The 72,089-nt window shown below is 35.6% G+C and overlaps 1 protein-coding gene and 1 pseudogene across 12 annotated transcripts; one reads left to right on the top strand and one right to left on the bottom strand.

Moving 5' to 3' along the window:
- The first annotated feature begins 13,210 nt into the window (after positions 1-13,210).
- Positions 13,211-38,718, top strand: LOC114271354 (glutamate dehydrogenase 2-like; annotated as a pseudogene).
- Positions 16,009-24,301, bottom strand: LOC114302003 (uncharacterized). 12 transcript variants are annotated; one of them, XM_082902225.1, is made up of 11 exons: positions 23,968-24,301; positions 21,636-21,729; positions 21,149-21,201; positions 21,010-21,077; positions 20,701-20,799; positions 20,531-20,610; positions 20,272-20,428; positions 20,062-20,115; positions 19,138-19,227; positions 18,952-19,056; positions 16,009-16,224 (listed from the first exon to the last, which is right to left on the bottom strand). In XM_082902225.1, the coding sequence occupies exons 3-11, from the start codon at positions 21,165-21,167 to the stop codon at positions 16,186-16,188; spliced, it is 711 nt and encodes a 236-aa protein (XP_082758351.1). In that variant the 5' UTR covers positions 21,168-21,201; positions 21,636-21,729; positions 23,968-24,301; the 3' UTR covers positions 16,009-16,185. The 12 variants fall into 12 exon arrangements, 8 of the variants coding, with proteins under 8 accessions (XP_082758351.1, XP_082758348.1, XP_082758347.1 ...); XM_082902222.1 differs by having other exon boundaries at positions 21,619-21,729; XM_082902221.1 differs by having other exon boundaries at positions 21,619-22,101.
- Positions 38,719-72,089: the final 33,371 nt, after the last annotated feature.

Genomic DNA, 72,089 nt, shown 5'->3' on the forward strand with positions numbered 1-72,089 from the left:
CTTAGTTTTATTAAAAAGAAATTGTTGTAATTATATTAAAATTATAAGATTTATTATATTTTTGTTAAATTTCATGAAAAATGTTGTGAAATAAATTTTATCAGATCAGAAAGTGAACATGAATATGATTTTTTTGTAGAGGGCAATATATTTTGCCAAATGTCAAGAATGTGATGGTTTATTAAAGAAAAAAAAATAAGTATACAAATAAAATTTTATTAAAATGATTTGATAATAATATTTTTAGAATTATAAACAATAATGATGGATATCTTTGACTTAAAATAAAATTATCAGAAATAACAAAACATTTTATTTGAAAATTATGTATAAAAATTCTGTCCCCTAACCATGCCAGATGATGATTTTACATTTTCGTGCTTCCTCATAGGCACGCAAAACTTGAATTAAATGCAAAGTAGGTAGCGGATTAAGTGAAGATACCCTTTAAAATTTGAGTAATGATATATAAATAAAAAAATTTGTATGTAATTTTCTTAAATAATTATGCGGTTTATTGTAAATATTTTATTTTAAAACAAAATAAATTTATTTACAATAATAACATTACCATATCATTCTTATGAAGTCTTTTTTGTATGAATATAATAGAATTTTTCTTAAAATTATATTGTCTTTGGACTTGTGGATAAGTTTGAGTTTAATTTGGACAAAAAGTTAAAAGCATCTCCAATCAGAATTCCAATCTTAAATGCTAACTCAAAAAAAGTAATATTTAATGATTCGATTTGGTTGGATTTGAAATAAATTCAAATTAAATTCTAATTACAGTTTTATGTAATTAGAATTAAATTGAACCATGAAAATTTAAAAATAAACTAAATCGAATTATGAAAATAAAATTCAGTTCAATTTAGAACAACAATTTTTATAAAATTTGCCAAGAGTTTTTGCTTTGTTTATTATATGAGACTACATTAGCTTTTTTTATTATGGGAGACTTTGGTCAAAAATTTGAAGAAAACAAACTAAAACAAAAAGGTTTCATAGTAAAATATTTAACAAAATAAATAAATTTGATATATTAGATGGAGTGTTTATTGTTTGAGATATCAAATTTGAAGATGTTAATTGTCACCTAAGAATAACTCTAGCAGGGCTATTCTTAAAATTTGGCTTGGTGGATAATAATTCAACACTTAAAACTAATTGTATTTAGATAATCAATTAAGTCAGTTTGATAATTACAATTGATATCACTTAAAAATTGAAGTGTCTCTTAAAATGTAGGATAAAATTTTAAAAAAAATTAAATCATGTGAAATCTATTTAATTCTGATTGAATTTATAAATATTAAACATAAGTATCGACCGCCACCATCGCTACCACCACCATCATGCCATCGCCACCACCATCGCTACCGCTACCATTACTATTACCATCACTACCACCACCATTATCATGCCACAACTACCACCATCATTACTACTACCACCACAATTACCCCTATCATCCCACTGCCACCACCACCGCCATCATAATTGCTACCGCTACGGCTACTACCACCACCATCGCCGCCGCCGCCGCCGCCGCCACCATCACTATCACTACTATTACCACCACCACTGCCACCATCATGTCGCTGCCACCACCACCACCACCACTATCTTCATCGCAATTGTCATTGTTACTATAAGTACTACTATCATCTTAGTACCACCACTATCGCTACCTCAACAACCACCACCATCACTATCACCATCACCATCACAATATAAAAATTAAAATATATAATTTGAAAATAATAAATTTCAAATTTGATCTTATACATATTAAACAATTTATTTTTAGTTCAACACTAAAATTTTATCAAACAATTTTTCAGTTTAAAAAATTCAACATTCAACATTCAATTTTCAATCTTCAGTTTTTATTTTTCAACTTTATCAAACACCACCTTAGGGTGTGTATTAATTAATTTGATTTGGGTTAACACTAAGGCCCCATTTGTTTTTAGAGGTAGAATGGAAGGGATTCATAGTGAGAGGATTCATAGTGAGGGGATTGATACTGAGGGGATTAAGTAAAATTGTGTTTGTTTTGATGATAGTTGTTAGCGTAGGAATTGTTAAATTATTTTTATATAAACTAATAAAACAAATAAAAAAATACAAAAAATTAAACATTAATGTTCAAAAAATCAAAAATGCCCAACATGTAAAAAATAAAAAAAATTTCTAGTCTGGCAGACTATTTTTCTAATACCACCTCCATCTCTTCCATCCCAATCCCTCTTCCAGCCTCCATTCTAATCCCCTCCTTCATCTCAATCCCTTCCCCAACTCTACAAACAAACACAACACTAAATGGGTCTAACCTCCATCCTAATCTCATCCCACCCTCTACACCCCAAAACAAACAGGGCCTAAATCTAGAATAGAATAAAATAACTTTTTGGACCTAGGATCAAATCGATCTACTAGAATTTAATCAAACCAACCCCATGTAAGACCATCTTCACTCCTTCATCAAATCTTTAATTAAATTAAATTTGATGAAAATTTGATAAAAACGGTGCTTTAACCATTTCATCAGTTTGGTATCAAATGAAGTGGTGCTTTTTTCATCAAATGAAGGGAGCATTTATCATTTCATCAAATTTATAGGTGACGGACGTCCAGCCCGGATAATCGATTTTGGGATGAATTTGATGAAAATTTACATTAGACGGTCGTCTAGCCAGTCAACCGACCAGATTTGATGAAAGAATTGTTGGAAATTTTGAATTTTAATTTACTCCAATGGTTGTGTGTCTTAAGATGGAAGGGTGTGTCCTTTTGAAGGATCACAACCATTCTGAAAAATCGCATAGAAGTCTATATATTCCATCTCCCTCACTTCATTCTGGATGGTGAATTGTCATTTCCTTCTTCACTTTGTATTTATTCTTCATATTTCCTGAGTCTAATTTTCCTATAAAGAGAGTACATGCACTGCGAGGTTCGCTGGGCTTGCAATAGTAGTGCTGCTAGTGTAAGACATTGATCGTTGTATCCTGGGAGATAGACGTCCATTGAATCTTAAGCACCGGTGGGAGGACGAATCTGTCTTAAGGAAAGAGTGTCACACACTGGACTCGATTAGGTTTTATCTGTTTACATACTGTAAGTTTTATCACGTCATTATGTCGATTCATTTCAGTTTTTGGTTTTGCCCAAAAATCATTTGCATCATGTTAAATTATATTTTCCAGATAGTTTAGTACTATAATTTTTCTAACAATCTTAAGAAAAATTCGGGTCCTGTTTATGATTTTTAGGAAAATATAATTATTTGTTTTTGTATGTTTGGGTACTTATACTATGCAATTATATTATATAGATTTGATTAAACAGAATTGGAACTGTTTAAACAGGATCTAATTATTATTGGAAAAAAAAATGTTGTTTCTGGTAAGTAGTTGATTTTGTTGTCAAATATTAAATCAATAGATTTATTTTCCTGGTTTGAGAATCTTCCTGTTGACCTAAGTTCATGAACAGGAAAAATAAAAAATATAAAAAAACAGGCACAAACCGCAGACGTGTTTGCACCAAATATGATAGACAAAGAGAGAGTACATTAAAGAAATACCATACATCGGGATAGGTAGCTTTCGGCTTTGAACCTTCCCTAGTGAAAGTCTATCGGACTTACTAGCTAATCAGTGGACGTGATGCCTTGAACTGTTCAGTCATTTGTGTAAGCCAAGACAATAGAATTCACACAGAATATCTCTAGACACAATTTCAGTTCTCACGGTTGTGCCCGTTTTGGCCTTGGGCAAGTCCTAGTGTTTCATGAGTGCTTTAGAAAATTTAGCCTTATCAATTCTCATAGAAGCGGCCCCTTCACACTCATATAGGTGATCCTTATTTCGAGTCTCTTAAATACTCCTCTTGAAAGATACCCCTCTAGGGTTTTCAAGATATAAGTGATCATTAAAAGCATAGCTTACCCTAAGTCTCCTACATACAACAAATGTTGCAGATATCACTCTCATGGATAGGAGATAGACTCCTTTAGTGATTTCTGGCGAGCCACACATAACTTAGCTGTCCCTTTGAACTTAGTTCTTGGGATCTCCAGTCATCTAAGTAGGGTTACCATTATGATGACTCTGATGTAATAGGCTTTAATCACATTCCCCTCGATGAACTTTCTCTCATTTGCTCTCTGGTCAAACTTTTTTGTTTAGCGGCTACTATTTTTCCATTTGACCTTCTCAGTTATATATCATTGAGTAGTTCGTGGATCCACTATATTCTCCTTAGACAATATGCATAACTAAAAGCAAATGTCACACGGTATTTAAGTCTTTGATTACATCGAGACTTACCATTACTCTATGTCACTCCCATTTTTTTTAAAATAATAGACATAGAGTTGTTCCTTAGGAGTTAATGAAACCATTTTTGCTTCTACTCCAACTTTGTCCCATATAAAGAATTGAGATTCTTTGTGGACCTATTATCGGAACCATTACTTTGGTAAAATCCTCCAAGTACCCCCATATTTTAAACATTCCAAGGAAACTTGATATCTCTTGCTGGTGTATAATTACACAAAAATATTAATACACCCCCAAAATTCTGAGATAAATCAGAATATATCATTAATTGGTGTGCTTGAACTAAATCACAAGATGTAAATTGCTTTGTGAATATAATCACAATAATAATATGTCTAAAATACAATTAGACTTCATAACTTGCTTTTGCAGTACAAAAAAGAAATGACTAATACCGGTTGTGGCCACAACACTTTGTCAAATGACATTTCTTTAGCCATGATTAATTTCTTTTTGTTCACTGCAACCCTTAATTCCAATCTCAGCATGGGATATAAATATCACTGTATAAATACATTTATATCTTATTTGTCTTATCCAGTATTGGTGACTACGTCGACAATTACCAAAATGTCTTTTACCCATGAAATATTTTAATTCATATAATATTTCACTTCGGATCAATCGCCACACTAATTTTAGTCATTATGCCAAAGAATAGTTATAATTCCTCTTATGTCAAAACACATAGGTTCACATTTTTATCAACACTTTGATAAATAATTGACATCCATTTATAATACACCACAAACCAAATTGATATTAATTGTCAACTCTACAATATATGTAGACATGGACAAGATTAACAAGTCAATCATACTAATATTTCATAATTTTCCCATTAATCTCTCTCCCCCACATTTGTGATAATACATAAATTAGAAATTCTAAATTATTTATTCAAAAAATTTACCAATTATATAACATATACTCTATATTTTCTCAACTTCAAGAGATCACAAACCCAAAATAATATCTAGACTTTTATAATTTGATTTGAAAATACATTCTTGAAACTTCCCCAAATAATAGATACTAACTCTTGGGGGTCTTTTCTTAAATCCCAAACAAGGATTTTAAATTAAATAAACATAACAGTGGGGCCAACCCATTAAACTACCATCTAGGGAGAAAATAAAATTAAACCAAAAAATCCAGGTTTAAAAAATTAAACCAAAAAGTCAAAGTTGGACCAAAAAAAATTAAAAAAACTAATAAACTACACCAATTTAACCATAAGTTGGTCCCCAGATATAACTAGGCATATGTGTGGGTTCATTAGCAGTTACTTTTTTATTTTTATTTTTATTTTTTTTTTAAACAAAAACTAGTTGCTTGCCAGGTTAACCTTATTGCCAAACAACACGTCGTCCAAACGAGACCATACACACATTCATTCTCTCTTTCCACAAAGGCAGGCAACTTTTTCTCCCTCTTTCTTACTCACCAAACACACACCACATCTTTACCCTCTCTATCTATTTTCCCCACACAAATCCTAAAAGGACTCAGTGAGGGCATTCATGGATGAGTACACACCAGAAAAGAGTGTTTTATTTAGAATGATTGATCTAGAAATTGAAGTGGATAAGGCAAGGAGGATCATGGCCTATTGGATGTACTTACAACTGAAAAATCTAGAAATCCCCTAGATGTTGATTTGTGATTTTGTATCAATTTTAAGCAGTATATAACAATCCCAATAAAAAAATCAAGACAAATTGACACAACGATTTTACGTGGAAAAATCACGATTGGACACCTCCAATTGTGATAAAAAAAACCACGAGCAAAAGCCACAAAATAATCCACCAAAAAGACATAAAGGAATTACACAAGTATACTCTCAATTACCTAGCGAATCCACGCCCAAATTGAATCAACCTCTATGTGTATCTTCCAACCCCGTCTTCACCTCAGAATTGTCTTGACGATGAGCCACTCTAGAATCCACCAAAGCTTTAGGCTCGAATTCTTCAGAATCCACCGAAGAACAACTCTCTTTTTTGTGTAGAACGAACAAATAATCCTTTGATGTATACTCTTTAAATCATGAGTTGTATACTCAATCAAAACATCAAAGAAAACTAGCAAAATATTCCCAGATATAAACCCTAGAACCCAAGAAGAAGATCTGGAGAAGTAATCCTAGATTTGGAGCAACTTGCGAATTTATAGAATTTGAAATTGCAAGGTCCGCTCGAGCGTGGGAATTGACGCTCGAGCGGGGACACTATATGACGTGTTCCAAACCAGGATGTACGCTCAAGCGGGGATTTCGACGCTCGAGCGTGAAAACACGGATCACAGTATTTTTGCAAACTCACCAAACTTCTGGAACTCAGTATTCTCCGCTCGAGCGAGGGAATGGACGCTCGAGCGGGGAGGCAACTTTGAATGCATTTTTGCATTTTTCTTCGGGGGCGCTGCCCCTCGACCTCGCCGTGGCGCTGTCCCGAACTCGCCAAGGGGCACTGCCCCCTAGACCCCCACGAGCTGACCGAGCAGCTTGATCCCCGTCATAATCAGCGAAGTGGCAATCTTGAAAGAATTAACATCACAAACTTCTTTGCACAACACGATTCGAGTTGGATTTGCATCTAACAAACTCATAGCCTCACTAAAATAAAAGTTCGGAAACAAGTACAACTGAAAGGAACTTTGTCAAACGGGATTGCCAAGAATAAAAACCTAACAACAACCATTAAGGTGCAAAGATTTTCTCAAGAATCTATCATCTCATGATGATGATTTCATCTTGCTATTCTGTGGGGAGGCTGAGTCGGCCTTGGTAACCCTTGAACCCGGTTCAATAACACCCATTTCGTCCACCCCCGAGGACTGTCCAACTTGCAAACCTTATATAGCAATCCCGATTTTCTCTCCTTTGGTCATTGTATTCCGGAATTAGGTTCCGTGGTGTTGGTTGTTGTATAAGTTTCATTTCTGTTCTTTAATTCTTTGTATATGAGTTTTAGGATGTGTTTGGCAGGTTTGTTACAGGTTGGTAATGAGTTTGAACAAATAGTTATTGCCTAGATTTTGGTGTCTTCGCTCGAGTGAGGCATTTGTCGCTCGAGCGAGCTGTGTGTTTTAAATCCTTTGCTCGAGCTAGGTTTCCTTCGCTCAAGCGAGAGTTGAGGGTTGTGTCTGGTGGCTAGAGTAAGAAGTCTTGCGCTCGAGCTTGCATTTGCATCTAGTTCTGGACCTGAGAGTTTCATTTCTTAGCTCGAGTGAGCGAGCTATATGTTTTGGGTTTCTTCACTCGAGCGAGCATTCTTTCGCTCGAGTGTGCTTCTGGGTTGCAGACCTGAAGCTTCGAATTGTTGGCTCAAGCGAGACTTTCTACGTTCGAACGAGGATTCTTTATGTCTGGTCGCTCGAGCGACCACTCCTTCGCTCGAGCGAGCATCGTATATTTCAGTTCACAACAGCTTCTTCTTCCTCCACTTTTTCATCTCCTCTTTTGTACAAACCCTAGATTCGGCTACTTCTCTCTCTACACATACCTTCTCTCTAGGGTTTCATCTAGTTTTTTAGTGTTTCTACCCTAATCTCTTTGTAAGAAAGATAGAGAGTGGCATGGGCTTCACTTTAATTTGAAAAATCTTGGATTTGGAGCACTTTGGGTTTTCACCATCTTCTCCATTTGGTCTCTTCATTTCGAGGTAGGGATACCCTACTCCATCTTATGGGTTTTGACATGAATTTTAGTCATTTTGATTAGTTGGTGTTGTTGGGTAATTTTGGGAGAAGTTAGGGTTTGATTTGTAATTTATAAAAAGGGGGTTTTCAACATATTAAATCCCATGTGTATATGAGACCTTGAAAGAAATGAAATTATTGTTGTTATATTGAAGAAATTGAACCTTAGGGTTGATATTGAGAATTAGGGAAAAATGCCTTAATTATGTGACAAATTAATTTGAATAATTAATTTGTGGGAACATGAAATTAAGTTGGGAATTATGAAATTGGAGAATTATAAAGATGAATGGTGGAGTTGGATAATTTAATCACTCACCCATGAGAATGTTAATATTCTATTGGTATAATGCATTTATTTTCTGTTTAGAAATAATTGCTTTTGGCTATCGGTGGAGGATAGTCTTGATTGTTGTAGACACTGTATGTTGATTAGGGAAAACTGAAACTAATCACATTGAATATGTCATTGAATATGATGGTTGGAATAATACATCAAATATGTATATTGATTGATCCTTGTATATGATGAGTGTTTATATACTTGGAATATGTGTATTGCGTGGGAGAAAATAGGGGATGTACTCCACGATTTAGGAGGAGATAGGGGATAGACTCCTAAACCGGATATTTGGGAGGAGATAGGGGATGGACTCCATTGATACAGAAAATCTGTGTATCATTTGTGAAGTATGGAAGTGTTTTAATATGAGTTATAATCTCATGTGAATTGTGAAGTATGGAAGTGTTTTAATATGAGTTATAGTCTCATTAAATAGTTTGGACAAGTTCTGAGCCATGATTATGAATTGAAATGGTATAAGTAAAGGAAAGTGGAATGAAACATGGGCTATTTGTCATGGAACTGAATTGGGTTATAGATTGGTTTATAAGTGTTAGTCGTCTATCAAATGCTAAATGTTTTAGTTATTTCTCATGCTTGATTTAGTATATCTCTACTGGGCTGTGGCTCACCCTATATGGGACATCATTTTCAGGTTCAGGTGATATGTCACCTCCAAGGACATAGCTTGGGAGGTTCAGGGAGTTGAAGACTCTTTTTGTGTTGTGTTGTTATTTTGGTGTTACATGTAAATTCAAGTCACGAGCTTAATATGTATTTGAGTTAGTACTCTCTTCTTTTGTAACCAAGTGTTGGCTTGGAAAGTTGTAAGCCCGTAGGGTATTTACTTTTATTGTCAACATGTAATACTTTTGTAATGAACACTCTGATGAATGGAAAATATGCTTTATTCTCTTATGTCTATGCATGTCAAGAATGTGGGTTTATATGTATTATTTTGAGGGCGTTACACCTTAGTTCCTCCATCTATGAGATTATAGAGGGTAAAGAGAGAGTCTCTAGAGGGGTATCTAACTTCTATGAACATGATAGATATAACAAATGACATATATATATATATATACGCACAGAAACATTTTGACAAGATTAGAGATAACATAATCGAATTAATCAGAAGCGTAGCGTACCAATCATGAACATGTATATATAAGAGACAATCCATCGATTGTTGAGCGGAGAGAGAGAAACGAAATTCTCCCTTTGATCTCTTCTCTTCCACTATCATCATATTCCTCTTGACTCAATTCTCTGTAATTAATGGTAAGTTAATTGCCTCTCAATTCTCTCTCTTGATGGCCAAATCAAATACGCCAACACTTGCTTCACTAGATCGCCTTCAACTATTCCAATCCGAAATGAGTTCACCAACGCCGATCCGATCGAGTGTTTAATCGATTAGGCGAGTATGAAAAAGAATGGCCAGTGTTGCAATTCTTGTGAAGACTATACCGGAATGACCCCGGATGATTCATCGGCGAAAGCACAGAAACAAACTCTATCTAAATCAAATGTGGTTTGGATTGAAACAATAATTTATGTAAACCAAACCAAATAGATAGAAATTTGTAATTGTAATTATTCAAATGAAGGCAAGATGTTGCTTTTACAAAGACAAACAAGAAGATTCAAATGCTTAAGGCATCTTCTTCATTACGATTTCATGGGAATGACATTTATATATTATTTAACTCTGCTGCAACATATCTGGTGTACATGCAATGTCATCTTTGGTATCCCAGAAATTTCGTACTTCTCCTCTGCAAATTTATTCTTCATTTTGTTGCATTTAATTTTTGTGAGAATGAGTGTAAACACTTAGTGTGTTCGTTGAACAAATAAATTGTAGTGCTGCATTTATTTGTTGTTGATCATTTCATCCTGAGAGATAGACGTCCATATTCTAAAAGCACCGTGGAGAGGACAAATCTGTCTTAAGGACACAGTGTCAAACACTGGACTTGATTAGAATAATATTCAAGATATTAATCAAATAAGTTATTTATTTATTTTCTGTTTTTATTATTTATTTAAATCAGATTTTAATTTTGTTTTTGTAACAAAATAAAATTTGTTTTTTATTTATTTAATTCTATTTTTAGTTTGATTTTTGTAATCAAACATTCCCTCTCCTTTCCTATTTTTCTTTTGTATTCTGTTTTCACCTATATGAGTATAAAGGGGCCGCTTCTATGAGAATTGATAAGGCTAAATTTTCTAAAGCACTCATGAAACACCAAGACTTGCCCAAGGCCAAAACGGGCACAACCGCGAGAACTAAACTGTGTCTAGAGATATTCTGTGTGAATTCTATTGTCTTGGCTTACACAAACGGCTGAACAGTTCGAGGCATCATGTCCACTGATTATCTAGTAAGTCCGATAGACTTTCACTAGGGAAGGTTCAAAGCCAAAATCTACCTATCCCGATGCAGGGTATTTCTTTAATGTACTCTCTCTTTGTCTGCATGTTGCTGCATGTCCTTTCCGTAAATTTCATTCATGTGGGGGATTGTTAGAAATTTTGAATTTTAATTTACTCCAATGGTTGTGTCTCTTGAGATGGAAGGGTGTGTCCTTTTGAAGGATCACAACCTTTCTAAAAAGTCACATAGAAGTCTATATATTCCATCTCCCTCACTTCATTCTGGATGGTGAATTATCATTTTCTTCTTCACTTTGTATTTATTCTTCATATTTCCTGAGTCTAATTTTCCTATAAAGAGAGTACATGCACTGCGAGGTTCGCTAGGCTTGTAATAGTAGTGCTGCTAGTGTAAGACATTGATCGTTGTATCTTGGGAGATAGACGTCCATTGAATCCTAAGCACCGGTGGGAGGACGAATCTGTCTTAATGAAAGAGTGTCACACACTCGACTCAATCAGGTTTTATCTGTTTACTTATTGTAAGTTTTATCACGTTATTATATCGATATATTTCAGTTTTTGGTTTTGCCTAAAAATCGTTTGCATAATTTTAAATTATATTTTCCAGATAGTTTAGTACTATAATTTTTCTAACAAGAAATAGAGTGCATCGTATAAGATGAAATTTTTAGTCAAGTTTTCATTCAAATTTAATGAAATATCTGACGAACAATTGGAATGTTGTAACTGAACTTGCAACCTCAACTATTCATCTTCATTAAGAATAAGTGAATAATTCATTTGAAAAATAGAGAGTCCATTATAATATCATAGGCATCATTAGAAACTTTTTTTAAAAAAAAATTAACGATAATGACAGTAGAAATAAAAAGAAAATCGGTTTAATTTGTCATAAACTATCTTACGGATCCATAATTTTAAGAAGTATTGAAAAATCCAAACCAACCCGGCCTTGGGTTTTCTTAATATTTTGTACACCCTACTATATATTGGGTCAAATTGGATACATTAACGCTGTGTTTGGTTGAGAGATTTGAAGAAAGATTTAAAAAAAGAATAGGAAAATGTGTGTGAAATTATGTAATATGTAGGTATATTTTATTCATATTTCACTTTTTTTTTTTCATTTCTCTTTTTAAATCCCTTTTCAAATCCCTTAACCAAACACAGTATAAGAGCACCATGCTAACTTTAAAAGCTGGATATCCTTTAGAAAAACAGTATGGTGCACACTCTTTAAAAGGTGTACCTTATAATTAAAAGTAAAAATAGAATAACTTTAATTTTTTGAGTCATAATTTAAAAAAAGAATAAATATCTTAATTATATATAATATGAGATATAACTAAAGAATTTATGAGTTATAATTAGAGAAAAAAATTAATTATGACTAAAAAAAATAATATAATAAAAGTACATATGGTATACCTATTTTCCCTTGTTTAATGGATGTTGTCATTTTACTCTTCCAACCATTGAAAGGTAGATATCCTCTGAGGAATGTTGTCATTTTATTCCCCCAAGTCTTCTTAAGTGGGAAAAAAAAAAAAAAAAAAAAGAGTATGTTTAGATTTTTTTAAAAAATTATATAAAAAATTATAAATTATTAAGATGTTTGATATATTTTTAAAATAATTTTTAAAATTTTTAACATTTTTAAAGAGCAATGCTAAAATATTAAGTCCCATTTTGAAGTTGATTATTTTAATTTTTTTTATAAAAAGACGTTAAAAAGATAAAGAAAGTGATATGATCATTTATAATAATTTTTTAATTACAAATCTCTCTTCCCAAGCATAGTCTAAATGTTCTATCAAAATTTTGACACAAAAGTATAGGATCCACATCCACGTAGCTGAGGATTTGGTAGAAATTTTGATAGAATATTTAAGATTCGTTTGGTTTTAGATTTTTGGTTAAAAAAATACAAAAAGATAAAATTGACTACATTAGTCAATAAGACAAAATGTCATATCTAAACCATAATCATTATATTTTTCTCTCATAAAAAAAAAAGGCTCAAAAAATAAACCAAATGTGACTAAAAGGTCAGGCTAAGAAAGTCCTAATACAAAAAAACTAACTAAAAAAATTAATGCCAAACGAAGACTTAGATCTCTATAATTTTTATTTTAAAATTTTATTTATTTATTTATTTTTTAAAACAAAGTTTTGAGCTTGTTGTTGTCAAAAGCCTCTAACTTCACTCTCTCTCTTTCTCTCCCCTTCGTATCCTCCTTTGTGTGTTCGTCAAATTCAAACCATCCCACCAACGCTCTCCACACTCTGTAAAAACCCATCACACTTCTCACACCCCTCATCACCATTTCTCATCCTCTCTCTCTCTCTCTCTCTCTCTCTCTCTCTCTCTCTCTCTCTCTCAACCCTTTTGTCCTCCTATAACCTCCATTAGATGCTGCCAAGCTCTCTCTGTTGCGACCATGAATGCTCTTACAGCCACCAACCGCAACTTCCGCCTCGCCTCTCATATTCTCGGCTTGGATTTCAAGCTCGAGAAGAGCCTCCTCATACCCTTCAGAGAAATCAAAGTAAAAAAAAAAAAAAAAAAAAAACCTCTCTTTCTTCAATCCTCTGTTTTCATCTAAATTTTCAAACTTTTTTCACTTGTGTTTTGTTTCTTGTTTTTCAAGTCGAGTGTACGATCCCAAAAGGCGATGGAACTCTAGTATCCTATGTCGGATTCAGAATTCAACATGACAATGCTCGAGGTCCGATGAAAAGCGGCATTCGTTACCACCGTAAGGTAATTATTGTTAGTGCAAGTCTGTCTTAATTTCACTGATTTGGGTTTTGAGTTTTGGTGTTTTTGCACTATTATAGCTGTGTTTTTATACGAGAGGATCCTCTAGAGTAATCCCTCTAGAGTAATCCCTCTAGAGTGATCTCCTAAAGTGGAGAATCGGATGGCTCTGCTTAGTCCTCACCAAAACGACGTCGTTTTGTTGAGTATGTTGAAAAAAAAAAAAAAAGATTTTTCGATTTCAAAATTCCCCCCAGGCTGAAGGCGAGGTATATCATTCGAGGGGGAAGAAGTAGAGCCGCGAAAGAAGGAGAGAGGGAAGAGAAGTTAGAGAGGCTGCTCCGTCGTGCATCCCGTCGCCCCACCGTCGCAGTCGCCCCGCTGTCGCCGCCGTCGTGCATCCCGTTGAACTCCATAGAACAGTGCATCCCGTTGAACTCCATAGAACAGAACAGGTACAAAGATCTTCTCTTTCCATAAATCTATGTATGTATATATGTCAACAGTGGTGAATGATGTAGAATGTATCTGAGCTATTTGTGTTGTTATCATCAACTGTAACCTGCAAAACCAGTACAAGACAGGAGAACCCATGTCAAGTGTTGTTTGTTCGTTGCTAGTGATTTTGATTTCCTTTTCAGTTCCTTTGTATGGATTGATCGTTGTTTATTGTCTCATTCCAATCGGAGTTACCTAGTACGGAATCTTCCAGATTTGATTAGTTTATTTTTAGTTTATCTGCAGATTTGATTATCTTCCAGATTTGTTTATCTTCCAGATTTCATTTTAGTTTATATTTAGTTTATCTCATTCCAAAATGTCAAGTGTTTTTTAGTTTATCTGCAGATTTGATTTGATTAATTTTTATTTTTATTTTATTTTTTTCTTTGCAATTACTAGAAGTTTCTTGATCTGTCTAAATTGAAAAGGATTAGCCTTAAATTAAAGCTTTGGTGATGTATAGTTGATGAGAAGTAACCTCACAGTTGAAAATCAATTATTAATTTAGGAAGTGTCTATTGTGCTTGTTTTTCCTTTTGTCAATTTGGTGTCTAATTAAATGTGAGGAAGAAGAAGAAACTTAAAATGTTTATTATTAGAGTATTTTCTATTTAAGGCCCAAGGAAATACAAATTAAACTAAGCATATGATCAGTCTTTTTAGTTTTGTTGCACTTATTTTCCTTTGAACTCTTAGTTAGCAAACATGGGATTTCAGATTATAGAAAATGACTAGTTAGAAATATGGAAAGGTAGCTGATGCTTTACTAGTGAATTTATCTGCTTCATTTCTTATTTGGCCTGATATGGTCTAGTAATTATTGATCATAAGAGAGTAAAAATTATTAATTAGTAGAATTGTTCCTTGTTTCTTTATATATATTCAGGTGGTACGTTTGTTATTCGTTGATTATCTTATTCAGTTTGTATACAGTTTTTATGCTAATATTGAGCACTTCTTTATTTTTTAAGTGACTTGGCAGATTGATATGGAACCTAACAATCATGAGAATGACGGGGGTGAGTGTGATTGGAAGCCTACACTACAACAAGTTGGGCCTTGAGTGACGAAATTTTTTTGTCTTCAAAGAGCTAATTTCGTCACTATAGATATTTGTGAGGAAATATTTTCGTCACCGGTTTCGTCATTGAATGTTTGTCACTAAAAACCAACGTGACGAAAAATAATTTCGTCACCAATGAAATTACTTCAGCGACGAAATTTTTTGTCACCAATAAAACAACATTTTGTCGCCAAAAATTCTCATTTTCGTCACCAAATAGTTTTTCAATACCATATTTATAACTTTAGTTGACGAATAAATTTGTCACGTATGTTGATCATTGATGAGGAAATAATTTCGTCACAATAAGATGTAAAGATGACGAAATTTTTCGTCTTCAAAAGTCATAATTTTGTCACCAATAAAATAATATTTTGTCGCAAAAAATTCTCATTTTCGTCACCAAATAGTTATTCAGTACCATATTTATAACTTTAGTTGACGAATAAATTTGTCACGCATGTTGATCATTGATGAGGAAATAATTTCGTCACAATAAGATGTAAAGGTGACGAAATTTTTCGTCTTCAAAAGTCATACATGAGTGACGAAATATATTTCGTCACAAATATATATATACGTGACGAAATTTTTAGTCACCAAACAACAAAATAAATAAAAACTTTCATATATAAACTGCAGTAAATTTTGTCACAAAAAAAGTTTATTGGTGACGAATAATCACTTTGTCATAATAACAAGTACAAATGACGAAACAAATTCATCACTAAACTTGTTCCATATTTTATATTCAATTTAAATTATTATTTCACAAATATCCCTGCTCATATCCCAATAGCTTTTTAATTGTACTAAGAAATCCAGTAGCTATTATACAGCACTCCACAAAAAAATTCACTAAATAATTTATTTTATAAATCAAAATATATCCATCAAACAAACTTAATAATAATCCATTAAGTATCACAAAAAAACCATCAAAGTAAATCCCAAAATAAACTAACGTGGTGTCCACCAAAAAAAATCAACACTCAATCTTAATTTGCAACTACAACTAAGCATCAGTTTAGGAAAAAAATTCAACAGTTGATCTTCATTTGCAAGTATGCTTCCGAACGTCATCAAAACCAACCTACAAAAAAAATAAACAAGGCAAACATTAGCATAGAATGTATATATATAAAGTTTATTATAATAGCAAAGTTTTATTATAAACTTAAAGCCAAATATCAGAAACTTAACAAATATACAGAACTGTTCTCAAGATCACAAGCTTGAAGTTATTTGAATAGAAATTAACAGAGATTAACTAAAAAGATGAATACCATGCTCATTCCCACCCATGGGCTTTGCAATGATCACCTTAACATGGCAATTCACTGTATCCCTAGAATTATGCTCGGATCAAAAACTGGCTGTGACCCACGGACAGCAGCCAAACCAGTTATAACACTACAACATCTCATGGTAAGAACCAAAGCATGCAGTCAATGAGAATGGGAAGGAACAAATATTGTGGCTGCTGCACAAATGGGATTTAAAAAAATTTTGAAGAGAGAGAGAGAGCAACAACCTACAATGCAAAAAATGGAAAACTGGACCATTAGCTTGGTGAGTTGTGACAGCAATGACCAAAATGGATGTAGATAATAAGCTTATTATTTTTAACATTAGCATTAAAATGATCTCATGTACACAGACTAGATGCTTGTATTGGTCTCTCATCATGAACACCAATAGTTGACTTGCAACTATCATACACACCAGAGTGAGCAGATCTCCTATATGCACCTGCAGTAGCTGAAGATATAGCAGAGGCATCAGATTTAGTAGGTGCAGCTGATATAGATGCAGCTAATATAGATGTTGATGAAGCTAGATGATCAACTGAAGCTGGATGAACTTGAGCTAATGTTGATGAAGCTAGATGATCAACTGAAGCTGAAGCTTTATCAGGCCCCTTCAAGCTGAAAGGTGGGAGACCAACTAAAAGCTTGGATTGAAGAAAAAGAAAATGAGACACAGGAAGAGATTTGGTAAAAATATATGACACTTGATCAGAAGAAGACACATGACGAATAAGAAGTTGCTTAGCTGAAACTTTTTCGCGCACAAAATGATAATCGATCTTGATATGCTTTGTCCGAGCATGAAACACAAGATTAGCAGCAAGAGAAAGAGCAGACAAGTTATCACACCAAAGCACAGGAACAGAAGAATGGCATATATGCATATCTTTAAGAAGCATGTGAAGCCAAGCAACTTCAGCACTTGCAAGAGCCATAGCCCTGTATTCGGCTTCAGTAGAAGATATAGCAAAGGCATCAAATGTAGTAGGTGCAGCTGATATAGATGTTGATGAAGCTAGATGATCAACTGAAGATGGATAAAATTGAGCTGATGTTGATGAAGCTAGATGATCAACTGAAGATGGATAAAATTGAGCTGATGTTGATGAAGCTAGATGATCAACTGAAGCTGAAGCTTTATCAAAGGTTCCTAACCCTAGCAAGGTAGGGAACTACCGTCCTAAATAATAAAACTTGTTTGGAGCTAGTGAGACTTGTGGGTTGAGTGATGTTGAGCATATAAATATTTTTTTTTCTAATGTTTGTTATACAAATTGGCAAGCTGATACATATTATGAGGAAATTTTTTGTTTGGTGGGTTGAGATGAACGTGAGCATATATTTTCTTGAGTGTTTTATGTGTGATTTGAGAGTGTGGATTGAGTGGCTAAGGACTATACTGTGTTTGTTCTCAACGTATTTTGTTCTTTCCTTTTGGTCCTAACTGATGGTTGTTATACTACTTAAAATGGGTCTCTCATGTGTTTAACACCCCCATAGCTCTCGTTATGTGGTGGTTGAACATATGTAATCCTATGTTTGAGTTGGTGTATCTGCTGCTTGGGTTTGCTGAAACTGGGCAGTGGTTGGTTCTAGTATACCTACTGCTATTATCGGGGTTCTATGCACCTTTAGCTGAGCTATACTGTAGGGCATGATGCAACTGTGCTATGGTCTAAAATCTGGGACTATTATAGTGAGCTATTTGTTACTGCTGTACATATTGCTACTGTTTGATTGGTTGGATTTGCAAATCCTGATGGAGCCATGTAGTTGGTTGATGCTGCCGTAGTTGGTGTATCTGGTTGCTATTGGCTACTACTGTTACTATTGGTATTACTGCCTTTTCTATTGGAAAATTTTGCTACAGCTAGAATGTTGTTTATTTTTGTCTTGTACAGTTGGTTATTTGTTGGAGTTTTCGGATGCTCCTCCTAAAGCAAAGGCAGATAGGTGTCTTAGATACAAGTATTGTAGTTCAATATCTGGCTTCATTGTGCAGCCAGTATTATTTCACATCTGATTAACTATTTTCCCTTAAATCAAAGGCTTAATCCAAAATCTCTAAAGAGCATTGTACGTAAAATTCTCTCTTCTCAAACACAATATATTATTTGATTAAATATTTGTCCTTAAAACTTCTGACACCCCCTTCATGAAGTTCTCTTTTGACATAATTGAGATCCTACATCTATATCTTCAACTTCCACCTCACCACAAATCTCCAGCAGGACAAATACATCAAGGCATGAATTCATTTTTCATGCAACTTGTCCAAGGGTTCAAATATGAGGAATAGGAGCTCAATTATGCGCTAAATTGATGGTCCTTAGTCAACATAAATTTTTACCAAAAAAAAAAGTAAAATCACAATTGAAAACCATGAATGCTGTAGGCATGCACAAAGGATAAAGAATTTTTTTGCTTTCTTTGTTCATTTGACCAGGGTAGCTTTCAACAGATTACTAAATCTGAAAACCAGATTCTGTCAAACCTCCAGCACTAAGTACCTGATTCTCCCAGTGCACTACTACACCCATTGCCTCTTGATAAGCAGATGAAAGATTAGAATTTTCCTCAAAAACCCTGTCTATCTCTGAAGATTGGGAATCAATCTATAAACAAGATTAAGCAGCAAACTGAAAACTTCAAGTCCAGGTTATTGAATGAATTGAAATAGTAGGAAAGGATGTTACCTTCATTAGCAGTTTCTGTCTGCAGCTCTCCAATCTCTCAACCACCACTGCCGTATCATGCAATTGCTTCTCAAGTTTCTCCTTGTCTTCCTGCAAAACAATATAAATGAATTAGTAGGATAATGAAATTGCGGAGACAGACACCTTTGTGCCTAGAGGGGAGTGAATAGGCCAAACTCTTAAAACAAATTACCAATTAAAAATTACCAGGTGGATTATTAACAGTTATTCAATCTCAAGATAGATCAAAAGTCTTCCACACAGTAACACACTAAATAAATCAAGATGATAGACATCATGACTTATGTGAAAAACCATTGAGAGCAACTGAACAACAATCAGTTCAGGTAAAAATCACGAGCGCCCTACTGTAAACCACGATGTGTCTTGATGAATGTGAACCCAATCCCCGATGTGTCTTGATGAATGTGAACCCAAACATGTTTCATGTTAAAACAGAGTCTGTCAAACATTTAAGTGAAGCTTCAACTCTTACATTTTCAATTCAAACTACTTTCAATCGTTCAACCAAACAAGGTGAATGTATGGAACCATTTCAATTCTTCACCAACATTATTTAGATGGAGCTAGCAAAGAAATTCGAACAACAAAAATATTCAAGCATACCTGCTTTTTTCTGCTTAGAGATAATAAATTCATACTCCTTGAGAGCATACTAGCATCTTCTTAACTCTTCTTCAGTGCTGGCCAACAATTTGCTTGTTTCGTTCAAGTTTTTCTACAAAACTTTCAATCCTAAAACCATATATAACCACATACAGATAGAACTTACCTGGGTGGCATCAAGTTTGTTGTCTATGTTAGAGCATTTTTTAACCCGATCATCGAATTTATCTTGTAATTCCTCAAGTTGTTGGTCATAGCAAATTCTATTGTTTTTACAGTTGGTTAAATTAAACGGACCTTCTGGTGGATTTCTATTGTAACTGCCATTTGTTCAGTCTGATCTGCCATTACCTAAACATGAAGAAAAAAGCTACAAGATTAGAGGTGAATGTCAGATGAATAGACTTCAGAAACCAATGATTGAACGATGAAGGATACATATATGAAAAATGATTTATCAAATCAGGGACGCTTCGCCCCTTGTACTAAGAAGATTCCAATATCAACCTCAGGCTTATTTCTAATATGTTTTGCCCTATGTGCATAGTCTAGTGTACTCAAGGTCTCCTCCAGGCAATGGACTGCAGGTGATACTGTGGTAATAATGCATGTCTTGATTTTTGCACCCAACGAATCGCAAAGCAGACAGGTGAGCTTGTTATCCCTACATTCCAATTTAGCATAGTAAGTGCATAATTGGGATAGGGAAAAAAATCTGAAAAAAGATATAAAAACAAACTAATGGTCTAATGAAAAGAACTTTAACCTGTATGGGACATGCACAAGATGCTCCACGAGACCATTAATAACTCGTCTGATAGTTAGCAAGTCTCCATTAGGTCCAGCCTGGCACAAAATATAGACATGGCATCAGAACTTGAAATGAGTAAGTATAGCAAACTTAAACATGAACTAACCACATAAACAACAAAGTACCTTTGAGCTCTTACATTCTCCTTCCATGGTGTAAGTTTTTCTTGTGCCAAGTTTCCATAGGCAAAAATGGCACAATTGAAACCCTCCAGAACTAAAAACCTACATAGTACATGAAACATTTAATGGAAGAAGCAGAAACACTTAAACACAGAAGTTAGAGACTTCGCTTCTTGGCTATGGTATTTATGTACCACAGGTTATCCTCTCATAGAATTTATCATTGCAACAAAAAAAAAAAAAAATAGTAAAAAAGATTTGAGATCTTTTTATTTGTATATGAGTACGACAAAATGCAGCTTCACAACTTACTAGTGCAGCTGCCACGCCAATGACTATTTGTAGCCTTGTTCTCCAATTCAAGGGAGTCTTCAGGGGATCTGCCAAGAGCCAAACTTTGATAACATAATCAAATTAGGCAAACATGTAAATTTTGTGTTCTAAAAGTTACCATTCAGATGCGCCTTCATGATTCCATTTTCTATGTCTTCAAACACTAGAAACCTGAAAAGGGAACAGTTAAATACATCAAAAAGAGAAGTTTCTCAAAACAACAGTTAAGGCCCTTTAAGGGTTAAATACATCAAAAAGATAAGTTTCACAAATGAGTAGATTGTAAGAGGTTCAAAAAATACACGAAATTTAGCAAACAATCTAGAGAAATGTTCAGATCAAATTTAAAAGCCAAAGCAAATCGAGCTTAATAATAATAAAAAAAAAAAATGAATCTTCAAATCAAAAACCTGTTTCCAAATCAGAGTTTGCACCGCATTGATAAAAATAAATTGAATTGGAAAAAAATCATGTTGATCTTTGAAATCCACTTCCTCTGAACTAATGTTGATCTTCACGATAAGCCAAAGAGAATTTGGGAGCTGAGAGAAAGATATAGGGATTACAGAGATAGAGTTGGATTCATACATAGAAATTAGGCTTACTGATTATGAATCAATCGAAATCTTCATCAACAGCAGATCGAAATCTTCAAATCTTCCAATAACCATCATGGCTACCACTGATTACTGCACCAGTCTGAACCAAAGGCAATTCAGATGAACTGGAATCTGGCCTCCAAGATGGAATATAAGGTGCAGATGGCTAGCTGAGTGAAACTGGATACCCATTGGAAACAGGAACACTACACACTGGATTAGATGTACTAGTAACTGAAACGTTCTGTGTCCCAGGAGCACAACTAACTTCTGTTTGACTGTAATAATCTGCCTATTGCTTATATTGTTGCTGATATTGTTGTGAAGACCTAGTAGTAGCACTAGCATTATAAGCACCATTTGGGTCTGGAGTGTAGTTTGAATATTGATGAGAAGCGTAACTTGCATAGTTTCCTTCATTCCACGAGTTGGTTTAATTACTGTAACTGCCACTCGCATAACCTCCAGATATCTAATAATCACCAGGATTGTAGTAAGTGCTTGAATAACTTGCAGGCCCAGCATAAGACCCTGAATTCTGAAATGAGGAAAGAGGCTGATAAGGAGCACTTGTGTTTTGATATCCTACTACAGGCTGAGGGTATGGTTGATTAGATTGCTGCTGATAGCCACCATAATAACCTGTGTATGTGGGATTGCCATATCCATATGGATCGGTATTTGGGTACATTGCATAGCTATTATATTCTTGTGGTACATTTACTGCTTTCTATTTTATTTACTATTTGATTTTTATCCACAATCTGTTAATTGCTAACAGCATACTGAATTCTCATATCTTATTAAAAAAATGAATAAATGAATGATATAGGGAATGGAATTTAATAGTGCATCCAAACATTTCATGGCTTTTGGGGTGGTATGAGATTTTGTGTCAGAACACATTTAGATTTATACTTTTCCTTTTGACATTAAATGTTAATTACTGGTTGAACCTTAACAAATTAAACCATTTAATTAATTTTTGCATTACTCTAAATTAAAAATAAATATTTTTTTACAAGCATACCAAGCCATACTTGTACCCTATTTCTTTTGAATTTTACCGTATCAACGTACCCGTATCATACCAGTACTCGTACCCGTACTTGTGCTTCATAGGTTTTCATGTTAAGATCTTTGAGAAAAATGAATCAAACGAAGAGCCAAAAAATAATTCTATTTAGACGAACCAGTTGATGCATAAGCAAGCCATTTGCATGCTTAAAGGCAGACACACCAAGCCAGATAGCTAATCTAAAGCAATGAAATACATGATTATCAATAATACATTCAAACTGTGGAGAAAGCAATTACAGTGGTCTCCCCCCAAACTACAAAAAAGATGAACATATTTTTACTTTCCGAACATTTTTTATGCCATTGATCTAACCACCTCAATTGAACAAGAGAGACATTGAGATAGTACCAAACTACAATTTTTATAGGAGTTGAGAAAGTAGAAGATATGAAGAAAGATTTATGCACCACACTTCAACCAAAAGAGAATAAGGCACAACTCTTTGCCAAGAGCTCTTCATCTAATTAATGCAAGAGTCAATGTAAAAGCATAAAGCATGTTTAAATATTGGTTAAGGTGTGTTAACAAAAAACACAGATTGGACCAAGTTTTTGATCTAGATTAGATGAGTGGGCCCAAGTCTATGTCCTGAAATATTCCATCATGACTAGATAAGAGTTCTACAACTTTACAATTTCTAGGAAAGCCCAGCAGGTTATGCATATTTTGGACTACTTTCAACTAAGGCTGCAAATTAACCGAACAAATGCTTTTGGTCAGCTCATAAGTTGGTTTGTTCACTCAGCAGACAACCCAAACTTGAGAACTATCTTTAAGCTAGCTTCATTAATAACATGTGTCCAATTTTATAATGTTATTATATATATATACGATTGGTTACATCATTTTCTATATTTTGCACTTAATCTTAACCATTCTCGATTCAATTTGATTTACGATTCACCAAATTAGGATTTCAATTCATGATGCAATTTTCAATTTCACAACTATGTGTGTGAACAATAATACATGTTGAAGAAGTTTAGTTGATGTACTAACCCAACATTATTCATCTAGGTGGAAAAATCTGAAGCACTACTCATAACAAGTGGACCAATAAGAAGTATATCAAACATAAGAATATAAAACAGGAACGAACAACAAAATCTATAATAAAAACAAAATAAATAGTAAAATTTATAATACGGATCGTAAAAATCATATACAATTCACAAACAAAACCCATATCCCACAATCCAAATCGAACCAAATTTGAGAAAAATCAAAGCAATTGAGAAGAAAGAGAAAAGCGATTACCAAGTGATGAGGCTCCTCAAAACTTCGAGTCTAAGTGACCAATCTGATGTGAAATGAAAAAAGCCCTAGACGGAGATGATTAGGCGATACAGAGTCAGAATTGGGAGATGTGGGAATGATGATCGATCGAGGTTTGTCTGCGAAAATTGGATTTTCCAAAGAGGGGAATTAGATTTTCCGATTGGGAAAAGGAATTGGATTTGGATTTGGATTTGGATTATTATATATATATATATATATATTCTTCTCGATGAAGATTTCAAATTCTTCCCTTCAGCGAGATGATCGTGTTTGGGGAAGAAGAAACAATATCTAGAAAAATCAATCAAAAGGTTTAGGGGAATTAGTAAGGTCTTTTTTTTTATTATTATTTAGTAAGGTCTTTTTTTTTTATTATTATTATCAATATCTCAAAGTTCTCCCTTAAAATTGGTGATAAAAAAAAATTTTCATCAAAAATTTTAAAATATTAAAATTATTGATAACAAAAATATATTCTTCAGTAAATAGTTTTAAAACATTTAAAATCAAATTTTTTTATTAAAAAATATTTAAAATTATTGGTGACGAAAATATATTCTTCACTAATAATTTTAAGATAAATTACAAACACACCCCTTGAGATTTGTTTAAAATACATATTACCCTTTGTGATTCTAAAAATTATATCCCGCCCCCTAAGATTTTTAATTTCATAACGAATAACCCCTTTTAATATCAAATTAATTAATAGTTTTTAATAATGTTAAAATTTTATTTCAAGTAATAATTCAGGTAATTTTATTATTATATTAGACAGCGGTTAAGAATTTTATTTTTTCACAAGAGGATATTTGTAATTTTTCAAACCACGGGGAGCAATCCGTATTTTAAGTAAACCTCAGGGGGTGCATTTGTAATTTACCCATAATTTTATAATTGATGACAAATTTTTTTTTCACCAAAAGTCTCAAAATTTTGGTGCCACCCAAAAAAATTAGAGAGAAAACCTTTAGTGACGAAATTTAATTTTTCTTCACATAAACATAAGAATTTATTGACAAAAATAAATTTCTACACCTAATATTTTTACTTTTTTATTATATGTGACAAAATTTTATAATTTGTCACGGATTATTCTTATTTAGTGACGAAATTTATTTTCTTCATTATTTTTCGTCACCATAGGTTACTTAAAGAGCTAATTAACTTGTATTTTGTTCACACAGAGAGGGGAGAGGAAAACTGATAAAAAAAAAAAAAAAAAAAAGGAAAAAAGGTTAATAGTCTATCTTTTTTCATTACACAATATGTCAAAATTTTCCATAAGAAATTAGTGACGAAATAATTTCCTCACTAAAAATCTCAAAATATTCAAAATTATTAGTGATAAAAATATATTTCTCACCAAATGATCTTAAAATATTTAAAATCAAGTTTCTCAAAAAATATATATATATAATTATTGGTGACAAAAATATATTCCTCACTAATAATTTTATAATTTGTGACAAATTTTTTTCTCACCAAAAGTCTCAAAATTTTGGCGCCATCCAAAAAAAATTAGTGGGAAAACCTTTAGTGACGAAACGTAATTTTTTCTCACCTAAAAAGAAGTATTTGTTGACGAAAATAAATTTCGTCACCTATTATTTTTATTTTTTTATTATATGTGACAAAATTTAATAATTCGTCATGGATTATTCTTATTTAGCGACGAAATTATTTTCTTCACTATTTTTTGTCACCATAAGTTACTTTTGTTGTAGTGCTAGAGTTCGCATGACATTTGATACAGAACAAGAAGCATATGATTTCTATAATACTTATGGAGGAAGGTTGGGCTTAGTATTAGAAGGGGTTATGTAAACAAGAGCAAAGAGGGGCAAATCACTTCAAGGCAATTTGTTTGTAATAAGGAGGGATTTCGGATTGTCGACAAGCGAGATCCATTAACAAAAAATCCTAGGCAGGAAGTAAGGACTGGTTGTCAAGCCCGACTTGTCATTAAGTGGGATAGGAATATGCAGAAATTTTTTGTTAGTGATTTTGTTGAACAACATAATCATATCTTTGAACCAACAGAATGTACGCATATGTTACCATCCCAAAGGAAGATATCTGCATCACAGGCAACCGAAATAGATTTAGCTGAAAAATCTGGAATCCATCTTAATGCTGCATTTGAGCTCCTGGGTAATGAAGTTGGTGGAAGGGAGTCGCTTGGGTTCACAAAACTGGACCAAAAAAATTATTTGAGAACGAAGAGGCAAAACCGTTTAGCATATGGGGAGGCAGGTAGCATTTTGCAATATTTTCGTGACAAATCATTGGAGAATCCATCTTTTTTTTACTCGGTCCAATTAGATAACGAGGAGCAGATTACAAACATATTTTGGGCCGATGCTCAGATGATCATGGATTATGGGCAATTTGGTGATGTTGTGACTTTCGACACTACTTACAAGTTAAATAGTGCACATAGACCATTTGCGTCTTTTGCTGGATTTAACCATCATAGGGAAGCTGTGATATTTGGTGCAGCTTTGATGTATGATGAGACCGCCGATTCTTTTGTATGGCTTTTTAGAAGATTCTTGGAGGCAATGTCAAGTAAGGCTCCAAAAACAATTTTTACGGATCAGGATGCTGCAATGGCTAAGGCCATACCTATTGTCATGCCTAACACAACCCACCGCCTTTGCACTTGGCATTTGATGCAAAATGCATTAAGGCATGCAAATTCTATCATCAAGGATAAGGCGATGAAGGATAAGGGGATGAAGAGTGTTTTATACACGTTTATGTACGACATTGAGGATGAGGAAGAGTTTATGTTAAAATGGGAGGAAATGCTTGACAAGTATGAAGTAAGAGATAATCATTGGTTGAATTTAACATTTGGGGTCAAGGAAAAATGGGGTTGGCCATATGTTAGAAATGCATGGGGTGCGGACATGAGTAGCACCCAACTTAGTGAATCCTTTAATGCTTTCTTGAAGGATTTCATTCAGTCTGATCATAACTTAATGCAATTTTTCATGCATTTTGATCGAGTTCTGTCTGAGAAAAGGTACAAAGAGTTACAAGCCGAATATGCTCTATGCCAAAAGTTGCTAAGGGTGAATATTAAAGTGAAGATTATGGAGCAAGCTGCAGATGTTTACACAAATAAAATTTTTGAAGAATTTCAGGATGAGTATGTCAAGTCCCTTGAAGTCAACATTGAAGAAATTGAAAATGATGGTGTGAGTACCGTTTATACGGTTCTTGATAGTGATGGTATAAAGGTGAGGAAGGTGAGGCAGGAGTGTGATGATTCGGTCACTTGCAATTGTAGGAAGTTTGAAATGAAGGGCATTCTGTGTAGTCATTGTTTGAAGATCCTTAGAGAAAGACTCAAATTGAAAGAGATTCCTTCACAATATATTCTGAAGAGATGGACTAAAAAACAAGATCTGAAAATATGAAAGATAGGTGTGGGCATGATATTTAGGTTGATGTAAGATTGCATCAAACTTCACGTTATAGGTCATTGATGGCAATATTCAGATCAGTAGCGTGTAGAGCTTCTGAAAGTAAGGAAACATATAATTTGACGGTCAAGAAAGCGGATGAATTAAATGCAGACATTGAAACCATGTTAAGCGCAAAATTCAATATGCCTTGTTTAGATACTATTCAACAAGAAAGCCCCCCCAACACATGCCTCGAAAGCTTTGAAGTGGATGGTGTAGCGGATAAAAATGTAGTCCAAGCAAAAGGACTGAAGAGAAAATAGTGCACTAGCAAGGGACGAAGGCAGACAAAAGGTGGTTTGGAGCTTGCGTTGGCAAAGAAAAATAAAACAAGTTCACATAATGCTTCTCAAACTTCCATGTCTGTTACTCCTCAAACTCCTCCCTTATTTTCAGCAAGTGCTCTTGAAGCACCTCCCTTAATTCCTGAGTCGGCTCCTTTATTTTCAAGTGTTCCTCAACTTCCTCCATTCTCGCCGAGTGTTCCTCAAGTTAGAGCTTCTTTGTCTCAATTTATGTATCCCGCCTATGATGTAAGTTAGTTTAATAAAAAGTTTTAGTACGGATTTGTGGCTGCCTATTATCATTTTAGATTGATATGTGTTTGTTATTGTTGCAGCCAAGTTTTCTTCATCACAATATGCATTTTTCAATGCCAACGATGTATTCCGTCCATTGAACCTATCAAGCATTGCTTAACAATGCAAGTAGTTATCACTCGCAAGCTTCAAATTGTCCAGCATGTAGTGAAGTAATTTTTTTTTCACCTTTCCGCTTTTGTTTTGTCATTCATTCATTTAAAGTTTCATTTTATTTTATGGTTCCTTCGATGTAATATTATTTTATTTTTTTATAGGTACTATATGGTCGTGGTCGTGGCCGTGGCCGTGGGCATGGGGATGTGGATCACACGCCAACATCTTAGCGTTATTTTGTTTTGGGAATTTTTGTGAATTTTTTGTTGGATATGTAATATTCAAAACCTTTCATCAAACTGTTGCTAAAAATTTTCTGTTGAAATTACTCAGTAAATGTTGCTGAAACTAATGTTGAAATGTTGAAATTTTGATTAATTTTTGAAACGTTGAAATGTTGAAATGTTCTTGCTGGCAGCATTCCTTGGGTGCAGTTTGTTAATTAGGCTTGGCTGGAATTTTTTCTTCATGCAACTTGTTGGTTTCAACTCTAGGAAAGGTGGAATAATGAATTCACTCTGCTGACCTGTTGTGAAAACATGTATTTTCTTTTGTGTTAGTTTTATCAGTGTCATCATCATATATATTAGGAATCATGATTGATACATTTAGTTCAAGATATGAGAACTTGAAGATTTTAATTTTGTTGGTCGAGTTTTTGAAGAATTTCAGGATGTACATTTATCCTGATGTACATTTTCTATGCAACCTTGTCTAATCTACATCTCTGTATTGACAGTAATCTCCTTGCTTGTTTTTGACTGATGAGTTGGGTCAGGTTTGTTTTTGACTGAATCAGAAATTAGTTGATGGCATGATAGTGGTCTGTTATCTTTGATATAATGTTGTTATGCAGGAAACACTTCTCAACCTGCTACTTCGAGATTACCTCCATTTCAACTTGTATGATCAGGCAGAGAAGCTGAGGTCAAAGGCACCTCATTTTGAAGCTCATTCAAATCAGCAGGCAACTCCTATTTTCATTTAAATCAGCTTGAAAAAATCTACCTTTTTGATCTTATTGCTGAAAAAAGCAAATAAGCTTTATACTAACCAAACGCACTAAGCTTTTTAAGTGTGACTGTGTAAGTATGTGATTTCAAATTTTAAGTTAAATAAGCTGCAAATAAGTGGAAACAAATGGGGCCACCTTGAGGATCAAAGAGGATAACAGTAAAAATTTTACAAATACGCCTTGAACCTGTTCTTGATGAAATATTTGGCAGCATACATCAATTAAACATATTTGGCAGCAGACATCAATTTGGCAGCATACATCAATTTGGAAACCTGTTATTGTAGACACCCCATTTTTGACCGACCTTAAGACTCAGACGTCACCGATTGAACGCTTGGTGATGTTGCATATCGTGCTCGTTCAGAAGTTTTAGAGTCTCGGCTGTGAGCCTTGCCTCCGGACTTCCGGACTCTTTTGTGCATTGCCTCGGTTTGCGAACCAGGCTCTGTTTCCTCTGTTTTCTCTTCCCGAAGGGAGGGAGAGGTCTCGTAGATCATCTCTCAGTGGCCGTAGGCTACGTTTCGTGGTCATAGGCCATTTTGCCCGTTTGGAGTCCGGTTTCCGATTTTTCGGAGCCGTTGGCCGTGTGCCTCGGTTCGGGACCGCTTAACCACCTCCGTTCGCTCCGATTTTTGGCATACATCTTATTTGCTCCATTTTGAGGGACACTGTGGCCTGAGAAACCGACTTCGTGGTCGAACATCACTCCCGGTGCCTAACAGTCAGTTTTCGGGGCCTCGAGCTGTGCGTTTCGGCCCCCGAACCTTCATTCTGCATCGGTTTGGGTTCATTTTTGGCAGGGACCTCTGTTTCATTGGTAAGAAGGTCGTAGAAGGGTGGGAGGCCAACAATTGTTCTGTCAGCCAATTTTATCCCTTCATCGCCCTCCGTCGCCCGTTTTTTCTCACTTCAAAGCCAATGTTGACCATCCTTGGGCCATTTCCTTGCACCCTAAATCCCATATTTGTGATGTACACATCTGGGAGGCCACCAATATTTGGTGGCCGGCCAGTAATTGATTTTGAACCTTTTGAACCCCTTTGAAAAGTGGGTTGTTCTCCCTCCTGGTCCACTATCTCCAACTTTTGACCACATAATTGTGTTGTGCACACCTGAGAGGCTACCTTTTTGGTATGGCCGGCCACTAATTCTCATTGAACCTTTTGACCCTTGGCCGGCCGGCCATGGGAGGTAGCCGGCCGGCCACCTAAACCCTAGATAACTGGCCGGCCAGAATCCTTGCATCAAGTACAGTGCAGATACACCCTCCTTTTCCCCCTAGATTCTGTATCCGGAGGGGGCATTTTTGGGGGGAAACTTGATTCATTTCCCTCCATTTTTTCCCTCCTTTTTCCCTCCTCTTTTGCCTATATAGCAGGCCCTCCAGCTGCATATTTAGGGTTACAAAAATTCCCCCCAAGCCTCTTGCCTTGTATCTCTCTCTCTCTATATTTCCAAGCTCCAAACCCTCAAGCCCTACACCATTTCCATACCACCACCTAGCACCACATCACCATCATCCATTCCAGCAGCTTCAGGGATATTTTCAGAGCTAAGGAGCCACCAAACTCAAGCCAAGGAGCTGTCAAAGATTGGTCTTCAAGGGTGAGTTCCTATTCCCCTTTTTTGTGCTTTATTTTGTTCAATACATTAGCCATACTTGCTTGCTGTTTTGGGCTCCGACCCTAACTGGAACTAGGCTTATTTTGAGCTATTTTTCATGTTTGTTTAAGGGCCTCTCACTGTTTGAGCCCTCCTTGTTGCACTTGCTTCATTAGCTCCCTTGTATGCCATTGTCTTGTGTAGTATTTTTGGCCTATGTATAAATTGTTTTGAAGCATGTAATAAACTGTAAAGAAGCTTATTTTGAGCCCTTCTTCAACATTTTAGAAGGGATCATCACTGTTTGTGGCTTTCATTTGCCACTTGCCTTTATACCTCTCTTTTGGCTCCATTTTTGCATGATTTGTTAGCCTCTTATTCTTCTATTTTTTGGCTCTGGTCCGAACTACAAATGACCTTATTTTGACCCCTTCTTAATGTTTTATTCAGGTTCTTTCACTGTTTGAGGCATCCTTTTTATACTTTGTGTTATAGCTCTCTTTTTGGCCTTATTTTGCATAGCATTTTGAGCATTCTTGTACACTGTTTTGGGTCTGGCCACCAACTCAAAAATATCATGTTTTGGGCCCCTCTTAAACTTTTTTGAAGGGCCCTCTCTTGTTTGGGGTCAGAAGCTGTGACTTGCTTCTTTATCTCACATTTAGGGCCATTTTCGCATGCTAGCTTAGCCCCATTTGTGTTCATTGTTTGGCCTTGATTAAAACTGTAAACATGCTTTTTTTGGGGCTGCCTTTAATCTGTCTTCACATTTCATGTTCAAATAATGCATGTTTTGTATAGCTATAGGTCATTGCGTATGCCTAATTTTGCATTTCGGGTACCATTTCATGCATCGGGTGCCATGTTTCCATGATTCAGGGCTGTTTTGCATCATGTTTTGCTACTGAAATTTGCATGCTAGTATACCACATTCCATGCCTTGCCATGTCTTGTTAGAGTGGCATTTGTGCCTTAGGATTGGTCCTCGGTTTGTGTGCATGTGTGCACGCATTTCGAGTGTCTCATTTTCATCTTATGGCCTCTTATGTGAGTGTGGCTAAGGTCCACTCATGTTGGTGTAAGCCCATATTGCATTGTGTATGCCATTTCATTTCATAGCATTGTGTATGCTAGGTTGTATGTTAGCGCATTATGTATGCCATGTTATCATCGTGCATTGTGTATGCCATCTCATAGCATTGTGCATGCTAGGTTGTATATTAGTTGCATTCATGCATGTCATGCATATTGCATTGTGCTTGGGATAGGAGTTAGCCCGAGCATGGGAAACGAGGGACGTTTCGTACTTCGAGTGACGGAACGTGTCTCAATTCCTCGGTCGCCGACACTCCGGATTATCCATGATGGAGTCTAGGCCTTGTTGTGTCCATATGTGCATTCATTTCATATTGAATCGTGCAAATCGACTCCTCGGCCATCATGCATCGAAATGCGTGATTGGTGGCACGAGGATCGAGGACTACATTCCCCGAAGGGTAGTCATGCATACATATGTGAAAATACTTTGCCATGCCCCTCTCTTGCTCTCTGTTATAGCAAATCAAGAGTCAGCAGCCTTTCGGAGCTTGGCACGCATCCCAAGAACAATTGCAAACAGAGGCTAATTGAGGCATCGCAAGGGATTTCCGCGCAAGGCAACCCGAACATGCATCATTCATCATCCGGGGCGGAGTCGAGGCAGTCCCTAGCTTGCATGCTAGTTTACAGCTTACCTAGTTTAATTAGTTAATTAATTAGGATTTTGTAATTATTTGGACTGTAATATTTATTCGGGACTGTATATTATTTATTTGAACCCTTTGCGCGAGGGCATAACTGTAATAAGTGTGTGTGTGTGTGTGTGTGTGATGTATGTCTTCCAACCCCACGTCTTTCTCCCTTTTATTTACCAGCTTATGATGGTTAGATTAGGGCATGTTTCAATTAGCACACAGTATGATAGCATGTTTGCATTCATTCATCTGTTTTGCATGCACCGGGCTCGGCGCATCATACTAACTGCATTGTATTTTCAATTCCAAGTTGAATACATGTTAGCTGTAGCATTTCATATGCCATGTCTAGAATAGCCGAGCCTGCTATAGTTGCATTTTTGCATGTGTTGCATTAGGCATTTCTGTATAATTAGGATCATGCATGGATTTCTAATTGGTTTCTGTTTTGGCTTGGAGTACTCGGTAAGTTTTATGCTTTAGCATCCTTGCATGCGTGTGAGTGACTGCCATGAATAGCATGCTTACCATGAGGCTATATGCTTATGTGATATAACTGCCTGAATGCCTGTGGGTGAAGGTTGGGTTATTTGAATTGGAACAATTCATCAAATGTGTGTTTTAAGCCCACTAGATAGTGGCAAAATCATGTTTTTCTAAGCCCACCCGAGGGTGGCAAATCCACGTCTTAGCCTACTTGTGGGTAGCACCATCAAACCATTTTCAAACAAACAAACATGAAATGTTTTGTTCCAATTCAGACGATCCAGTCTATACTTGTATGTTGTGCGCATCACATAGTAAATCTAGGCTAATAACCGGAATAAGAACACACAATGTTTTCAAAACTTAATATCATGGTTAGTAGAGGCCGATCTTTGATCGGGCGAGCGGGGGTGCTCACGAAGTGACCTTCCCCAATCGTACCCAAGTTCCCGAGCCGAGGCAACTTTGGTGATGACGGACACGTGGCCTTAGGCAAACGAGTCAGGGTTTCCTAAATTTCCCAAAATAAAATATTTAGGTGCCGACTCTGTATCTGGCAAAGCAGTCCATGTTTGGAACTTTTTTCAAAATCTGTTTTCTCAAAACGATTTGCCGAATTTGGACTCTTTGGTTCGGATTTAGAACCGTAACAAATTGAGAGTCCGAACTGTAGTGAGCCCAATATCGAACGGAACGGGGAGCTCGTTCCTCCCCGGGGCGTTCGGGGACGTCTACAGTTATATACACATTTCAACACATTTCATAATCAATACCCACTTTAAAAATTCAACACATTTCAACACATTTCATAATCAATACCCACTTTAAAAATTCAACACATTTCATCTCAAAGAAACCTATTATACACCTTGAACCTGTTCAACCTGTTCATTGAACACCTTTTTATTCAACTTGTTGAACCTGTTCATTGAACACATTTCAATTCAACATGTTCAACCATTGTCCAAAAAAATACACTGTTAAGCACCTGTTCATTCAAAACATAGTTAATCAATATACCTGTTTTTTTCAAACCATCACATATAATACACACTGTTAAGCACCTGTTCATTCAAAACATAGTTAATCAATATACCTGTTTTTTTCAAACCATCACATATAATACACACTGTTAAGCAACCAACATAACTCAATAGATTTCACAAACCAAAAATTCAACAGATTTCATCTCAAACAAACCTGTTATACACTTGTTTTTGCAAGCCGTCAGATTTTTAAGCACCAAAAAAAAACTACAAAACAAGTAGAAAAGTAGATTACAAAAGTAGATTTGCAAGCCATCAGATTCATAGCATGTTCAAAAACCTAAAATACAAAAGTACACTGTTCTTGAATACACAAAATACACAAAGTAGATTACATTGAGTCATTTACATGATAAAGTACAAAAATACACAAAATACAATGACATAAGTCATTGCCTTGAACATCTTCTCCATCCTTTGAAGCCTTCATCATGCTCACCAAGCCTTGTCCTTAGATCATTAATTTCTTCTGTTCTTGAATCTGTCCGAGGTCCAGCATTGGTTGAAGTTGATGCGGTAATGTCGTCGTCGGCGAACCACCTGAAGTAATTGCAGTGGTCGTTCGTAGACTACAACGGACAACAATTAGTTAATCAATAAAGGACAAACGAAATTTGTAAAAAGTAACAGATTCATTTATATAACAGATACTTACATATTTGCTTGGGCAAACAAAATAGACACGTCCTTTATTTCCATTTGCATTGGTTCGTACAATACGCACGGAAGCTATTCTTCCGCAATTACAAAAACTTGGCTTTAATGTTAAGTTCGTATTATTAGTAGAAGATGAAGCCATTTGTTTATCTGCATAAAAAATACCAACAGATTCAACTACTGATTAGTAGAAGATGACGTTCTAACAGTTTATGAACTCAAAATCCTTGGGAAATTTAAGCAGCAATAAAATTGAAAACTAAGGGGAAATTGTGAGAGCAACTATATTAGTACTTGTTGAAAATGTGCATTACTGTTTTGTAGCAAATTTCATGGTATTTTAACACACCCATAAGAACTAAGGGAAGCACTCAGCCAATCTTCATACAACTTACCTGACTAAGCAACAATATTGCTATAGTGCGATCAAACATGCATTTCATGTAAAACACAAGCATAGGAGAAATCTCCCTAGTGTGATTCTTGAATGAGTATCTGAAGTTACCAAAGTAGATGACAGTGCAGGATGTTTCTTTAGTGGGCTAAGCAAAAGCTGTGTATGAAACTAATCTTATTGAGAAGAACCTAATGAAGAATGGATAATACAGGATACAAGGGAGGTTTTTTTCTTATGGAAGAGGTAGCTGAGAGAGTTAAAATATTGGAAGGAAACTGACAATTGAAAAACAGTGTGCAAGCAGGGTTGGTTGGTATGACTTGGGTTTGGTTTAAAAAAAAAAAAAAAAAAAAAAAAAAACTCAATTATATTGCATATGTTTTCCTATTGTTTGCTCCAACATTTCTTTATCTAAAGTTATGAATCTTTGACAACATTTCTTTATCTAAAGTTATCTAAAGGGCAAGATGTGTATTTCATATATCATTCTGAGTATGGAAGAAACTATATCAATCTGTTACATACTGTTATCTACAGGAATAGTATGGAAGAAAGTATACTGAGCATTTATGCATAGACATTCATCAATGCCAAAGAAAACAAACTTAATTACATATATCATTCTCTTACATTCCTCTGTCTTCCAAACTGAGAATGCCCATTTTATGATCAACCAGAGAAATACTACATTTAAATTACACACAGATTAAATTATACAAATAGAGGGTCATTTTAAATTACACACAGATGCCCATGTTTGGAATTTAAATACTACATTTCTGTGTGTCATATAATTTAAATTACACACAGATTAAATGCCCATTTCAGGCCCATTACACACAGATGCATATATATATATATATATATATATATAAATATATTCATAAATTTCTTTGATAAATATATATATAAATATATTCATAAATTTCTGTTACATACTGTTATCTACACACAGATGCATATATATATATATATATATAAATGCCCATTTCTTTGATTTAAATTACACACAGATGCATATATATATATATATATACAGTTCGGTTCCTCTAAGCATAGATTTGAAATAAATCATGTAAAAAGTCTCAAATCAAAACCGTAAGATCATATTTTTTGATTTTTTCCCTAATTTTTGGAATCAGAGCCCTAATATTTGAAGTTTAGAGGATGAATGAACCTGTGGTTTTTTCTTTCAATCTGTTGGAGTATGGTGACCCAGTGGTTTTTTCTTTCAGTTAATTTGTAATAGTACGAAATGGAATTTGGAAGAATCAATAAAAAGCAAGATGAAAAAAAAATTGGATTTATTTTAAAATACACACATCAATTGTGGGAAGAAAACATGGCACTAATTGGTCAATGGATCTTGTTAATCAATTCATTGGACCTTTTGGTCTAGCCCATTGAGCTTCTCAAATTCTTATAATCAATCTATATTGATAATTATTTCAATTGTTCTTCAAGACAGAAAAAGTTCTATGATGTTGATCTAGTGTTTACATGGTAGAATTTCCAACAAAATTCGTCTTTCTGTTCAAAAATCAATATTTGTCTTGCTTATATATAATATCCTACAATAGTTATGTACATTACAATGAATGTATATTACCTCTTTATACTTGCTTTCTACAAGAAGTTAATAATCATGCATAAAGGTGATGATGAAAGCTAAAATATTTAAGGTTTTCTTTGTTTCATACTTGCTCAAAATTTTTCAAAACATATGTTGCAAGGTTGACCCGGATGAAGTGAATGCTCTGGCTCAACTAATGACATGGAAAACAGTAGTAGCTGATATTCCATATGGTGGAGCAAAAGGGGGTATTGGTTGCAACCCAATGGACTTGACAAAGAGTGAGCTGGAACGTCTCACTCGAGTGTTCACCCAAAAGATCCATGATCTTATAGGAATTCACACTGATGTTCTTGCTCCTGACATGGGAACTAATGGACAAGTATCACCCCTTTCTTGTCACCCTTAACACTTCAAAAATCACAAATATATATGTATATTTCAAATGCAATTGTTGTTACTTTATGCTTTATTTGGACAGACAATGGCGTGGATTCTAGATGAGTACACAAAATTTCTTGGGCATTCACCTGCAGTTATTACAGGAAAGCCTATTGTAAGTAGGAGAATAATGTTGAAAAGGCAACAAAATAGATATAGAAGTTGTGATCGACATGATGTAAGTGAAAAATGTTTACTAGTGCTTGTTTGGCATTTTAGAATCTCGGAGGATCGCTTGGCAGGGACGCTGCAACTGGACTTGGAGTGGTTTTTGCAACTGAGGCTCCACTCGCTGATTATGGGGAGTCAATTTCAAAAATGAAGTTTGCTATCCAGGTACTTTTAACATCATGAAGTTTCATTCGTCTATGTGCTTAATATCCTAATTATTAATTTTGTTACATTGATTAATTTCTTAGGGATTTGGAAATGTGGGCTCATGGGCAGCCAAGTTTATTCATGAGCGAGGTGGAAAGATTGTGGCAGTAAGTGACATTACTGCGGCAATTGAGAACCCAACGGATTGATATTCTGTCTCTCCTGAAACACAAAGAGAGCATGAACAGTTTGAAGGGGTTCAATGGTGGAGATGCTATGGATCCAAACCACTTGCTAATTCATGAATGTGATGTTCTCATTCCATGTGCTCTAGGTGGTGTTCTCAACAAGTATGTGCTCTGCCAATCTATGAAACCCGTATTCTCTTCTTATTCCTTCTTGTTGCATAGGTGCATTAGTGCTTTACATAATCCATCAAAAATAAATTATCACAAGTCAAACATATCCTATGGCCTGTCCAACAAGAAAAATGATTTAGTCTATCCTTGTCAACTATACATGTTTCGAAATTCTCATTTACTAGAATAGAAGAATGTCTTGTAGATATTAGTTTTGACTTGTTTGTCAAGCACTAATGACACAAGTTTTGCTGTTCAAAGGGACAATGTTGTTGATGTGAAAGCAAAATTTGTTATAGAAGCTGCAAATTATCCTCCTGACCCTAAAGCAGATGAGGTAATGATGCATCCATGGTTCTTTCTAGCACATACTTCGTGACGAGGCACGACATGTCAAACATATAAATACTATCTCATAATACATCTCCTATGCAGATTTTATCCAAGAAAGGAGTTGTTGTACTTCCTGACATTTATGCAAATGCTGGTGGTGTGACTGTGAGTTACTTCGAGTGGGTTCAGGTAACACGAACAGCCAGAAAGTCTACCTGTGTGTTTTAAAATATGCAAATATTAAGTCCATGACATAATTTGATATCTCTCTCTCTCTCTCTCTCTCTCTCTCTCTCTCTCTCTCTCTCTTTGTACTGCAGAACATTCAAGGGTTTATGTGGGCTGAGGAGAAAGTGAACCATGAGCTTGAGAAGTACATGAGGAGAGCTTTTCATGAAATCAAGGCGATGTGCAGTACCCATGCCACCCTCTTGAGGGGTTGGGAAGCATGACTCATTTAATTCCTTAATAATAATATGCATCTGCTAGTTTCTGCTGCTGATGAGGAAGAAATGACAGATGAAAGTTTGTCGCTCGGCTTTTTCTTCTCTGTTTTTTCTCTTATAGTCAGTGGAATTCAGTCGGTGTTACTCTAGTGTTGTTATTAGCTAGTACCAGTTTATAAAGCTCCTAGTGGGGCATTGGGGAACAAATGTTGAGAGTTTTTACTTGAAAAATAGAATGAATAAATTCAAAGCTGTGTTCTTCGCATGCTATTCTATTCTGTGCATATGCTACCAAATTGACTAAATTTCGACTGCATTGATGAAAGAAATTGTTTTATAACGATGCAAAAGAATCAAGACTTTCTCAAACGTGACCAAGAAAATAAAGATATTCAAAAAACTTGATCTTAGTTTATGTCAAAATTGAAGTAAATCGAATCATACTCACCCCTAGATTATAATGCCAAATTTGGAGATATATTAATGTTGTGTTTGGTTAGGGGGATTTAGGAGGGATTTGAAAAGGAAAAGGGAAAAGATGTGTAAAACTATGTGAAATATAGGTATGATTTATTCACATTTTACCTACATTTTTCATTTTCCTTTCCAAATCCCTCCCCAAATCCCCAAACCAAACACAGCATAAAGGGTTTGATTTTTCTCATGTTCACATCTCAACATGAGAGAACTTGAGGGAGCTGTAGAGTCCATCACATGTCTCGTTTCGATAATCCAAACCATTCACTTTTTAAGACTTGTTGAGTAGAATATTTTTACAAAAAATAAGATGATCACATCAGTAGCTATACGTTTGAACAAATTTGTATTACAAAAAATGGCTGGTTATTCTTAAAATTTTATTTGTTGTCTATTTTTAAAAATAAATATGATTCAAACATATAGTTACTGATGTTTAATCATCTTGATTTTTTTGTATAAATATTGTACCCAATGAGTCTAAAAAAATGAATGTTTGGATCACTGAAATCGGCTCTAAAATGAATCTACCAAGCTCAAGCGCTCAAGCCCAACCCTACATAAAAAATGAGGATTTTTTTGGTCCACTTGAAAACTAAGAAACTAAATGGACTTGAAAATTATAAATAATATCAAATAAGATACAATTCTAATTATCAGATTTATGGGTAAAAATCAAATACCGAAACCACAACTCCATGATATAATAGTAATTTGATGTCATAGTATTAATCATATTGCTTCATCTAATGAAATAAAATAAATAAATAAAGTATTCTTATAATATATATATATATATATATATATATATACATACTAGCGTATGCCCGTATCTGAAGGCACGGTGTAAGTAATATTAGGATTAGAATATAATTATAATCCTAACACTATTTAAATTTATTTTTTAATTTGATAAAATTTTGGAGTTCTCAAAAACTCCTCACGAAAACTCGTTTTTGCTTAAATAATATATTGCTAGATAGATAGATGTGCCTAACATATATACAATTTCTACGGGCATACATACAATACTGTTTTTACTTATATAATTATATGAAAATAGTATGTATGCCCGTAATGTCCTAGTGTAGAGCATACATATATTGTATGAAAATATGTGTAAAATATATTGAATGAAAAGGAGAAAATAAAAAATAAAAAAAAAACAAATAAAGAGAAAAATAAAAACGGGAGAAAATAAAAAAATAAAATAAAAGAAAGAGGAATGCGAGATCATGAGATCATGGAAGAAGGGTGTGAGAAAAGGAAAAAGTAAGAGAGAGAGTAGTAGGAAAGTAGAAAATGTATATGTTGAACATTTTTTGAAAAACATATCTCAGCCATTGTTTTATAATTTGAACAGATCTGAGCCATCCAAATGTCTTAATAGGACAAAACTATGTTGAAAATTCATATAAGGTCTAAATTTACGAAATCTATTAAGTATTTAATATATTTAAAAATAATAATTCATTGTTATAATTCATTTAATTTGTGGACTAAAAAATTCATTAATATAATCTCTACTATACACAGATTTTGCTCTTAATTCTGGAATCGCAGACTTTTCAATATAATATGAATAAAAATAAGTGAACAAAAATGAGAAGAAAAAAAAAAGAGAAAAAATAAAAATGGGAGAAAATAAAAAAATAAAAAGAAAAGAGAGAGGAAGGTGGAATCATGGGAGCATAGAAGGATGGGTGGGAAAAGGAAAAAGTAAAAAGTAAGAGAGAGAAGCGAGAAAATAGAAAATGTACATGCAAGATATTTTTTGAAAAATATATCTCAGCCGTTGTTTTGTAATTTGAATAGATTTAAGCCATCCAAATGTCCTAGTAGGACAAATGTATGGAGGAAAAATTCAAAAAAAATCCTGCTTTATTATATAGATGTCGATGATTCATATGAGGTCTAAATTTACGAAGTCTATTAGGTATTCAATATATTTAAAAATAGTAATTTGTGGACTATAAAATTTTTTAATTTAATCTCCACTGCACACAATAAAATCTAGCTCATAATTCTAGGATCGCAGACTTTTCCATGTAATATGAATAAAAATAAGTGAACAAAAATGATAAAATAAAAAAAAATAAAAAAAAAGAGAGAAAAATAAAACCGGGAGAAAATAAAAATAATAAAAAGAAAAGAGAGATGAAGGTGGGATCATGGGATCATAGAAGGATGGGTGAGAAAAGAAAAAAAGTAAGAGAAAGAAGCGAGAAAATAAAAAATGTACATGTAGAATATTTTTTGAAAAATATATCTCAGCCGTTGTTTTATAATTTGAATAGATTTAAGCCGTCAAAATATCCTAATTGGAGAAATATGTACAGGACAAATTCAAAAAGTATCCTGATTTATTTATTATATATATATATATATATAACCTCATTCTATATTCTAGTAATCATTAATCCAATCCATCATTCCATGATATTATCAATCCTATTTTACAAAAATCATATAAACAGCCCCCCGGTGAAGCACAAATTGAGAGTTCAATTTTTTTTTATCAACAAAAAGAAACTTTATTGATGAAATGATAAACCAACAATAAGGAGAGGCGGACAGGCAGCAGCAACTTATGATCAGAGATGAAGGCTTATTGAAGGATCTATGGTCCACCACTCCCATATATATTCTTCGGCTCACCTGATTTTGCCACTGATGCGATGAATATTTTTTTAATTTAGTTCATCAAACAAACGTTGCAGCATCTGAAAGCGTTTCATCTTATGTGTAAGAATAGTTTGATAAAGAGAGGGAGAGAGAGAGTAAATTGTGTATATATTGATGTATTTTGTATCTGTGTTGTTAGCTCCTTTATATAGAGGAGAGGTTACATAATTTGAAGGAGCCATTGAGGAGCAGCTTACCGAAAGTGGCCGAAAGGCTTACAGAAAGGAAACACTAATGATGAAAGCAAGCAATCGCTAACCTATTATAATACTAACATATTATAATAACCTATTATATAATATTATATACTAACATATGAATAACATATTATAATAGGTTATTATATAATATTAACAGCCCCCCTCAAACTCAAGGAGGATAAACATAAACTAACTTGAGTTTGGAGAGAGTAACAAACAGGAAAATAAAATGACAATAAAATAAAATAAGATAGGAGACACTGTATGGTTGTGTCAAATCGTTGTTGAAGACACGGTATGGTCGTGTCACACCGTTGGAGAAGACACTGTGTGGTCGTGTCAAACCATTGTAGAAGCTAACCGGAATCAATGTCGGGACAGTTTACGGGGTCATGCCGGACCGTTGTAGAAGCTGACCGGAATCAATGTCGGGACAGTTTACGGGGTCATGCCGGACCGGTGTAGAAGCTGACCGGAATCAATGTCGGGACAGTTTACGGGGTCATGCCGGACTGGTGTAGAAGCTGACCGGAATCAATGTCGGGACAGTTTATGGGGTCATGCCGGACCGGTGTAGAAGCTGACCGGAATCAATGTCGGGACAGTTTTATGTGGTCATGCCGGACCGTTGTAGAAGCTTGTGGTGGTACACCAAGGAGGCGACTTAGGGAGTGCGCCATGGGGTGGCTTGAGTGGTTCCCATGGTGTATAACCATGCTCACCAGCTTGAGTGGTTCGCATGGTGTGTAACCATGCTCACCATGATATATGTATAACCCCCCCTCAAACTCAAATAGGTGTGAAGATAGAAACCTATTGGAGGTTGAAACAAAGGGATTGATAAAGTGGAGCAAAACAGCTCAACACAGAGTGAAGATGTGAAAAAAAAAAAAAAATGGTAGAAAGGTTTTTTTTTTTTTTTTTTTGTGGTGTAGAACTGTGAGCGGGGTGGATCTTTGATAGGAATAAAACAAGGGTGTTGTGCAAGCTGGATGGCAAGAATGGTACAAGAGTGTTGGAGCAGAAAAATCAGTGAGGTGGTGTTGAATTTGTGTTTTGTTTTGTGCTTTTTTTTTTTTTTTTGTGGTTGTTTTGGTTTTTTGTGTAGAATGAAATAAAATAAAGAGATGAAAAATCAGAGGTGGTTTCTGAGGCCTGGTGTGGGAGGATAATATATAAACATATATATATATATATATATATAAAATAAAGAAAGTAAAAATCAGAGGAGGCTGGGTGTGTTGGGAGAATGGAATAAAAAAAAGATAAGAGTGATTTTGTGTTTAAATAAAAGAAGAGGGGGTGGACAATATTAAAATAAAAAGAAAGGAAAAGAGGGGGACAAAAGTTGGCGGATGGTGTATCATGGAATGGAAAAGTAAATAAATAAAGAAAAATAAATAACTAAATAATAATAATGTATTTGAAATCAAAGAGGAGAGAGCGGAAAACAGGTGAGGAAAAAGAGACTCACCAACCGAGGTTTTTTTTTTTTTTTTTTTTTTGGTTTTTAATAAAAGAAAAAAAAAGCACAATGCAACTGTCTCGAGGGGATGGGGCCCGGGGGAGTAACAAAAAAGAGAGAGCATGGACGAGTGAGGTTCGGCGGGCAATAAAAAAAGAAAAAAAAGAAAAAAAGAAAAAGAAAGAGCAAGTGGGGCTATGATCATTGTTCTTGGGGAGGTGCTCCCCCTTTGCCCATTGTTGTGGCTTTCAAGTGGGGAGGTGCGCAGGATACGCAGGGAGTGGGTACAGGATTAGAGTTGAGGAGAGAGAGTTGATTGTTGTGTGTGTGTATGTCGTGTGTTGTGTTCATCTCAGAGAGTGTGTGTTGGGATGGCAGTGGTGGTGTGGTGTGCATGGGTGCTGTGTGCGTGTGTGGTGAGAGTGTGTGTTGTGCATGTGTGTTGGGATGGCAGTGGTGGTGTGGTGTCTCCTCTCTCTCTTCCTAACCTCTCTCTCCCCAAGCCGAGAGAGAGAGAGATCGTGCCTTCAGTATATCTGTGTATGTGCATGTCATAGCAGAGAGAGAGATATCCCCCCCCCCACCCACAGCAACGGTACCCACAGCAATGGTACCCACAAGAGGAAATTTCTTGAAAGTGAATGTTGAATTGGGTTTAGTAGCAGCGGAGTCGGGGTATGTGTAGAGGTCCGGCGGGCGGCCAAGGCGAGGCTACCGCCCGCCGGTGAAACAGAATGACTAGGTTCTTAACCTAGCTCTGATACCATGTAAGATAAATTGATAGAAGATAAATTGATAAAAAGAGAATAAATTGTAGAGAGAATATTAACATTATGGGATGGTATCATTTCATTCCAGTAAGAAGTGACAAAGAAACCAAAGACACAACCCACAAGTGCAGGAAGGAGTTGACTGTCAATAACGACACCGGATGACAATAATGTCACTTGATCTGAAAAGTAAAGACACCATGATTAACGACGCAATGCGGAATGCAACTTCATTAGAGGTGTCGTAAGCAGTGGTGTTGGAAATAGGAAGGTTGTGATTGTTATCAACGACTCTGCTTGGAAGGCCAAGTCCAAAAGTGGACGTGATGGTGTTAAACGTCTTGATTGTAACTGGGACCACGCAGATTACCAATAGAAATCTTAGTATGAGTCGAAGTTTGTAAATTGCAGATTTCATACTTCGTTCCAATCTAGCAATCCATCCACGTATAACTTCCAAAACACTCCATAGTAGTCGTACCAAACTGAGGAATGGATTCTCCAATGACAAACCACTTTGCACTCTCAAAATCGATCCGCATATACCTTCCAAAACACCATCACCCGACTTTAAAAAATCTGCCAGACTATACGTATTATTATTATTATTAGCAAGTAATGCACCATTTAAAAAATCCGGGAAGGTTAAAATATCAAGAATTTCTCTTCTCGCTTCACTTTCATCAAGTCTAATAGCCAAGTCTCTGGCCGTCAAAGAGTTTGTGGATGCCTCCTCTAATAATTGGTTGTTTTCCTTTAGAAGGTCTCTATTCGATTGGGAGAAAGAGAAGCTTCTTAGATTAATAGGCATCATAGCAACAACACCTGCACTCAATCTGTTGGTCCAAGATAGTGCTTCATGGTTAGCAGTAAAACCCGGGCAATCTCTGGTATCTGTTCTCTACAATCAGTCTAATCTCGCTTATGGTGGTAATGTCAGCTCCTATAGTTTGGTCTGGCTAAAATATCTACCTCCCAAAATGCAGTTCTTCGGTTGGCTCGCTTGGAAACAAAAGGTCAAAACTTCTATGTTCTTGCAATGGATTGGAGTGCTGGATAGGGCTGCCTCTACTCTATGTATTTTTTGCAAATCACAGAAGGAAACTATGGATCTTGTGCGTCTCGACTGCCCTCTGGTGTAGAGAGTATGGACTGGATTGCTGCAGTAGTGGGGGACTCTGTGGGTGACTCCAGGCTCTGTGCATGGAGTGCTACAATGGTGGGCAGGTCATCTCTGTAGGAAAAATGAACAGAGAATTTGACGAGCATTACCATTAGTCACCCTTTGGTCATTATGGAAGCTCAGAAATGAACATCTATTTCAAGATTCACAACAAGACATGCAGGAGTTGCAGGAGCTTATAATCATAAGGTTAACTATTTGGCTTAAGGCCTCTTCCAAGGACCTTTCATTCTCCATAAATGATTTCCTCTATAACATCTCGGGCATTAGGAAGTGTATCTGTTGATGGGTGTGATTTTGCTATACTCAGCTTCTCTGATGGGTGTATCTGTTGATGGGTGTGATTTTGACGGGTCATTATCTGTTTTTCTGATGCTTTACTCAGCAGTGGTGTCTGTTGGTTTGCTCGATCCCCTCCAGTGGGATTGGTCTACTTCAGTGGGATTGGTCTGTCGCCAGTGGTGTCTGTTTGGATTACTCAGCAGCGGGTTTGGTCTGTTTGGTTTACTCAGTTGTGGGTTGTTGTTCTGTTAACAATGGAGTTGGACTCAGTTCTGTATCTTTTTTGATTTACTCACCAGTAGGATTCTGATCTGTTACTAGTGGGATTCTGTTTTGTTGGACTCAGTTCTGTATTTTTTCTGTGCATATCTTGCTCTACCTTGAGGATTTTTTGTTCAGGTCTTCTTGCTGCTTCAAAGTTCCGAGGTCTGCTTTTCCTTTGTTGAGGTCTGCTGCTGGTTTTGAGGTGTGCTGTTGCTTTGTTGTGTTTCTGAGGGCTGCTGTTCCTCATCTTTCTCTGTTTTTCCTCTGTTTTCTTGTTATCTGGTTTGTCTGTTGTTCTTCTTCTCTGTTGGTTTCTCACCAACTAGGAAGTATGAGCTTTGTTCTAGCTCTTAACTCCTCTTTATTAATGTATTTTTCATACTTCGTATGTTTTCATCAATAAAACTCTCTTTTTGCCGTTCAAAAAAAAAAAAAAAAAAAAGTCTGGCCATCAAATCCTCAAAATTCTCTGCATTTCTGTTATTGTAGTTTTGGTCAAGTATTGACTTCACAATCTGCACAAACCAGATGTGCACAAAATCAATAATTCATTAACCACACTTATATATCACTTGTTTATTTTAACTATTTTATACTATCGATTTACATGATAAGATATTATTTGTTTGTTTTAATTTATTAATAATTATTTCCAAATAAAAAAAAATTAATTGTAAGTATTTATATAAATGGTAATACGAAATAGTGACATACAACAATTTTTTAATTTATTATATGTTTGGTTTGTTTTGGGTTTGAAAAAATAGAAACTAATTTAAAAAAATAAACATCAAAAAATAACTTTAAATTTTTAAAAATTATTTCCAACCTCCCAAAAGACAAAATCATATAAAAATGGTAAGCATATTTGATTTTTTTATTTCTTTCGCCAAATAAAATTTTTAATTTTTAATTCCTTTTAAAATAATTTTTTAAAATCAAATCAAACATGACCGTGTTTAAAATTTGGGTAAACATGAACACGTGAATAGCACGTGGGTCTACATGTTAACACTTAGTACTGCTGTAGGCAAAATATAAGAACGTCTCCATTCAATTAGTTAAAATTTTATTACATTTTAATTTAAATTTTTTTTATATATTTATTTTGCCTATACATCTTTTTAAATTTTCTCTAACAAACTTTCTATTATTTCTCTATACTATTTAAATATTAATTTTTTTTGTTCATTTTAATTTGGAATTGTTATTTATAAACTAAACACAATTAATTCTAAAATATGAAAGCAATATTTTTTTAATTTATTTTTTTGATAACCAAGTATCTGGACTGTGACCTTGTTATTTATAAACTTAACACAATTAATTCTCTATACTGCTTAGTCTTACTTGTTGAGTCTAAACCTTGCATAAGGGGATGCAGGGGACTGTGACCAGCTGCACTGTTTTTGGATTACTTGTTCGGCTTTGTTTTTTATTTTTCTGTGATTTGTCTCTTTTGGTTGGTCACTCACCAATTAGGTGTCGTGCTAGCAAATGATTGAGTATGCAATTGTCAACATAGTTGGAATGATTTTGTTTATTGTGATACTTTTGCTCTCACCATTTTTTATTGATGTTGTTGTATTTACTTTGTACCATGCTTATAAGACCCTTTTTCTTTAAAAATAAATTTTATTTTGTAAGTTTATGCCAAAATGTTTAATTTAATTTTTAGTAATAGTTTATGAGACAGAAAGTGATTTAAATAAACTAGTTAGTGGGCCTCAAGATCCACTCCGTTTCATGAATGTAAAGATGAGTGATCAATGATTGAGAAATATTTATATCAATTTTTTTTTTTTTAAATTAAAAAATAAATAAGTGAAGTTCAGAACTTATAACGGTCTAGTAGTTGAATATCGTTGATTTTGAATTTTGACAACTTGTTACAACCTTTTGAAATAAAATAGTAAAAAATCTAGAAATTTTCTAAATGTTGATTTGTGATTATGTATCAATTTTAAACAGTATATAACATTCCCAATCAAACAATCAAGACAAATCGACACAATGATTTTACGTGGAAAAACCGCAATTGCACACCTCCAATTGTGATAAAAAACCACAGGCAATAGCCACAAAACAATCCACTAAGAAGATATAAAGGCATTACACAGGTATACTCTTAATTACCTAGTAAATCCACGCCCGAATTGAACCAACCTCTATGTGTCTCTTCCAACCCCGTCTCACCTCGGAATTGTCTTGACGACGAGCCACTTCAAAATCCACCAAAGCTTCAGGCTCAAATTCTTCAGAATCCACCGAAGAATAACTCTTTTTTTTGTGTAGAACAAACAAATAATCCTTTGATCTATACTCTTTAAACCATGAGTTGAATACTCAATCAAAATATCAAAGAAAACTAGCAAAATATCCCCAGATATAAACCCTAGAACCCAAGAAGAAGATATGGAGAAGTAACCTTAGATTTGGACTGAAACACATATTTGTAGAAAACTGTCCCGTGATCCCACTCGAGCGTCAGATTGGCCGCTCGAGCGGACCTACGCTCAAGCGCAAAAAGTTCTGCTCGAGCGGGAAAAAACATCTAGTATTTTTGCAGGCGAATAAATTTCTGGAACTCAGCATTTTCCGCTTGAGCGAGGGCATGGACGCTCAAGCGGAGAGACAACTTTGAATGTATTTTTGCATTTTGTTTCGGGGGCGCTGCCCCTCGACCCCGCCTTGGCGCTGCCCCGAACTCACCAAGGGGCGTTGCCCCCTGGACCACCGTGAGCTGACCGGGCAGTTTGATCCCCGTCATAATCAGCGAAGTGGTAATTTTGAAAGTATTAACATCACAAACTTTTCTGCAAGGCACAATTCGGGTTGGATTCGTATCTAACAACTTATATCCTCACTGAAATATAAATGTGAATAAAATTACAACACAAAAGAGTTTTGTCAAACGGGATTGCCAAGAATAAAACCTAACAAATAGGGATGCTCAAAATTCATTATTGGATATAATGATACTTTTGATTTATGCATTTTGAAATTAATTTTATTTAATTTTAAGAAGTATTGAAAACTCTAAGTCACGTATTCGAATTATTATGAAATTAAGATTGTAAAATTTTTACATAGTAAAAAAAAAAGAAGTAAAATTAGCATTAGAGTATATAACTCTTATGATAAATAACTGAATAGTTTTTCAATATTTTGCATACTTCTTAGAAAATAAGAAAATAAGTGAGCTAAAAACAATAAACTTGAAAGTAATATTTAGAACACTTTTGCATATGATACTTTATGTAGATTTATATAGAGATGAAATTTTTATAAGATTTATTAAGAATTTAAAAGTAATTTATTGAGGATTTAAAAATACTTCAATTATTGGCTTTTAAACTAATATGTAATTCATAAAAAAAGTGTCTCATTATTTTTTATATATTAATTTGTGAAATGTGATTTTAAATAACGTCATGTATATGATAAATTTATGAATTTTGTGTCGTGTTTTACAATAAATAATAACTTTTATTTAAAATTATAAAGAAATTAAGGTTGTATACTCATTTTTCATTTTATATTTCTAACTCTACCAACCAATTCAATCCACTAGTTTGAAACTACTAAAATATTAAATCAACTTGCTATTTTTGAAAATAAGCGAGTTAACAATTGTTTGAAAAATTCTTAATCCGGTTGATGATTTTTTTTTTCCCCAAAACCAACCCAAATTGATCTGCACGTCTAGACCATTTTTTCCAAAACCAACACAAATTGACCTACATATCTAGACCATCCCAACAAGCTTTGTAGTTTCAGCAATTTCACTTAACATATAATAAAAATAATAATAATAACATGATTCAAATCTTCTCAATTACTAATGGAGGATAATAACATAATGAAGAAATCACCATTTTTTTTTTAATTAAACAAATGTGAGGTTTAAAGTCATTTCTGCGGTACTTGGGAGCAATTCTCTAATTTTTACCTTCTTTGGAGAATGTTTGGTAACTAAATATTTTAAGTAAAAAATAAAAAATATATATATAAAAATTTATCAAATTATTCTCTTTATCTTTTTACATGTATTTTTTTTTTATAAAAATTCTAAAAATTATTCAAAAAAAATTAATTTGTCAATTATGTTGATGACATAAAGAAGATGCTTTTGAATTCCGGTGAGGTTGCATGGTCATTTCGCTTTATTTTCTGCCTTGAAACAAAACAAAAAAATTAGAAGTGGTTGGAAATAAATTCATTTACTGATAATGGCCATGTGGAGTCAATTATACGTCCGTCATCAAAATTATCAAGATTTTCAGTGAAAGATAGATTAATAACTATAAGAGGTGGGTTTCTCTTATATTGAGATTTTAATATGAGAAAATTTGAGGGGTTTTATAGGATTTACTACCATTTTTGTTTTGATAATTCGAATTGTTCATTTTGTAGGATATTTAATTTATATTATTCATAAAAAAATTAGTTCAATTTGATAATAGTAATGTTTTTATTCTATCATATTTGTCTCTAAAAAATAAATAGTTTATTTTAAAAATATATTTGTTGTTCATTTTTTCGAAAACAAATGTGATAAAATGAAACAATTACAATTATTGAATTGAACTATTTTTTTTCATGAATAATATATATTGAGAGTTCTATAAAATAAATAATTCGAATTATCGAAACGAGACTTGCGGTGGGCCCTATAAGCCTCTCAAATTCTCTCATGTTGATATCTAAATATAAAAAGTTGAACTTATACAAAAATAAATAAATATAAATAAACAACGGAGGCATATCCCCTCCAGTCAGATTATAGCCTGCTGTTAACTGTGCTTCTATCTTTGTTTGGTATCTGTGTAGCCTTAGTCACTAGTTCTATTTGCTCTGCTGCTGGAATCTGAATACTCTGCTGTTTGTATATGATCTGATCTGTATCTGATCTGGGTTGCTGGTCTGGTAATTTATTCCAGTTCTGTTGGTTGTATGCCTTCAGTTTTGCTTCTGATCTGGTTGTATGCCCATCAGTGATGTATGCCTTCAGTTTGTATCAGTGCTGGTTGCTGATTGTATGCTGTATGCTCTGCTGTTTGTATGCCGTGTGAATCTGCTTCTGCGGTGCTTCTGTTGTGCTTCAGTTGTATCTGATAAGGGCTGCTGGTCTGGGGAATCTACTCTAGCTGTGCTTCAGTTGTTCTTCAGTTTTGCTTCAGTGTTGGTCCCTCACCAACAGTTCTGTTTGTGGTGCTGTGCATCATCCCCCTCCCCCCTATCCTTTCTTGTCCCTTTATTGATGTACTTTCTCCTTCTTGGAAGGTTTTTTTCATCAATGAAGTTTTTGTTGATCAAAAAAATAAAATAAAAAAAAATAAACAACGGAGGCATATCCCCTCCAGTCTAAAATCTGGATTGGAGGGCGTTGTTTGAGCTTATGGGGTTTAATATAGGTTTTGTTTCAATAATTTGATCTATTTATTTTATCGATCACTTCGTATATTTTATTCATATAAAAAATTAGATCAATATAATAATGATAACATATTCAGTTTATTATGTTTACTATTAAGAAAATGAATGATAATTGTATTTTTAAAAATAAACTATAAGTTTTTTTTGACAATAAATATAATAAATTAAACAACATATAATTATTAAATAGATTTAAAATTTTTATATAAATAAAATACATAAACAATTTAAATTATCAGTACGAAACGTTGAAGGCCACAAATCTAAATAACGACTTCCAGTACAGCAGGCCACAAATCTAAATAACGACTTCCAGATCCAGTACAGCGTGATTACAACGTGACCGCTGCATGCATGAATGCCAACGTGATTACAACGCATTATTGAGTTATTCTTTTTTAATGATTAATATTATGACACGTGTCCATATTGACTTCTATATAGAGTCAAGTCGGCCGCGCGATTTTCTTCCAAATTTCTACATCCTACTTTTTCCACTCACTTTTTTTTTTGCCGAAAAATTATTCACCCAAAGTGGATGCGGATAACCGAAAAAGAGCCACATCATAAACAAGAAATTATTAATATTTTTTCAGTTAAAATTAACCTTTTAATCATTCAAATTAAACTATACAAAGAACAGTAAGATATCTAATTTTCAAGCCCATACCAATCATATCATTTATACATTATTGAGTTTATAAAATGAATCTAAAAAGTAAATTTGCATATCACTTTTCATATTTGTAAATGATCCCTTAGTAATTGAAAAAATGAAAAAGAAAAAGGAATGTTGATCAATTTGGTGCAGTTTATATGGATTTTTTTTTAATTGTTATTTTTAGAATCTAGGTCAAAATATTTAGGACATTTTTTATAAATAGTTTATGAGACAAAATATAATTAAATAAACTAATTTTTAGGAATTTAGATCTACTCCATTTCATGATCATCGATTGTGAAAGATTTATATCAATGAACTTTTTGATTTAAATTAAAAATGAATAAGTGAAGTTTAAAACTTACAATGGTCGAGTGGTGGTAGATCATTGATTTTGAATTTTGACCTTTTTAAATAAAATAGGAGATGTTCAAAATCCATTATAGAAAATTGGAGATAATAATGCTTTTAAGTTCTGTATTTTGAAATTAATTTAAATATCAAATAACTTAAGTCGTGTATTCGAATTATTATCATTAAAAAAGTTTTATTAACAAGTGCACTTAGGGCATTTAATAAGAAGTAAATGTTTATACATAATGTATGAAAATGCGCGCAACATGATGTATAATTAATTTAAACATTGTTAATTAATATCCATAGAACACTCGTTAACCAAATCCAAATTATAATTGTAATAATATTTGCATTGCATTGGAGTATAATAATTTTATTTAAAAACTGTGAAGAAATTAAGATTGTATATTTATTTATGTTCTTTTTCATTTTTACATAACATTCGAATATAATAATTTTATTAAAATCGTCAAGAAATTAAGATTGCATATCTAGTAATGGTTAAATATTTTGAAAGAAAATCTTCTCTTAAGAAGCATTTAACAAATATTGCTTTTGTGATTTCGTCTAAGACGCCGGAAATTGTACAGTGCTCTAAGTAAGAAAGGGGAAATTGAGCATCTCTCTATAATAATCACAACTGGCAGTGGTTATATTTTCAGGAGGAAAGGAGGGGTTGGAATATGCCCAAACAAACGTATGGACTGGCATTGGAATTTTCTTCGGGGGAATTACATCATTGGTCGTAAAGTTTTAATTTCTATAGTTTTAATTTTAATAATTTGATCTTTACACTTAAAATTTTGTTACAATGTTGTCATTCCATCACTTATGATTAGTATTTGAAATGAAAAACAATTTATGTGTAAAATTAGAGGGATCAAAATGAAATTCAAAACAAATTACAAAGAATATTAGGGTAACATATTCATTAAACCGGTAGTTCTTGTAGTTTGTTTTGAATTTTAATTTGGTTCCTTTAGTTTTACACATTATTTTTTTTATTTAAAATTTTAGTAACACATGATAGAGAGATCACATTACAATAAAATTAAAACATAACAACTGAATTATTCAAATTAAAACTATAAAAACTAAAATGACATTTCATTCAAATTATAGAGATGAACTGTTGGCTTTTTGGCTTTTCGAAGGGTATTTTTGTAAATGTAAGCGTGCCAGCAAGGATCAATCAGTCCTTACAGAAATTGTGATTGCCAACAAATTATCAGACGATTGTGTTTTAGTTCTTTTCAGCCTCAATGAAGAGGACTTTTACTGGTGGCTTGACTTAGGAGAAATTAAGAGAAATAACAGTAATACGAAGAACAATTGAAGTATTTCATAAAAATGAACACTTATAATGGTCCAAACTTAGCCTCGGAGAGGCTTACAACAGCAATCTACTTGAATCTACTTGAAGCTACTCCTATGAATCGAAGTACAGTGCGGGTATTTAAAGTGCAGGTATTTAAAGAACAGGTATTTAAAGACTAGAAATGTAAAAGACTGGAAAAGAAAATATATGAAGTAAATGACTGATTTGTATGATCTGAGTCCCCTTTTTTTCTCTGGGGGCTGCCCTGCTATTTATACTCGTCAGTGATGACCTTCGAACTGCACTTCGAACCGTCGAACTGCTCCTCCATGATCGCTGATCATGCTTCCTTACAAGTAGCTCCATTACGCCATTACTGGCAGTTGAGCTTCCCTCTTGTACTTGAATTTGAATATGAGTAACCGTTGAAGATATGTCATCTTGCATCCCGTTATTGATCTAGTGTTACTCAGATCATGTGAGGACCAATATTTATTGCCACGTGTACGATCAGGATTAAAGGCTTGAATAACCTTCCTTTATTACCCTTACTCTGCCACGTGTCGAACTGTAACTGGCTTTTACAAAATATGTAGCCAACATTACCCCCCGCACTAATATACCCAATACTTGGTGATATTAGTGGATTACAGTTTTCCCGCGCCTCTAGAACGTGTATGGAGTCCAAATTCTGGAAACACAACCGTCATCCATTTGGTGATCATTTGCATTAACTCGTCGAACATCCCAATACCTTAGTATTCGAACAGGCTATGGCTGCATCAACTTCCCTTACTACTGATCAAGCATATGAAGAGCCTTTGAGTGATGTTATTCCCCCTCGCTAGAACCTCCACGCATTCATTAGCCACCTTTACCCGCCCTTCTCTATTCAGGTAATGGAGGCTTTTGCAGATTATAAACCTTTGGACTACGAACACATTGCCTTTAATCCCTTGGTTTATAAACTTACAGATACAAAGAGTTCTTCCCCTAAACTCCCTTTGTATTTTGACCGAACTACTCTCAAGCCTTTGCTTCGACAAGTTGCAAATATGGACTTAGGAAACTCTTCTTCACAGACCTCTGCATGGGATGAAACTGTAACCTCTTCACCCTCTGGGGCTTCTGGCTGGACAAGCTGGTCAACTCCTAAGACTTATGATTTAAGGGAGCGAATCAATCACCATTTTGTTGAGTTCACTGACCCCTTGGAGTTTCCCTCCTACGCTCGAAGCTCAGTAGTCTACCCTTACGTGCCCATTGACCTTCGACGTAGCTTGGAAGAGACTCTGCTTGTGGCTTGGTATACTTCTTCCATGCCTACAAAGATAATGCACCCTGCCCGGCGTCCAGAAGAAGCACAAGGGTACACCCCTTCATTCTTAGCCAAGAAGGCGAAGAATTGTTCTTCTGATTGGCTTGATTACATTAATGCCTTTGTTCCTTCTGCTCCCGTGCCATCTCCCATGATAGAGGCATCCACACCCTCTTCTGCATCTTCTGAGATAGAAACATCTACTCCCTCCCCTTTGTCTTCTGAAGCAGAGCCGTCTACTCTCTTCCCATCTCCCGAAGCAGGATCATCTTCTCCTTCTCCTTCTCCCATTCTTTCCTGGACAGAGAAACTAAGACTTGCCCTTCCAATGGACAAAGTTTTTCCACCTTACCAACCTCCGTCACCCCCTTCTCCAGCCGAGCGAAAGCAAGCTCAACTTTTGCTCGCGGCTTTCTCCCACCTGCCCTTCAATGTTCTTGAGGATGACATTCATCTTAAGAACTTTCAATGGGCTTGTGATGTCCTGACTAGGGGTCATGTCCTCAACCCTCTTGCCCAAGCAGAGCTTCATTTGTTTTTGGACCAACTCCCAGTGCTCCTCTACTGGCATCGGAATTCTAAGATCACCATCCAAAATCTGGATCAACTTTTATCTCTCCGAATTCATGCCCAGTATGAAGCAGAAAATTTTATCGAAGAGTTCGATGACTTCAAGAATAAAGATTCTGCGTACTGGGACGATTTGGTTATAGATGAATCGGAACAAAAATCGAGGGAAGAGGCTTTCGAAACAAAGGCTGAAGAACTCTATTATGAAGTGAGAGCTCATCAGCTTATGCAGCCAACTTTAGAAGAGATAGAAGAAATAATAAAGAAAGAACAGAAATTTATTGACCATTGCTGGACAAAATTTCATGACCTCGTTATTTATTCTATTCCTTATTTTTATGAACTTGAATTTGTACCCAGATAGGGTCACTTAATGTAATCGTCTTGGCTTTAATATAAACAAAGTCTTTCTGTACTTAACACTGTTTGACTCTGTTTCCTTTTATCTCTAACAGCTAACTCATAACTTCGAATTGAACAATTTCATCCTTCGAGTCAATTGTTTAATGAAGTACTAAAAGAACCAACATGTCTTATTCCAATTTATGGAGTAAAATTGACAATTCTGGCCGATATCGTATGGAATTAATGCTTTAAATTTTAACAATATTACTCCTCAAAACCAATTACAACCAACATATGGTCATGGTTAATATAATCAATCAATTCCAAATTGACCATTTTTTCTTTCGAAGAGTAATATGTATAAAAAACCAACAATTGGTTCTGATGCTTTGAACAGTGTTTCTCATACTCAGAGAATATTAGGGTTTGCTCCGAAGGTCGTTACTTTGATTCATAATCCCTAAACAGGTCTTTAAACCCTTTGAAATAGACCAATAATCAAGCAATTTAGCACCTTTACGCATATAATAGGCTTCGAAGCCGGCTTATGTATTTCGAAGCCGCTGTTATTTAATTTTTTGGCGCCAACTTCTTGTCTTCGAAGCCAAATATTTCATTTCGAAGCTGGCCCCAATCCCGGAATAAGCTCTTCCCTCCAAAACTACCAAAATTGGAAGAGACTCCTCGCATTCGTACTTTTAGTACTTAACGACTCACGGGGTATATTTTCGGACACAGAGATTTTAAAACCTTCTCGTTTCGTGTTCCAAAATCTCTTGCCTTTTACAAACCCTTCTCTCTACTGGTTCCTCTTTGCTTCGGTCTTCATCTTCTGAAGAGTGTATCATCAATGGCTTCTTCTTCACAAAAAGTACCAGCCCCAGAGCGCGTAAGCTCATCTTTAGCTTTGAAGAGGCTTATTGACGCAGAATGTGAGAAGTACAAGGCTGGAGAGAAAAGCGCTATCGATGGGCGTATCTTCGTCCCTCGTCGTCATGAGCAGCAAAACTACGTGCTTGGACCAATTTTCAAGGAAGTCCTTGCTGAGCTCCCAACCTTTTATCCGCGTCTGGTGGACCAACGTCTCCTTTATGAAGGTGGCCTTGACTGGAAGAACTGGAGAAGCAATCGTCCTCATCGATGCTGGCCCACGTTAAGACCGGAATGGCAAGAATGGTATGATCGGATCATTCCTGCTAAGACACTGGACCTCCAGGAGCTCTGCCTCCTCGATGCTCTTCGACTATCTAGGGTAACTATCTTAGAGGACCCTTTCCTAGTTCCTACTACTTTGTGCTTTTGGAACCCCGTTTTCAATTTCTTTCAATTCAGATGCGGGATGATGGCCCCCACTGTTCTTGATATTTGCCATCTATTAGGAGTATCCCCCATTGGTACCCCCATCACACCAGATTTTCCTGACTTAGCAGTCCCTTTCTCCCTCCCCTCTCTTAATTCATCTTACAGTGATTTTGTTAGAGCCGAGAACAAAAGAGTGGGTCCAGTAACTGATAGGGAATTCTTTTCCTTTTTATTATATTGGTTTTGCAAATTTCTATTCTGCACCTCCTCCCAAAGAATCATGCCTGAATTTGCTCCTCTTGCCAAAGCCTTGGTTTTGCAGAAAAGAGTAGCCTTAGCCCCATACATTCTGGGTCATGTATATAGAGTTTGTTCCCTCTTTTGTGAGAAACCCTTAGATGCTAGTCAAGGGGGACCATTTTGGATCCTTCAGCTTTGGCTCTTTGCCTATTTTACTGAACTACAATCCAAATGCCTTAAATTTTCTGGGCTACACTCTCTCACTCATGGCATAAAACTAGCCAATGCTTCACTTTATCCAGCTACTTTTGCCTTTTATTTCTCCTTCTTTCATCAACTACCAGCTGTTCATCCTGATCACCGTTTCCGTCCCTTCGAAGCTAGCATAGGTCCAGCCTGGTTGAATCACTTCCTCAGTGACAGGCTCTGTGCCTTGCCTATTCATAAAGACATGTGGGCTTCCTTACTGATCCCCAGAGAACTGTTTATTGGGACCACCAACCCCAGAGCCTATAAATGCATAGCTGAGCCTTATTGTCCTGCTCAATTTGCTAGACAATTTGGCCTCACACAAGGAGTTCCAATACGTCTCTGCAGCAACACCAACTTAACTCTGACCAAGAGAGATTTGAAGGTTCGAAAGTCAAGGCTAGAAGAGGCAACCTTCAAGTTTATGGATAATTTGGCCACTTTTGAGTACATCCCTTTCATACCTCAAGGCACCTTTTTGAAGAGATATCAGAGTTGGTGGGTGAGTAATATGGAAGTTTATTTAGTTGAAGGTGATCAGAAACAAAAGAAGCGGAGACTGCTTGAGCCTGAGAAGAAAACAATTAAGGTGCAAGAAGAAGAAAAAGAAGATGCCCAAGATCAAGAGCATGAGTCACCCTTGATGAGGAGGAAAAGGGCGATTGATTTGTCCCAAGAGGAGACAACCACTAGGGAAGTAGAGGAGGAGGTTATTTTTAAGGAATCCGAACCTCAGGCTGAAGGAGCTGAGAAAACAATTGAGGAGCAGACAATGCCAATTCAAAGAAAAAAGAGAAGAAAGATTACTGTCTCTTCTTCTGAGTTTGATATCTCCCCTTCCAACTTTGATGAGGATTCTGATTCTGAGACAATCGCCCAAGCCATAGGAAAGAGAAGGAAAATGGCTGCTTCAACTACTGCCTTGATTGAAGATCCCCTTCATGAGGCAGCCACCAAGGCCGTGGAACAAGGACATTCCAAAGCCATAGTCGTCTTTGAAAGGGCTGAGAAAAGACGGCAACAACAAATTTTAAGAGAGAGAGCTGCTGCTGCTGATGCATTGCAAAGGGAACTAGCCAGAAAACAACGGACTGCTGGACACTATTCTCTTCGCAGTTCTCCCATCAGTACCAGTGCCTCTGGAACAAGTAATTTCTTTCATACCTCTACTGTTTTTTACTTTGTCAGCTTGTGGTATTGAAGTTCAACATTGTTCTGCATTTCTTCTTTTTGCAGCGACAACTACTGCACTCACCTTTCCAATAAGGCCTTTCTCAATTTCGGTTGAAGTTGATCAAATGCAAAATGTCAGGGTTGTTCGAATCGTACTTCCACTTCCAAAACCTATATTTGACGTACCTTCCTTAAGTCCCAGTATTCCTGCATCTCCTTTTCTTGGATTAAAGCCATACCTCCCTTTTTTGGCTCGTGACCTACCTCAGTCTACTTTTCCTTCGAGCCATGCTCTTTTTCCATCCTTTACAGAGACTCCAACTGCTGCTCCATTCCTAGTGGCAGTTGATTCTTCCACAGAGGACACTGGTAGCTCTTCAATTCATGGCTCATCACCAATGCCAACTTCCAGCCCCTCTTCACTTGATTTGCTGGTGGCCAAGACCATAGAGGCTGCCAAAGATGCTCCATCCGTTTCTCCCATCCCCATGCAGCCCTTTGTGTCTTCCACCACAACACTCTCTATGCCCTTCATGTCAAGGGACGAGGTAGACATCTTCGAAGGAAGACTAGCTAGTCTCTTTGACATACCTTCTACCTCTCCCACCTCTACTGCTGAAGCTGAACCATTAGCCTTGGCTGACTCCCTACTGGAAATCTTCAAGAGTTCTCCTTCCTCCAGCAACAAGCCTTTTGCACCTTCAGTAGATTTGGACACATGCTTGCAACTGTTGACTTCTTTTTCAAGGATCCCCTTCGAGGCTCTACAAAGGCCTATCATCAGGAATGGGTTCCTTCAATGCTGTAACATTGCTGAGCAGTCTGCCATGAGTGTCTCAAGTCATCTATCTCAGGCTGCAGCTACTATTGATTTTTATCTCAATATTTGTCATGCTGCTAAGACTGCGGATGAGAAGCTGGCTAAGGACCAGAGTTTTGTTTCTCAAGTGCATACTGAAGTATCGACTCTGAAAGAACAACACTCTTTTTCCTCCCACTTTCGAGTCCAACTTCTGGAGAAGAAAGCTCAGCTTGAAGAAGAGTTAGCCGCAGTAAACCAAGCCTTGGTTCGAACTGATAAGAAACTGCACATCACCAATCAAGGGCTGGCTAATCGAAAAGAAGACATGGCTGTGGCCATCCAATTATTTCCTTCCCTCAGCAATAGGAAAGCTATTGTACAAAAACAACTAAAGCATTGTAATGATTTTGGGCCAATTTGTGGCACAATGTACTTGATTCTTTATGAAAGCACAATATTTTGTATATCATTTGAGCAAGCTTGTGTTTTTGCATATGATGCTTGCATATGATGTTTACTCTATCCCTTGTGTTTCCCAAATGGTTGGAAAATAAGGTTTTAAATATCTGCCATTAATCTTTTTGGGATGTACATAACCATTCAAATTTCTTAAATGGTATGCTCCAAAAGGCAGAACCCTATGAATTTGATATGGTCCTTCCCAGTTAGGTGACCATTTGCCAAACTTATGGCTTTTAATCCCAATTGGGAGTATTGTCTTCCATACCAAATCACCTTCATCAAAGCCAATGTGTTTGACTTTCCTATTATAATTCTTGGCTGCTTTCTTCTTTTGGAAAAGAATGCTATTTAATGCCAAAATTCTGGCTTCATCTATGCCTTCTAATTCTAAGCACATACTTTGATGGTATTGTTCAGGATTCAATTGATCTTGACATCTTACTCTCAAAGATTTAACATTAATCTCTACTGGTAAGACTGCATCATGTCCATACACCAAGGCATAGGGAATGACTCCTGTGCTTGACCTCGGTGAGGTTCTATATGCCCACAGAACATCCAATAATAGGTTATGCCAATCCCTGGGATTGTCATCCACAACCTTTTGTATTCCTTTTTTCAAGGACTTATTGGATGACTCAGCTTGACCATTAGCTTGTGCATAATAGGGTGTGGAATTAACAAGGCTAATTCCAAATTCTGCCACAAAAGCCTTCACCATCTTCCCATCAAACACAGTTCCATTATCAACTGTTATGGTTTGCGGGATGCCAAATCTATGGATCAAATCTTTAATAAAACCAATAACCTCTGTTTGGTCTACAGCCTTGTGTGGCTTAGCTTCGACCCATTTAGTGAAGTAGTCAGTGGCCACTAGAATGAAACAATGATGCTTCGAAGAAGGTGGGTGTATTTTTTCCATCATATCCATGGCCCACCCTCTGAATGGCCAAGGCTTCACTACTGCATGTAGGTCAGTTATGGGCACGTGCCTTATTGTGCCATGCCTTTGACATGCCTGACACCCCTTTGCATATTCTATGCAGTCTTTAAGGATGGTTGGCCAATAATAGGAATGCCTTCGAAGCAACCACCTCATTTTTACACCAGGTTGATGAGCACCACAGATGCCTTCATGAACCTCAGCCATGGCTGTTAATGCTTCTTTCGGGCCTAGACATTCTAACAATAAGCCATCTCCCCCCCCCCTTTTGTAGAGAGCATTACCATATATCATATATTGCATAGACTGCAATTTAACTTTTCTACTGGCCTTCGAAGATGGACCAGTCAAGTACTGCTTTATTGGATGCCTCCAATCTTATTCTTGTAAGTCATTATGATTGACTTCCAAGATCACATTCCTTTTATTCAAAGGTTGTATTAATCTCTGATATGTTGTTTGGCTTATGTCCCTTTGGGTATTATCCCTTCTCTTGAAGTTTGAAGCCTTTTGAGCCACATCATTGGCTCTAGTGTTCAAGAATCTTGGAACATGGGTTACATTTGCTATTTGAAACTGAGAAAGCAAATGTAATGCAACAACATAATATGGCAGGATACTTATGCTTTGACACTTGAAAATTCCTTTCACTTGGTTAACCACCAATTGAGAATCTCCAAATATGTCAACTGCATGTACTTGTAATCCAATAAGAATCTCTAATCCCACAATTAAGGCTTCATATTCAGCCTGGTTATTGGAACAGGTAGCTTCATCTACTCTAAAACCATGGGTAGTTTCTGTCCCCTGTGGAGACTTGATTACAATACCAATTCCAATTAACCCATTTGCTTTCGACCCATCGAACCACATTTGCCATGGCTCAACACTGGCCATACCAAGTTCCATTATCTCCTGGCTCTCTGTTTGAGATGGATGATCTGCCAAGAAATTGGCTAAAACCTGCCCTTTTACTGCCCTTTGAGGGACATATTCTAGATGAAATTCTGATAAGACAAGCATCCATTTGCCAATTCTTCCCCTCAACATTGGTCTAGATAGCATATATTTAACCAAATCTGTGGTTGCAATTACCAAGACAGTTGTAGGCAAAAGATAATATCTTAATTTTATTGCAGCAAAATACAAAGCAAGACACAGCTTTTCAACAGCTGAATATTTACATTCACAAGAATTTAAAAACCTACTAAGGTAATAAATAGCTTGCGCCTTGCCTCCTTCATTGTCTTGGGCTAAGAAAGCTCCCAATGAATCCTCTGCTGCGGCTATGTACAACTTCAAGGGCTTGTTCCCCTTTGGTGGCATCAGCACTGGAGGGTTAGCCAAGTAGGCCTTGATACCTTCGAAAGCAATTTGATGCTCTGCTATCCACACAAATTCCTCTTCATCTTTCAGCCTTAACAAGGAAGAAAATACTTTAGTTTTCCCTGTAGTGTTAGAAATGAACCTTCGAAGAAAGTTAACCTGCCCAAGGAACCTTTGTAATTCTTTCTTACTTGATGGGGGTTTGGCTTCAATGATTGCTTTGGCTTTATTCTGATCAATCTGTATTCCTTTCTTGTGAACAACATAGCCCAAGAAATTTCCAGATGATACACCAAAAGCACATTTAAGAGGATTGAGCTTTAACTTGAACTTCCTCATCCTTTCAAAAGCTGCTTCTAAGTGAAACAGGTGCTCTTCCATGGATTGGGATTTAACCACAATGTCATCAATATAACATTCCAAATATCCTCCAATAAGATCATGAAAGATAGTGTTCATGGCTCTTTGATATGTAGCTCCAGCATTCTTTAGACCAAATGGCATTTTAACCCATTCAAAGGTGCCAATATTCCCAGGACATCTGAATGCTGTCTTGTGGATATCTTCCTCTGCAATGCAGATTTGGTTATAGCCGGAATGCCCATCCATCATTGACAAGACTTGGTGACCTGCTGAGCTGTCCATCAGCAAGTCCACTATAGGCATAGGGTACTCATCTTTGGGAGTCGCCAGATTTAAATTTCTGAAATCGATACATACCCTCATTTTGCCATTCTTCTTGACTACAGGCACAATATTAGATAGCCACTCGACATACCTGGCTGTTCTAATAAAACCTGCCTTAAGGAGTCTAAGGATCTCTTCCTTAACCTTCTGAATTACTTCTGGACTCATCCTCCTTGGTTTCTGCTTGTAAGGCTTGAAATTAGGCTTCATGGGGAGCCTATGTTCCACTAATGACCTATCCAATCCTGGTAGTTCATTATAAGACCATGCAAAGCAATCTTTGTATTTCTTCAGAACAACCAATAGCTGGTTTCTGTCCAGAGCATTCAAACAAGCACTTATATAAGTGGGCTGTTGTACAGAACCTTCCCCTAGATTTACTTCTTCTAAAGGGTCTTGTGCATGAGAACTCCCTCTGGTTTCTTCTACCTTTGAAGTGATCTTCAAGCTTGGTTCTGCCCCCAGGTTCTTCAATTCAATATCTCTGCCCTCCTCTTCATAGACAAAATCTGTCCACAAGGCTTCCTCTTCCTGTATCTCCTGGACTTTTGTTTCAATGTCCAAGGCACAGTACTTACCAAGAGTCAAGACTCTAGCCTGTTGCTTCTGCTGTTTGCAACCAATTATCATGGCCTCTCTCTCTTGCTCCTGAACTTTCTGGACTATTGCTTTTATATCCAATGCTGAAAATTTAATCAAAGCCAAAGACTTGGCTTCTTGTGGTTCCTCTCTTTGCCTATAACCAGGCATCATTGTCATCTCTAAGGACAACCTCTTCATCAGCACTTTCTTGGACTAAGTGCTTCAGGTGTGTCACCTCCTCATCAGCCGTTACTTCGGCTGAACTGTCATCTTTCATCAGTATACTGAGTGGTGTCACTCCCTCAATATACAATTTAGCCTCCGCAAAGTCTGCACAGGCTATGAAGGATTGAGGATCTGCATCGATTTCCTCTGTCTCTCCATTGCCTAAAGCCATCATGATTTTCTGATGTAAAGAAGAAGGCACACATTTGTTAGTGTGGATCCAATCCCTTCCAAGCAAAGCATTGTATTTAGCATTACTGTCGATTACGAAGAATGCTGTCATACAATCCCTGGTTCCCACACTTAAATTAATGGGTAGAATCCCCTGAGCCATTTGCTTATCTCCAGCAAAACCAGCAATGGTTGTGCTGGTTGGTATCAACCTGGGATTCTTTTTTCCTAATTTCTTCAAAGAAGATTTTGGGAGTAGGTTTACTGCTGCCCCATTGTCTATCAGGACTCGGTTCAGTTGTATCCCATCAAAGAAAGCCTTGATGTACAAAGGTTTGACGTGCTGCGTCATCGAATTCAAGGGGTACTCAAATGGATACGATAGATTGATGCTTACCACTTCCTCACTTTCATATTCATCTTCCATCGGGGTAACCATTTCGAAATTATCTTGCACCATACTTGCTTGTGAGTCTTCACTAGAGATCTGAACTGGATCAGCTTCCTGCCCCTCTTGATTTTCATCTCTAGCTTGGAATTCCTGTGGTAGTATGTGTACCATGTTCACTGATACTGGGGGAAACGAGCCAAACTGGATGGCTGGCTGTACTTGTTTCCCCTCTTGGTTACTTTGGTCGACTCCCTCAGAAACATCCTGTATGATGCATTCTGGTATTTCATTGCTAACTGATCCCTTCGAAGGATCTTTCTCAACTGGCTCTTCAGTCAGAAACGTTTGTTCAGCCATGAAGGCTTCGAACATCTCCTCTTCCATCATTTCTTTCTTTTGGCTTGTGCCAATCTCTTCTTCCGTCTCACCATCACTCTCCATCAGAGTCTTCTCCAAACCAGCTAAACTAGACTTCTCTCTGGCTGTTAGTTCGGCATGAACCTTAGCCAATTGTTCTCGGCTGCAGACCACTTTGCTCTGTGGAACCGGCTTTGGAGCATGGTCTGACTTTGGGTTCTTCCTTCCTTCCGTTTTGACTGGTGAAGAATTTTCTCCACCCTTCAGATCTTTCTGGTACTGGGTGTACCTGCGCTGAATTTTTCTCCTCTGTGATCTTGAGATGACTGGGACCATGCCTGGTTCCCTCGTCTTTGGGTGTTTAAGCAGCACCCAGTTATTCGGAGCCACCATAGGAGGCCTGATCATCCTGCCTTGGTTTACAACATCTCCTCGAACAGGCAATTCCCTAGGTTTGTTTTGCATTACAAACCAGTCTGGGACTCCAGGTACCCATGAGCTTGCTGATTCAAATGCTGACCTGCCTTTTTCCACCTTCGAAGCCATCTTCGAAACTGGCCGTGAAGGTAAGTGCTTGGTTTTGTCCTCATGTTTTGAATCTGATTCAGACCTTCGATAAGGGTGACCATTTTCTGTCCTGCATGAAGCTGGTCTAGGGGGCCAATCTCTGGCTTTGATTCCATGAACTGAACCTCTCTCCAGTTTTCTTTCAGAATGGCTACTCTCCATTCTATAATAGTTATGTGGCCTGGATTCATGCAAGAGCTTCTTGCCTTTGTCATGCATTCTGTTCACCACAGGCTCAACCACTGGTGGTCTCTGCCTATCACTAGCCGGATACGGCCTTTTGTTGTAAGCATTGGTTGACTTAGGACGTCTCTGAACATCCCTGTAGTATTGCTTCCCATCAGTTGGAAGCCCCTTCAACCACTTGTAACTGAGTCTGCACCTGGGGCACATTCTCTGCATCACCGCTGCTTCTAAAGAATCATCATCCAGTGATTCTTCATTAGAACGTTCCATCTGGTGCGAGAAACCCTGTTCAATAACTGGTGGGCTTCTAGTATTCTTCTTAATGTTGGTTTGATTAGCAACATGCATCTGCACATTGACTTCCTCCAATTCTGTCAAGGACAAGTTCTGGAAGTCTGATGTAATGACATTGGCTGCTGCCTCTCCAACTTCTGGAAAGGGATCACTGTCAATTCCCATGGCTTTTTCTGTTTTAGCTGAGAACTTCAAACTTCCTTTTCGAATCTGTTCTTGGATCCTGTCTCGAAAAACAATGCAGTTTTTAGTCGAGTGAGACCAAGAATTATGCCATTTACAGTATACTTTTCCTTTCAGTTCATCTGGAGATGGTAGTTTTACTCCTTTAGGTAACTTAAGGAAATTAGCTGCGAGCAAATGATCAAAGATGTCATCTGCTTTTGTTAAATCGAAAGAGTATTTTCTGTGAAAGTCTTTCTTTTTAAACTGATGGTCTATAGTTGTATCCTTATGAATTAATGCTTCACAGATTACAGGTTCTTTGCCTACAATCTCTGCTGCATCTATTTCATAATTAGGATCTCTATAATATGTCTTATATGATGCATTATTTCGATCTTGTTCCTCTTCTAATAATGCTTCATATCGAGACACCTTATAGGTCAGTTCGACCAAATCTCTGAATTCAGTTGAATCAAACTTCTTTCGAAGCCTGAATTCTAAACCATTTTGAGCCAATCTGACGAATTCTGGCTCTGGCAGGATGACTCTACATTTATTTCGAGCCCTTTTAAATCTGGCAATAAACTGAGTAGCCTTTTCTTCAGGCCTTTGACTCAATCTAGCTAAATCTGCCATAGATACTTCTAGCTCTGATTGGAAGAATTGGGCATGAAATGCCTCTTCCATTTGTTGTCAATTTTGAATGGAGCCAGGTGTAAGGTTGATGTACCATACAAATGCTCCACCTGTTAGGGAATTTGGAAATAATCTCAGTTTCATATAGTCATGGTTAGTAAATTCACCGCATTGAGCAGCAAACCTAGCAATATGTTCTATCGTTGATTGATTTCCAGCCCCATAAAAAAGGGTAAAATCTGGTATCCTGAATCCCCTTGGGTATTCATGTACCCTATCCACCCATTCTGAGTATGGTTTTCTGTATATAAGAATCTGGACCCCCCGAGCCATTGGTCCACATATCTCCCTAACAATATCAGCAATCTGGTCTCTAGGGACCATATTTTGTGCCTGCTGAACCACTACTGGAGGGGCAAACACAGGATTTGGTGGACAAACTTGTGCTTGTGGTCCTCTTGGTCCATAAGGTGGTAAATTTGGGGCTGGTTGTCCTTGCGGTGCAAGTTGCTGTTGAGGGTATGGGTAACCTCTTTGAGCATGACCTGCGAAAGGACCTGCAAAAGGTGCTGGAACAGGTGTTGTGTCTCTGCCATTTGTAGGAAAACCCTCCAACCCCCCGGGTGTAAATTCGAATAAGGGATTAGTGTACCCCCTTGTGCCAGGTATGGCTTCGAACATGGGATTTGTAACCATTCTTATGCCGGTTTCTTGTATTTGGCCAGATCCACCAACTTGTGTGGCTTCATTATTAAGTACTGAGGCATTTTGGCCTGCTATAGGCCTTGAAATGGGTTCATACCAAGACTGAGGTGATGGTCTTTCAAAGTTTTGGGTACTAGTTTGACCGTTAGAATGTCCATTAACTTGCATAGGCTGTTTTTCTCTAGCCAATCTTTGTTGGGGGACATTTACAACTTCCTCCGTGTGTCTTGTGTTTGTGGGTTGGTGGTTATTCATTCGATCCAAAAAGGATGCTGCCCACCTTTCCATTGTGTTCATTAATTGTTGTCCCATGGCATTTACTAAACCATCCCATGGATTTGTTGGTTGAGTAAATGGCACAGTGGATGGTCCAATTCCTTGGTTTCGTCCAGTAATATGAACATATGGTTCTTGTCCAGAAGTACTAGTCTGTTCGACCATAGGTTCTGACAATATAGGAGTTTCCACAGGATGTGTTACCACATTATCCTCTGGATTTGGTATTTCTACCTCTCCTTCCACGCCTTCTTCCAAGCGTTCATTTTCTCCTTGTCGTCTTCTTCTAGCCATTTTTAATTATGTCCCACTGGGCGTGCCAAAAATATATGTTGGCTTTTTGGCTTTTCGAAGGGTATTTTTGTAAATGTGAGCGTGCCAGCAAGGATCAATCAGTCCTTACAGAAATTGTGATTGCCAACCAATTATCAGACGATTGTGTTTTAGTTCTTTTCAGCCTCAATGAAGAGGACTTTTACTGGTGGCTTGACTTAGGAGAAATTAAGAGAAATAACAGTAATACGAAGAACAATTGAAGTATTTCATAAAAATGAACACTTACAATGGTCCAAACTCAGCCTCGGAGAGGTTTACAACAGCAATCTACTTGAATCTACTTGAAGCTACTCCTATGAATCGAAGTACAGTGCGGGTATTTAAAGTGCAGGTATTTAAAGAACAGGTATTTAAAGACTGGAAATGTAAAAGACTGGAAAAGAAAATATATGAAGTAAATGACTGATTTGTATGATCTGAGTCCCCTTTTTTTCTCTGGGGGCTGCCCTGCTATTTATACTCGTCAGTGATGACCTTCGAACTGCACTTCGAACCGTCGAACTGCTCCTCCATGATCGCTGATCATGCTTCCTTACAAGTAGGTCCATTACGCCATTACTGGCAGTTGAGCTTCCCTCTTGTACTTGAATTTGAATATGAGTAACCGTTGAAGATATGTCATCTTGCATCCTGTTATTGATCTAGTGTTACTCAGATCATGTGAGGACCAATATTTATTGCCACGTGTACGATCAGGATTAAAGGCTTGAATAACCTTCCTTTATTACCCTTACTCTGCCACGTGTCGAACTGTAACTGGCTTTTACAAAATATGTAGCCAACATGAACAAAAAACAAAAGATCGGCTTCTAGTTAACTTCCAATCCAAAAATGAAGCTGCCACTTGCAAAGACATAACAACGCGTTATCAAATTATTTTATTCATAAAAAATAATATACAAATCCATTTCTTATATTAGAAAAATGTTCCATTTTAAAAAGAAAAATGTATAAGAGATAATTGACTAATAATTAAAGATTTCAGAAAAAAAATATTTTAAATATTTTAATTGATTATCATATTATTGAGTTTAAAAAGTGAATCTAACACTACTAAAAAAAGTACTTTTTGCGACCGCTACAAGCCGTCGCAAATAATAAAAAAACAGTCGCAAAAGACTTTTTGCGACGGCCCATGCGACAGCAAATGAGGGTCACGAATGTGGGGGTGGCAAATACTTTTTGCGACCGCAAAATAACAGTCGCAAACTATTTGCGACTGCCTAACCTACTTTTTACAACAGCTATTTTGCCGTCGCAACAAAAAAAAAAAAAAATATTCAAAAACACTTTTAGCGACTTCTTTTTTACCGTCGCAAATAATTATTTTTATAATAAAATCATATATACGTTTATTACAACAAAAAAATCAATTGCAAACACCTAACAATTTTTTTTAATAAAAAATAACAAAATTAACAAATTAATTTAAACTCATAATAGAAATACATTCACATATGAGTGTGCAAACAAAATATAAACTTTCATACATGCAAAGAAATATCCATCAACCATCCTTAAAATATATTGTGCTAAAAGATTCAAGTCCTCAAAAAAAAAAAAAAAAAGAAGAAAGAAAAAGAAAAAAAAAAGAAGAAAAGAAAAGAAAAGAAAAGAAAGAGCAACATAATCTCAGTTTGGCTCCCAAACATCAGCCGCTCGATTATATCAACTACTCCCTCAACAAAACCTGCAAAAACATATACACGTGACTTGAAAATTTAATGCAGTTTAACTTGAAATAATAAAAATAAAACTATTTGAAAAGAAATTGTCAAGAGAAAAAAAAAAGTTCATTCTCTAAATTCTTTTGCTTGGAGTAAAGTACAAAAATATAGATGCCAATTCGTAATTTGCACAAATAAATAGACAAGAAAATGGTCACCCAATCCAATCAGATTAATGAATAAACCAAAGAATTTGAAAAATGAACATGATTAACATAATCTTTGTCCTAGCATAGATTAATACCAAAACAACAAGAAGAAATTTGACTTCACTATTTAGAAGTTCACATCAAGTTCCTGACTTCACTATGTAATTCAAGAATTAGCAATGAAGAATTTTGGAAACCTTTTATCAAAAGAGTTGCCCATGTGTCGGAAATAATAAGCACCATCAATGCAACTAACAATCTGCCATAGGAAGGTTATGATTTATGTATATTTCTTAATTCAGAAAAAAAGAAGCCCATAGGTCCAACATTCCACTAATTCCGATGCTTACAATAATTATATGAAAGCCCACATCATCCAACATAACTATAATGACCAACACTAACATGCTTCTTTCTAAGTCACTTCATCTGAAGCGAATGGTGACAATTTCAACCATGTGTGTGTGTTAGAGAGAATTCAAAGCCATCATCCACTGGTATTTTTCAAAGGCTTGCAACTTTGAAGTAAATATTCAACAACAATTCAACTATCAATAGCAAAGCCTGTTCATCATAAATTTCTACCATTTAATTAAACTAAGCTTTCAAGATCCAAATACATATGGAACGGCCCATCAATTTGACTAAATTCATAAATACTTGGTGGATAGTTTTTTTTTTAATTTTATTTATTCTTCTGGGAAAAAGAATTGATCAACAGCAAAGGACTTATGGTATTTGCATTAAACTAAGGGAAGATTACCAGCAAGCTCTAAGGACCCCACTCCATATATAAACAAACATTCATTAAAAGCAGAGAAATAGGTTAGTATAATGTGTCAATAATTTCCTTTTGAAGAGCAGAGTGGCATACCTATTCATTTTCTTTTGAAGCTTGTTGCCCACTAGATGCATTTGACACCTACAATATGTTAGTATAATGTGTTAATAATTTCCATATGTATATATACAAATTGATGAAACGTAAAATTCGTCAATTTGTAAGTATTGTACCTCTCTCAAGCTCATACTCCCAGATGCATATGCAAATTCGTAAAATTCGTCAATTTAACATAATTCTGCAGTAGTAACCAAACCATGTATTCATTCACGAGTGCTAGCTCTATTATCCCTCCATCACTTAAAATTTTGTTACAATATTATCCCTCCATCACTTATGATTAGTATTTGAAATGAAAAACAATTTATGTGTAAAATTCAGGGATCAAGGTGAAATTCAAAACAAATTATAGAGACTAACAGGGTATTATACCGATCGTTCTTGTAGTTTGTTTTGAATTTTACTTTGGTCTATCTAGTTTTACACATGATTTTTTTATTTAAAATTTTAGCAACACATGATAGTGAGATCACATTACAATAAAATTAAAATATAACAACTGAATTATTTAAATTAAAACTATAAAAACTAAAATGACATTTCATTCAAAGCAACGAACAAAAAACAAAAGATTGGCTTCCATTAAACTTCCCAACCCAAAAATGAAGTTGCCACTTGCAAAGGCATAACAACGCGTTATCAAATTATTTTTTTTCATAAAAAATAATATACAAATCCATTTCTTATATTAGAAAAAGATTCCATTTAAAATATATATATATATATAAGAGATAATTGACTAATAATTAAATATATAAGAATTTTTTTTTTTTTAAATATTTCAATTGATTATCATATTATTGAGTTTAAAAAGTGAATCTAATTTTTAAATTTGAATAGTAATTATTTTTTTATTCAACAATCCAGTTTCACCCAATGACTACCATGACCTTTGGGGTCCGTTTGGAAAGAAGGTTTGGGTTGGGTTTGGGTCATTTTAGTCACAAAAAGACAAAATAAGATTTTTAGTCCAATAAGACAAAATGTCACATTCAAACCATAATCATTTCATTTTTTCTCTCACAAAAGTCAAAAAAGTCAAAAAGCCTATCCCAAATGAGATATTTTAGCCTTAGGCTAAAATAACAAAAAATTGAAAAAGTTAAAAAGCCAATCCACATTCCAAATGAAGGCTTAATAATTTACTATTATTTGTTTTTTAAGTTTTCACTAACCTATAGAAGTTTTATGGACCAATTTTTATTTTATTTTCAAAAGTAAAAATTTTATCGCAAAAAATATTTGGAGACCAATAGTCAAGAAGTCATCCAAAAAAATAAAATTAAAAATAACTTTGGCTAATTATTTTTTAAAATATCACTAATAAATACATTG

The sequence above is a fragment of the Camellia sinensis genome, chromosome 13, assembly GCF_055761805.1.
Source record: "Camellia sinensis isolate YWXY chromosome 13, ASM5576180v1, whole genome shotgun sequence".
Classification (NCBI taxonomy): domain Eukaryota; kingdom Viridiplantae; phylum Streptophyta; class Magnoliopsida; order Ericales; family Theaceae; genus Camellia; species Camellia sinensis.

Bases quoted from the DNA above. Each gene is read 5' to 3' on its own strand.
- LOC114302003 (XM_082902222.1), bottom strand. The intron at 20,611-20,700 runs GTACTTTGTTGT...ATTTTGTGCCAG, and splicing joins GAGAATGTAAGAGCTCAAAG to GCTGGACCTAATGGAGACTT. The intron at 16,225-18,951 runs GTACTTAGTGCT...TTTTTTTTGTAG, and splicing joins TAGTGCACTGGGAGAATCAG to GTTGGTTTTGATGACGTTCG.